The sequence below is a fragment of the Bufo bufo genome, chromosome 5 (genome assembly GCF_905171765.1).
Source record: "Bufo bufo chromosome 5, aBufBuf1.1, whole genome shotgun sequence".
Lineage (NCBI taxonomy): Eukaryota > Metazoa > Chordata > Amphibia > Anura > Bufonidae > Bufo > Bufo bufo.
The window spans coordinates 558,023,772-558,095,860 of record NC_053393.1 but is presented as its reverse complement, the minus strand read 5'-3'; the positions used below and the strand labels follow the sequence as shown (position 1 = coordinate 558,095,860).

The window sequence follows — 72,089 nt, the reverse complement described above, 5'->3', positions numbered from 1 at the left end:
TTCTCCATGGAGGAGTGGGAGTATTTAGAAGGACACAAGGGTCTGTACAAGGAGGACAAGATGGAGGAGGACCAGCCCCTCACATCTCCAGGTAACGGACAGGACTAAATACAAATGTCCTGGAATTCTCTGTCTGTAAAGTCTGAGTCCAGTCTCTGTGTCTCCTGCAGAGAGATCCAGTCAGAGGACAACACCAGAGAGATGTCCCCGTCCTTTCCTTCCACAGGACGGTCAGGTAATGGAGATGTCTCCTCCTCTGTAGGAGGACGTCTTGTTTTATCCAGTACTATTCTAGATTCATACTGGTTTATACTGGTGTAATGAGCTGGAGATGGCGGGATTACAGCCGACCACAGACGCTCCATGTTCTCTGCTTCTTCCTACAAGTCTCTGGCTATGGAGACCACTGGTGGAAATAAGGAACCAATAGGTTTATGTCTCAGAGAGGAACGAGTCCGGACGCGTCTGGTAGAAGCCGATCTCCTCCACGGAAACCACCTGCAGCATGTCCGGCCGTGCTGAGGATGCATGTGTACAAGGTTATTGTCTGTGAGCCGCCATCTAATATCTAGGTCCAGCATCTGGGAGACCTGCAGCCATTAGGCTCAGACGACGACTGTTGTCGGGTCATTTGTGGTTGTCATGATAATTAAAGGGGGGGGGGGCTTAGGAAGAGCTGGCTGCAGTTCACTCCTGGGAGATGCAGGTGCTTGATGGTCACATGGGATGAGCTGTTGCCCACCCACAGAGAATGAAGAGACCAGAGCTGCAGAGGAGGGAGTAAAGAAGCTAAAAAGGATGAATATTATACTGGAGAGCAGCGGTTTTTGCGTTTCTGTACTTCAAGTGTTGTATGCACTACTCCAGATAATTTTTTCCAGGACGTTCTCCATGACAGCACCATATGTAGGTCGTCCTTATGGTCTTCTGTAGGGACTAGAACACAGAGAAGTCAATAGGCCGCTCCAGCCTCCAGTGCTCTTCCTGTCTCTACAGAGGACAGGTGCAGAGAGGATTCCTGAGTGGAATTTTCCTGTTCTATCAAATTGTAGGATCTTTGCTAGGGTTGTATAGGAGTTTCCTCTCCTTCCAGCCCATGTCTAGACTGGCAAGTACCTTCCATGGTAGGGGTCCCCTAGCCCATCCCAGACCCTTTCTAGACCTTCTCAAATCGGCTGTATGGGATGGTCATGTCCTGCTGAAGGGACCCTTCCCATCAGGTTTGATGTCGGGTATGTTGCTTCCCTATTTGAGCTCTGGCTTTGTCATCAGAAGGTCCTGGCAGGCAGCGTGGAGCATCTGAAGGCTTGAGTCCCCGGGTTCAGGACTCGTATCCGTCCAAGAGACTCTCCTGAAGGAAAAGGGGAGGAACTTTATGAGAACATGAGTGGTAAGAGCCCATCTGTATATACACTCATTGACCAAAAATCCTGCACCAAGAAGGAGATGTTGGGATAAAACTTTCCCAGTGTGACTGTAATGATGATAAATGTAAGGGATCCCAATATTACAGAAATGGAGACATTTATTGGTGAAAATTGTCCAATTCCAAGGAGGTTTTAAGACCCTGTTGGGCTGCCTCTAACCTGGATCCAAGATGAGATACGGCCTCTAGCCTGGATCCAAGATGAGATACGGCCTCTAGCCTGGATCCAAGATGAGATACGGCCTCTAGCCTGGATCCAAGATGAGATACGGCCTCTAGCCTGGATCCAAGATGAGATACGGCCTCTAGCCTGGATAATATATTAGATACGGCTTCTAGCCCGGATAGAAGATGAGATAAGGCCTCTAGCCCGGGTACAAGATGAGATAAGGCCTCTAGCCCGGGTACAAGATGAGATAAGGCCTCTAGCCCGGGTACAAGATGAGATAAGGCCTCTAGCCCGGGTACAAGATGAGATACGGCCTCTAGCCCGGGTACAAGATGAGATACGGCCTCTAGCCCGGGTACAAGATGAGATACGGCCTCTAGCCCGGGTACAAGATGAGATACGGCCTCTAGCCCGGGTACAAGATGAGATACGGCCTCTAGCCCGGGTACAAGATGAGATACGGCCTCTAGCCCGGGTACAAGATGAGATACGGCCTCTAGCCCGGGTACAAGATGAGATACGGCCTCTAGCCCGGGTACAAGATGAGATACGGCCTCTAGCCCGGGTACAAGATGAGATACGGCGTCTAGCCCGGGTACAAGATGAGATACGGCCTCTAGCCCGGGTACAAGATGAGATACGGCCTCTAGCCCGGGTACAAGATGAGATACGGCCTCTAGCCCGGGTACAAGATGAGATACGGCCTCTAGCCCGGGTACAAGATGAGATACGGCCTCTAGCCCGGGTACAAGATGAGATACGGCCTCTAGCCCGGGTACAAGATGAGATACGGCCTCTAGCCCGGGTACAAGATGAGATACGGCCTCTAGCCCGGGTACAAGATGAGATACGGCCTCTAGCCCGGGTACAAGATGAGATACGGCCTCTAGCCCGGGTACAAGATGAGATACGGCCTCTAGCCCGGGTACAAGATGAGATACGGCCTCTAGCCCGGGTACAAGATGAGATACGGCCTCTAGCCCGGGTACAAGATGAGATACGGCCTCTAGCCCGGGTACAAGATGAGATACGGCCTCTAGCCCGGGTACAAGATGGATGAGATACGGTTGGGCAAGGAGACATACATGTTTGGTATGGTATCCTAGGGTACATTTGCCCACAGATGTTACAGATGCTCCTGTAGATCCTGCACACTCATAGGTTGCTGAAGCTCGCATTTTAGCTGTTCCCATAAATGCTTTATAGGTAATAAAAAAGGGAGACACATTCCTGGAGAAGCCTCGCTGTGCGCAGGCGAGCATATCCAGCTGAAAAGTGCTGAGAAGAATACTTGTGGCGACAGGATGTCCTGCACATATCGCTGACCTGTTAGTGCCCCTCGGACCACTACTAGGGGTCACCGACTGTCGTATGCGATGGCTCCCACGATCATCATACCAGCAGTTAGGGCAGTATGTCGCTCCATAGCAAAGGATTGAAGCGCTCACTAGGAGACCTCCATACTGGAACCCAAAGAGGGCCTAGAATTGTCACTAAAGACGATACGGTTCCAGTCTGTAGTAGTCCAGGTTTCCCAATCAGGACATTCCTGCAAACGAAGATTACAGTAGTTGACTGTCAAAGGCAGGACCAATAATGGGCACCATGATGTCAGATTTCCTTCTGCTGAATGTCTGGAAAAGGTCTGGGCAGAGACAGGGTTGTAATTAAGGGGCCACCTGTGTCTAGATGGTGGACAACAAAACTATGGGAACTGCTCATTTCCCCTCCCCTCCATGACGGCACCTTACTTGGAGATTATCCTCCTTCTCCAGCCAGGCAGGGACAGGAAGGTTCAAAAGGGCCCGCCTCCTCACTTATTTTCAGTGTCTTCCTGTCCCTGCCAGGCGGAAGATAGGACTACATTCGTGCTCCGGTCGGGAGCTATCGCGGAGTAGCGGGTGCATTGCGCCAGCCACGGTCTTACCTTGGGCAAGTAAGGCCGTTCCATGGATGCCTGCCGCGGTCCTCTCCATATTCAAAACTCGCGCGCGGTTTCTAGGCTGCCTGCTGCCCGAGATTCTCGGCTCCGGCGGGTGACGTCATCTGGGGGCCTAATTGTGGTAGCCGGAGAGTTGACGGGCCGGATGACGTCGGAGGTCCTGGGGAGACTTCCGGCCTACGTAGTTTAAAAACTGGCGCCCTGGTCAAGTCGGATGTCGGCCTCTGACCAGAGAGTTTGCAAGTTTCCTGCAGCCTCAGATATCCGCACTTATGGATCAGGAGGAAGCTATGGACCAACCTGTAGCTGTGAGTGACATCCAGGTTGTGAGTATGGAATGCTGCTTGCACTGTTACTAAGTCTTTCTCATCTTTTCCCTTTTTTCTGTATGGAAGAGTGACAAAGATAGCTCTGTTAAACCTAAAATATCGCCGAAATCTAAAATACCCAGATGTCGCGTATGTTCAGCCAAACTCCCCGATAATTACGCTAAAAAACTGTGTGGAAAATGCATTGATAGCATTGTTAGGGAAGAAGTCCCGTCCCTAAAACAGGAATTGCAGTGCCTGATTAAGCAGGAAATAAAAACCGCTTTTTCAGATTTTTCTGCAGCCGCTAGCGTTCCGTCAACATCAAAACAGGAGCCCAGGAAAAAATCCCCCATAAAAACCTCTTCATCCTCCTCTGATGTTTCTTCAGATAGTGATGAGGATAGTAACAACTCTGACTCCGATGGCGATTTTAAAAATTATCTATTTTCATCTGACGATATAAACGATCTATTGAAAGCGGTCAGGGATACCATGGAAATTAAGGAAGAAAAAGTACATAGGTCCGCCCAGGATAGAATGTTTTCAGTATTAGAAACTAAAAAGAAAAGGGTATTTCCGGTACACAAAAATCTGCAGTCTCTTATCCTGAGGGAGTGGAAAAATCCTGACAGGAAGGTTTTCCTACCCCGAACAATTAGGAAAAGGCTTCCTTTTGACGAAGAAGAATTGTCCCCGTTCTTGAGTTGTCCTAAAATTGATGTTTCACTCTCCAAACTAGCTAAAGGTTCTTCTTTGCCATTCGAAGATACAGGATCATTACGTGATCCTATGGACAAAAAAGTGGATGCTAATCTTAAAAGAACCTGGGATGCGGTCGCGGCTTTGTTTAAACCCAATATCGCGGCCACGTCCGTTGCTAGGTCCCTAAAAAGTTGGTTGGAACAACTAGATGTACTCTTAAAATCCAATACTCCATACGAAAACTTTGCAGACTCCTTCCCTCTTTTATTAAAGGCCGTAGATTTTTTGTCAGACACAACAGCGGATTCTGTCAGGCTGGCCGCAAGAGCTACGGCTTTAGCCAATAACTCTAGAAGGGCACTTTGGCTAAAAGCTTGGTCCGGAGACACAGGTTCCAAAGCAAAACTATGTAACATCCCGTTTTATGGTAATCTTCTCTTTGGTCAGGACTTAGATAAGATTCTAGAGAAAGCTTCTGATTCCAAAAAGAACTTCCCAGAGGATAAAAAGAAGAGGAAAGCTCCCTTTTTTCGTCCCCAAAAAAATGTTAGTTTTCAAAATAAAAGGAGTAAAACGGAAAACTAGAGATCAGGAAGACAGAAAGGGAAGGGTTTTATGTTCTCTCCCCGTTCCGAGGAATCTTCCAAGAAATGACACCAGAGCCCCAGTGGGGGGAAGACTGGGAAAATTTGTGGATTGCTGGGAAAAATACTCATGCAGCCACTGGTTACTAAATACCCTCCACAAGGGATACAGTATTCCCTTTGTCAAAAGTCCCCCCTCTTTATTTGTTCAGACTCCAGTTCAGAGCTCGGAACATCTCCAGCTTTGCATGGAACAAGAAATCGAACTGCTAGTTCAGATGAACGTCTTAGTTCCGGTACCAATGAACCAAGTCGGTCTGGGCTGTTATTCCAGGGTGTTCTTAGTAAAAAAAACTAACGGGAAAATGCGTCTCATCATAAATATGAAAGCCCTGAACAGGTCCATAAAGTACGAAAAATTCAGGATGGAATCTATAAGAACCACGGTCAAAGTTCTACAAGAAGGGGTGTTTCTAGCATCCATAGATTTAAAAGCTGCGTATTTTCACGTACCCATTCATCCAGGGTCACAACCGTTCTTGAGAATAGCGGTATGGGTCCAAGGGCATCTAAAACATTTCCAGTTTCAAGCTCTACCCTTTGGGATAACGACGGCCCCCAGGCTTTTTACAAAAATTATGCTAGAGGCAATAACCCCTCTGAGGAGGGAAAAAATAATGATAGTCCCATACCTGGATGACCTTTTAATAGTGGGGGACTCCCAGAAAGACCTAGAGATCAATCTATCCAAAACGATAGACAGACTGGAGGAACTGGGTTGGATTTTAAATCGGGAAAAGTCCCACTTAGTTCCCACACAAAGAATAGTTTTTTTGGGAATTCTCATAGACTCGGTGAGCCAAAAATGCTTTATACCAGCAGAAAAGATCACAAAGATCCAATCCCAAGTAAAGCAATTCAGGCAACAAAGATCCCACACCATAAGACAAACGATGGCCCTGATAGGATCCTTTACAGCTTGTATCCCGGCAGTGAAGTGGGCGCAAATACATTCCCGTCCTCTTCAGACGTTCATGTTAAAAATATGGAACCGAAGACAAGATTCTCTAGACAGTCTAATAACAATTCCGGATCCCATTCGGTCCTCACTAAAATGGTGGGAATCAAATTTAAATTTACAGAGGGGAGTTCCTTGGATAGTGAGAGATCAGTTGATCCTCACCACGGATGCCAGTCTATGGGGCTGGGGAGCACATCTCCAATCTGTGTCAGCCCAAGGGGAGTGGTCACAATCCCAGAAGAGGTACTCATCAAACCACCGGGAACTTCTGGGGGTGTGGGAGGCTCTGAGTTACTTCTCAGAAGAGTTAAAGAGGTCCAACGTACAAATAAGGTCTGACAACAAGACGGTGGTTGCATATATAAACCACCAGGGAGGAACAAAAAGCAAACAACTTCAAGTCCTAGCCAACAAGATTTTCTTGTGGGCGGAGGAGAATCTCCTCTCCCTATCAGCAATTTTTCTAAAAGGGACGCAAAACATCCAAGCGGATTTCCTCAGCCGCAGGAAATTAGATCCGGGGGAGTGGAGTTTAAAAGAGGAAATTTTCCAGACCTTAACACAAAGGTGGGGTCTTCCCCAAATAGACCTCTTTGCAAACAAAATAAATGCAAAATTACCAACTTATTTTTCCCTAGATCCATGGGATCCGAGAAGTGCAGGAACAGATGCACTAGCTCTCCCTTGGAATTTCCAACTGGCATACTGTTTCCCACCTCTGCCTCTGATTCCAAGGGTTCTCAGGAAAATAAAAGAAAAGAGGGCCGAGGTAATCCTAATTGTTCCCAACTGGCCGAGGAGATCCTGGTTTCCTCTCCTGGCAAAGATGTCCAAGGAGGATCCATGGATTCTACCCTGGTCGGAAGACCTCCTCTGTCAAGGGCCAGTTTTCCACCCAAAGACGCAAAGTCTGCATCTCTCTGCTTGGATCCTGAAAGGGCAGTCTTAAAATCTAAGGGTTTATCGGACAGAGTAATTAATACCATGCTAGCCGGCAAAAAAGATGTCACTAATAAAATTTACCGCAAAATCTGGAATAGATATGTTTCCTGGTGTTCAGAAAATACTTCTAACTCCGTGGGGAGTATTCTGTCTATTCTAGATTTTCTTCAAGAAGGTTTTAATAAAGGGTTAAAACCTAGCACTCTTAGAGTCCAAATTTCAGCTTTAAGTGCCTATTTAGACGAAAAAATAGCTCTTAATCCGTGGATCATTCGCTTCATGAAGGGAACCGTCAGACTCAGACCCCGGAGTAGACCTCTGGTCGCTCCGTGGGATTTAAACTCTGTCCTCTCCGGTCTCACTAAACCCCCCCTTTGAGCCCTTAGAGTCAGCAAATATCCGATATCTGACCCTTAAAACAGTATTTCTAGTGGCCATTACCTCTGCACGTAGGGTTAATGAGATACAGGCTTTCTCGGTTAAAAAACCCTTCATGACAATCAGGGACGACAGAATAATTCTAAGGTTCGACAATTCCTTTCTACCTAAGGTTGTCTCAGAGTTTCATAGGATGGAGGAGGTGATTCTTCCTTCATTCTGTGAAAATCCCAGATCTAAAAAAGAAGAGGCTTTTCACACTTTGGATGTCAGAAGGTGTGTTCTGAAGTATATATCAGAAACTAAAGACTGGAGAAAATCTAATAACCTATTTGTCCAATTCTTAGGGGGTAGGAAAGGATTAAAAGCGTCCAAACCGTCTATTTCATGCTGGTTAAAATCGGCCATCTCAGAAGCCTACATAGCAATAGGGGAACGACCCCCGGTAAATATCAAGGCTCATTCAACAAGGGCAGTTTCGACTTCATGGGCGGAAGAAGCATCCGCTTCCTTGGATCAGATCTGTAGGGCAGCAACCTGGTCGAATCCTCATACCTTTGTAAAACACTATAGGATAGATATTGATTCTAAAAGAGACCTATCCTACGGTAGGAAAGTTTTACAAGCAGTTGTCCCTCCCTAATTGACTAATCTGTTAGTTCTCCAAGTAAGGTGCCGTCATGGAGGGGAGGGGAAAAGTTGAATTAGTCTTACCGGTAATTCCTTTTTCGCAAATCCTCCATGACGGCACCGCTTATATTCCCCCCCAAAAAAAATAAAAAAAAGACTAGTTATAAAATTAAATAATTAGTCTAGAGTTATATGTATGAGATTTAATATGTATAACAGAGAATGGATAAGTAACTGGTGAAGGTCACGAATGAGTGTGTAAGTTTAGGGCCTGTCAAGTCCAGAAGACACTGAAGATAAGTGAGGAGGCGGGCCCTTTTGAACCTTCCTGTCCCTGCCTGGCTGGAGAAGGAGGATAATCTCCAAGTAAGGTGCCGTCATGGAGGATTCGCGAAAAAGGAATTACCGGTAAGACTAATTCAACTTTCTTGTCAGTAGATCACACGATCCTCTCTACTGGTAGTCTGTCTGGGCTGTCCGGAGCTTGTTAACGCTACCTGCACTAACATAACCGCTGCGCCCAACATTTCCTAAAAGTCAGAACAGCCTAGATCAGTGGTGGCAAACCTATGGCACGGGAGCCAGTTTCACATCTGTTCTCTCCAGAAATTGATTCTTACGGCCTCAACCAAACAATTCTTCTTCCCAGAGTGAGAAGACGGGCTTTACTTTCGTGGACTTTCACAGAAAACCTGTAATGAGGGATTCTTTGGAATGTAAGTCCCTATGGATACCAGCAAAACGGGATGAGGTGCTCAGGAATAGAATATGGGCCTAGCATGCTCATTTCCTCCTTTTCCTTTTATTCCGGCCTTCCTCAAGAATATATGGTTAAAAGCAACCAGTGTCATTCAAATTACTTAATTCTGTCCAAAGAACAGCTGGTTCCCGATCCTGAAGTATTTATTTCTGGAAGACCCAGAACCTCTTTATCTCAGATTAAATATTGTTCTTCTCCAGGGCCCTCTTCTGTATCGAAAGGTCTAGATGCAGAAATTCTGAAAGCTGGAATCCTGAGAGGGAAATCCTAAAAAAAATTCGGGGATTGTCAAACAGAGTAATATCTACCTTACAGCAGAGTCCCAAGGAAGTTACCTCACCAGTTTACAGGGAGGTTTGAAAGAAATTTTGCTCCTAGTACGAATCTGAATGTTCGGTCCCTTTTCAGGCTACTTTTACATTAGCGGCAGGCTCTTCAGGTGGGTAAACAGCCTGTCGGATAGTCAGGACTTTGATTAGGGTTGCTCTCGGAGGTGTCCTGCTCTTTCCCTAGTTTCCAGGCTTTATTCCCTCCCCCCTGTCCCTCCTATGCTCGGTGTGGTGTGTCCCCCCCTCCACACACACACCGAAGTGTGACAGGATATGATAATGGCATTAGACCCAGGAGCCTAAAGGTACAGATCTCAGCCCTTGGTTGTTTTCTGGACCTTCCCCTTTCAGACTATAGATGGATCAAAATGTTCATTAAGGCTACATCCTTGATCAGACCAGCCCTAAAACAATCCATTGCTCTTTGGGACCTAACTTCATTGGTCTCTGCGATACTCTTGAGGAGTTTGGTTTGAGATTCTTGTCCCTTAAAACTGTTTTCCCAGATGCCATTACCTTGGCCCGTAGGGTAGGGAAATTACAGCCCCTTTGCATCAGTGAGTCTTACCTCAAACATTTCAATAAGATCATCCTAAAAGTTTATCCGACCTTTCTCCCTAAAATTGCCTCAGCTTTTCACCTTAACCAAGAGATGTTTTTTCCATCTTTTCAATGCATCCCCTCACAATGGTGATTCCACATCTTAAATGTCAAAAGATCAATAGGAAATATTTTGATGCCCTTGAGATCTTGGAGATAAGATCCAAATTTGTTCATACAGTTCTCAGGAAGGAACAAGGGGAACAAGGTCTCAGAGACCACCATGGCGAGGTGGCTGAAGACTGCAATCCAATAATTCTGTAATTCGCAAATAGTTCCTGGTCCAGATGGAATTAAAGCCAATCACACCAGGGCCTTTTTCGTTCCATGGGCAGAGCAGAGGCATCTACTGATCAGATTTGCAGAGCAGCGCCTCGGGCAAGCTTTATTACAGACTGGACATCTAATACAATCAGGAGTTAGCCCTTGAGAGATTTGACCCAGACTCCCTTCTCCCCCAACCACATGCTTATCTGGTATCGCTCCATGTGGTGTCATTGGTAATCAGTAAATACATTTTTAGTTGCATCCATCCTGGTGTAGTATTTCAGAAAACATTGGAGGGAGATGGTGAGAGGAGCCTTGTAACCTCTCTGTGTTCCTGTCCCTGCAGAAGACTAGAAGGGCAATCTCCATGTGGTGCTGTCATGTAGGCCTCCAGAGAAACCAGTCGCTGGTAGAATTCCTACTTCTTAATTTGTGGGATAATCCCTTTAAAGAGGTTATCCAGCCTAATTCATTAACAGTAGTTCAATAAAAGGAAAGAATATTCCTTTTATTGAACTACTGGCTTTCTGAGGGATTCCAGGCATCCCTGAACAGAAGTATCCATCCCGGGCTGCATACCATCCGTTGTGAGAGGCTTTTTTGCCAACTTGATACACGTCTACATTAGAGTTGTGCCTAAACTAGCACAACTCCACCAGGTGAGCCTCCATTTTGGAGATACCAATTTATATCTATTTTAAACGTTATTACCCTATGGTGCGCCATTCTTTTTGTTCTACAGCGGAACGAAGCCTGCTCTTAATACTAATTATTTAACAGACCCCTTCAGAGTGTCTGGATTCATACTTACCTGATCCCTGCTGGTGGGTTCCTGCTCCATCGATACATGGGCACCTCTGCAGATCCCGGGTCTCTGAGAATCAACATCCAGTTGACAGGGCAGGGGAGCACCTGCCCCCCAACTATCTCCACTATACTATCCCCCCCTTCCTCCCCCCTGTCAACAGTGTGTTGATTTCCACAGACACAGCACCTGCAGAGTCAACAGTGGAGCAATGAAGCCAGAACATAGAGGCAGGGACCAAGTAAGTATGAACTCCACCGGGGGTCCGCCTCTCTGAAGGGGTCTATTACACAAGTTCAAAGTTGGATAACTCTTTCAATTATCTTTTGTAGGCATCTAAAACATTCCACTAAACTTGTCCAACTGTCCTGTTATTCACAATATTTGTTTCACACATTTTGAATCAGGATGAAGATCTGAACAATAATAATGCTACAGAGGCAGATATGTGGGGCGATGAGGAATACAAGGAGAAGATCCCTACAGAGACAGATGTGAAGGGCGATGAGGAATACAAGGAGAAGATCCCTACAGAGACAGAAGTGAGGGGCGATGAGGAATATAAGGAGGAGATCCCTACAGAGACAGATGTGAGGGGCGATGAGGAATACAAGGAGGAGATCCCTACAGAGACAGATGTGAGGGGCGATGAGGAATACAAGGAGGAGATCCCTACAGAGACAGATGTGAGGGGCGATGAGGAATACAAGGAGGAGATCCCTACAGATAAGAGCCCAGGTGAGTAGTGACCACTAAATGAAGCAAATACGAGTCTGTAACTATAATGACCCTGAATTGGACTTCCCCCTATAGCAGGTCCCTTCCCCAGGTCCTAACAGTGTCCTCCAGTACTCAGATACCCCCGGGACTTACAGTAGTGCCAAACTGTGTAATACAAAGCACATATCACAGCACTAGCAGGTAAGAAGAAAGTCAGGAGATAGGAACTCATCAGTAGATGACTGGACCAGGATGAGGATGGTAATCAGACAATGGAACAGTCGGATGATGGGGGTTATATGGTGAACGGATGACTGAACAGACAATATGTGGCCCTGACTGGATCTTTCCCTAGATCTGTCCTTACATGCTGACCCAAATACCAGACATCACTGACCCTCACTGTCCCTTAAGACATTCCTATGAAAAATCCTAATCTCTAAGGGTCCATTCACACGTCCGTATGAATGTATCTGCACCCGTTCCGCAATTCTGCGGAACGGGTGCAGACCCATTCATTCTTTATGTGGACAGAATGAATCCTGAGAGCACACTATGTGCTCTCCGCAGCTGCATTTCCGGAGCGGGGCTCTGAACTTCCGGTCCGCAGTTGCAGACAAGAAAAGGACATGTTCTATGGGAGTGTAGGCCGGGTGTATTGCGGATGTGTGAATTGCCCCTAAAACAGACAACAGGAGGACACTAAGACCCAACCCAAACTGAGCAGAGCTGAACTAGAATCAAGGCAGGACAGACTGAAACATGGAACATCCCCTCCCCCCAACCACATACACAGACTACAAGAATCAGAGGTAAAGACTGGACGAACCATAAGAACAAAACTACACGGATGAAGAAAACTAGGAGAGATACTAGAAAATAAAAGGATTACTGGATTCGAAAGCACAGAGCTTACACTATAACCAGCAGCCCCCCGCAGAAACTAGGAATATTTACAGCGAGGCTAACCAGTCAGGAGCTCCTCTCCAAACAAGGTGAGCTACAGAAGAGAGGTCGGCTGAGCAAGAGATCAGCTACTGTATAATTCATAGCAACTGCCCCAAACATACTAGTAGACAGGAGAAGATGAAACCATAGGAGTGTTCCTGCTGATCCTAGCCCATTACACTAAGGTGGTAACGACTCCCTCAGGTCTGCGCTGTGACTCTCCAGGCCTTGCTCAGTAATATCAGGGTAATATCTTCCATGAATCTCCTGGACGTGTCCTGGTGTCCCTCTGTGCAGCATTTCACAGGCCTCATGTCACATACACTCTGGACTGCACTGGATTCTGGTGTCCAAATTACGAATGTGCAAGGTGTCAACGCGTGTCGTCCATACAGGCCCCGGGTACCTTCTGGCTTCATCTGAAAAATTGTGATTATTGGGCTGCCATACCTCTAATAGGGGGTAGGTTTCCTGGCCCTCCTGACACCTCTGTTGCATACAATGACTTATTGTTATAATGCTAGAGTCAGTTATTCAATTTTTCAGTTGGCTTGCTTCGTCTTTCCTAAGGTTATTTCTGCCTTCAACAACTGGTGTATAGTCCGTTCAGGTTCTCACTTGAGTTGATCAAAATAGATTAAAGTTGATGAACCTGTGTCCTCTCTAAGGCTGGGTTCAGACCTGAGCGTTTTACAGCGCGTTCCTACACGCTGTAAAACGCTCAACAGGCAAGAACCAATGATTCCCTATGGGAATGGTTCTCACCTGAGCGTTTTACAGCGCGTACGATCGCTCTGTAAAACGCCCGACGCCCCAAGAAGTACATGAGCTTCTTTGGGGCGTCTTGTCGCGCGTTCCCGTACATAGACTTCAGCGGGAACGCGCGACAATGGGCGTTCGCTTGTCTCTGTATGCGCGATTGCAAACGCCCGTACAATCGCGCATACAGAGCGCTCCATCGCGAACGCTCAGGTCTGAACCCAGCGTTAAGGCAATGTAACGATGAGTTTCTCACACCGGTTTCTTTTGCTATGGTTGATTTCTGAGATATAACCCAAACTGGTCCCACATCACAGCATCAGTATTGGTTATGGACTTGGCCCCTTCTTATTCCTTCTGCTGTAACATTGCCATTAATTGTTGTATGCTGTTCATGGACGGGGGAAGCGTCTCCTCCTCCTCCTGACGCCGGGCAAAGAATCTTTTTCGCAGTATTCTGTTTGATCACGGATGCCCAACTTGCGGCCCTCCAACTGTTGCAAAACTACAACTCCCAGCATGCCTGGACAGCCTACAGCTATTAGGGCATGCTGGGAGTTGTAGCCTTGCAACAGCTGGAAGGCTGCAGATTGAGCATCCCTGTGTTAGATGATTGATTTTCCAGGATGTGAGAAACCTGTGCATATGATTGCCTGACTCTTGCCTGTTGTAACAGTTCTGTTCTTCTTGCCTGACCCTTCTATGTACTTAGGGTCATTCTGCTTTTAGTTGTGGGGTGACATGACACATTTGGACAGCACCCTCTAGCCTCTCTTGTCAGTTATGAATTTTGATAGCTGCCTTCAATAGTTTTCAAAAATAATTTTAAAAATGTTTTGTTCTTGGTAGATGACTGTACTGGGCGCTTGGAGAAGCATCTCATATCTACATATTATAATGCAGATGATCCATGTGTCATATTAGATACATATGAAGAGCGTGCCATTATCCCAGATGTACCCTCAGACCTTCACAGCAAAAATCTATCATCTCATCCTTTAAAACAAGTCCAATCTTCTAATTCATCACATACTCTTACTCAGAATGAAACTCGCAGAAGATGTTCTGGAACCCAAAGAGCTCGGAGAAAGCCGTATTCATGCTCAGAATGTGGCAAATATTTTACTTGGAAATCAGGCCTTCTTCAACATCAAATTCATCACACAGGGGAGAAGCTGTATTCATGTTCAGACTGTGGGAAATGTTTTACTAGTAAAACACAAATTGAAAACCATCAGAGAATGCACACAGGAGAGAAGCCATTTTTATGTTCAGAATGTGGAAAATGTTTTACTAGAAAAACATATCTTGATAAACATTACAGAATTCACACAGGAGAGAAGCCGTTTTCATGTTCAGAATGTGGAAAATGTTTTACTAGAAAATCACATCTTGATAACCATCACAGAATTCACACAGGAGAGAAGCCGTTTTTATGTTCAGAATGTGGAAAATGTTTTACGAATAAAACACATCTTGAAACCCATCAGCGAATTCACACAGGAGAGAAGCCGTTTTCATGTTCAGAATGTGGAAAATGTTTTACTAGAAAAACATATCTTGATAAACATTACAGAATTCACACAGGAGAGAAGCCGTTTTCATGTTCAGAATGTAGGAAATCTTTTACTGATAAATCAAGTCTTGAGAGCCATCATAGAATTCACACAGGAGAAAGGCCGTTTTTGTGTTCAGAATGTGCGAGATCCTTTACTAGAAAGTCAGATCTTCTTCTACATCAAAGAAGTCACACAGCAGAGAAGCCGTATTCATGTTCAGAATGTGGAAAATGTTTTACTAGAAAATCATATCTTGATAACCATTACAGAATTCACACAGGGGATAAGCCGTATTCATGTTCAGAATGTAGGAAATCTTTTACTGAGAAATCAAATCTTGAGAGACATCGGCAAATTCACACATTGGAGAAGCTGTATTCATGTTCAGAATGTGGCAAATGTTTTACTCATAAATCATCTCTAAAGAGCCATCAGAAAATTCACACAGGGGAGAAGCTGTATTCATGTTCAGAATGTGGCAAATGTTTTATTCATAAATCATCTCTAAAGAGCCATCAGAAAATTCACACAGGGGAGAAGCTGTATTCATGTTCAGAATGTGGCAAATGTTTTATTCATAAATCATCTCTAAAGAGCCATCAGAAAATTCACACAGGGGAGAAGCTGTATTCATGTTCAGAATGTAGGAAATGTTTTACTGCGAAATCAAGTCTTGAGATACATCAGAGAATTCACACAGGAGAGAAGCCGTTTTCGTGTTCAGAATGTGGCAAATGTTTTACTCAAAAATCATCTCTTGTTCAACATCAGAGAATTCACACCAGGAACAACGAATTCTGAATCCTTCCTGTAAAATATGCCATAAATTTCCAAATTTTGCCTTGCTATCATTTATAGTGAGAAGACTCAGCTTTGTTACAAAAATATAGCATATATATTGAAGCAGGAATTAAAAGAAAATATCAGTATATTCAGAAGTGTAGTTACTGCAGTTATAATTGTAGATCTTAAAGGGGTTGTGCAAGAATGAGGGGGTTTGGCAAACTCCCCCACTTTACTGGATCTGTAAAGGGAAGATTACTTACCTGCTTCCTGGTGCTGGCTCTCCGCTCCTTCTCTTCCAAGCCTGCAATGCTCGGCTGGGCTCATCTGGTTTGGCATTGCCACAGCCGACACTGGCCGCGGCAGAGACCGGATCCCCTTGTGTTATGTGACTATTTGCCATGACGTAAGGGAAACCTGTAACCGTGATTGTCCATGAATTATATAATATACATATTGGAATATATTGGAAATATTGCAGAGGATAGGTCATCAGTTAACAAAATGTCAGAAAACCCTTTTAACTACTCCAGTCTTGGGTTTACTACCACGACTTAATGGTTTAAAGGAAGTGGAGAGGGACTCGGTGGAGAAGTGTTTGCCTGTTGTTATCCACTCGATCAGTCTGGTCACCACATTATGCCTTTTTTATAATTTTCATTGCAGCCTGTGACGCCTTCCAGCATGATGTCATAGAACATCTGAAACATGTATTGCTGATTGAACATTTGGAGATGGAGAGACCTAAGAAATGGAGGAGTTTTATCAGTGGTGTGCCTAGGGTGTTTGGCAATCGGGTCGGGTCTTTTATCGGCCCCCCTCATCCCCCAATACTTTGAAATAATTGTACCCCCTTACAGTACAGGGTGGGCCATTTATATGGATACACTTTAATAAAATGGGAATGGTTGGGGATATTAACTTCCTGTTTGTGGCACATTAGTATATGTGAGGGGGGAAACTTTTCAAGATGGGTGGTGACCATTGCGGCCATTTTGAATCCACCTTTTGTTTTTTCAATAGGAAGAGGGTCATGTGACACATCAAACTTATTGGGAATTTCACAAGAAAAACAATGGTGTGCTTGGTTTTAACGTAACTTTATTCTTTCATGAGTTATTTACAAGTTTCTGTCCACTTATAAAAGGTGTTCAATGTGCTGCCCATTGTGTTGGATTGTCAATGCAACCCTTTTCTCCCACTCTTCACACACTGATAGCAACACTGCAGGAGAAATGCTAGCACAGGCTTCCAGTATCCGTAGTTTCAGGTGCTGCACATCTCGTATCTTCACAGCATAGAAAATTGCCTTCAGATGACCCCAAATATAAAAGTCTAAGGGGGTCACTGGATATGTGAAATTGCTACATGATGATGTGTTTCCCTCTGTATGCACTGAAGCTGGCACGTTCCCTGAGTTTTTCCAGCAAGATGGTGCACCCACCACCACATTATGGGTGTCAGGTCAGAGCATTCCTAGATGAACAGTTGCCTGGAAAGTGGATTGGTCATCGTGGGCCAGTTTATGGCCCCCAAGGTCTCCCGATCTGACCCCCTTAGACTTTTATCTTTGGGGTCATCTGAAGGCAATTGTCTATGCTGTGAAGATACGAGATGTGCAGCACCTGAAACTACGGATACTGGAAGCCTGTGCTAGCATTTCTCCTGCGGTGTTGCTATCAGTGTGTGAAGAGTTGGAGAAGAGGGTTGCATTGACAATCCAACACAATGGGCAGCACATTGAACACCTGTGTCTGCAGCGATCGTGAAGGCAGGGACACCTGGGAACTGTCCCTGCCTTGTCTTAGGGTTGCCCTGCTGTCACTGACAGCGGGCAACCCGATCAGCAGCTGCACGATTAGCGTGCAGCTGCTATTTCTGACAGGACGTTTTAAAACGTGCTGTCAGAAATAGACGTCCACCCATAGGACGTTTATAGTCTATGGGCGGACGTGAGGCGGTTAAGCTCACATTCCTCTCTTCCCTTCAGTCACAGATCGCTTTGCAGCACAGTGTGGGCGGAGATTATGCAGATTTCTAGGCTGCAGGCCCCACCCACACAGGCCGGCAGTGCAATCTGTTTCTGCAGGCGGAATGGTGGAGCGGAGAGAAGTCTTCCTGCTTCACCATTCTGTGCGCCGCCGGCCTGAAGGAGGGGAGGAGCGCGGGGAGCTGAACGGTGAGTGACAGGACCCAGCTCCCTGCGCTCCAGCAATGAGCTCTTCTGTCTGTATTGATGGAAGTGCTCATTGCTTCTGGCACCCCCCCCAGAGAGTCGGCACACGGGGCGGACCCCCCCCCCCCCCCCCCCTTAGTACGCCACAGAGTTTTATTGTTAATGAGGCTCTGTCAGCATGATCAACCGTATTAAACCAAGCAGAGTGGACGGCTTTTTGACAGAACAACAAACGTAGTCTTCAGTTCTTGCAATCAGTCAGCTGTAAAAAGGTGCAGACCTTCTTCTGCTCAGTATGAAGAGAAGAAAGAAACAAAAATGGTGTCAGGACACGTTAAACTGTGGATCGTTTCAAACAAGGCAAAGGGTGGCTCTGGCTTCTCCACTTGAGATAAATATCTGTGCTCATCAAAAATGGTCCACTGCCCCTTCACCTCTCCCCTTTTTCCGGAAAATGTACCTTATGCAACTCCTGGTGCTCAGAAGCAGTGTGTGCCCGGTTTGGGCAGTCATGTGGGCCCCAAGCAGCAGATGGGAAAGATGACTCAGCGGCAGGACTTGCAGTGGTAGAGCAGATCACACAGCAGCAGGTAGTGGATGTTTTCTGCTGACACAGCTACAATGGCCGCCACCAAGGCTCCTACACCTGACCGCCCTCCGAACAGTGCAGCAACCACGGCTTCATTCAGCTCCCAGGTAAAACAGCTAGTAGCCACACAGAAGAGCGGTGCAGATTGCAGAGAGAAGCGAAGAGGCGGCGTTCCCAGAGTGGAAGAAAGGTGCCATCTCCTCTATAGTCCCCAATCCACCAGCTAAGTCCTTCTACTCATTCAGCTGTTACCAGAGGAAAGGGTTAGCTGAATTAGGAGAGCACTGGACCTATAGGCATCTCAGCGCTGTACGGCCACTGACGGCTCCTGGATCCAGAAAGTAATTTAGACTGAGGTTTTGGGTGGGCGGTAGGCCGTACATTGGCAGATGCTTAATACAACCCAGTTTAAATATGAATTGGGTCCTCTAGGCCCGGGGAAGTTTTCTGGCATGCGAAAGAGTCCCGAAATAGAGCTCTGGCCAATGGATGAGAAAGGAATGACTTGTACAGGCAGGAGATCTCCTCTAACGTCTGGCAGTTAGCTGTGGGCCTTGTGGTTGGAATAACCAGTAAAGATGCAATGGTGCCTCAGTTCTTAAAAAGAAAGACAGAGTTCAGTGGATGGGTAATGTAAGAGGAAGCACCCGTGCCATGTCAGTCACCAGTGAGAATGTGGGTGGCTGTAGTGGAGGTAGCAGCAGCACTGTCAGCACCAGCCGTCCGGCCTGTAGTAACAGGTCACAGCTCTCCCTCACCTCTGGTAGGTGGCCGCATGTTACAGCATAGAAAAAGGATGACTGTGGATGGGACTGCTTACTCATCATCTCAATCACAGGAGGACGATGCTTGTCCATCATGTTCCATACTGTACTGCTGCTGCCGCTACTACTACCCCTACACAGCTGTGCATCTCCAGTCTTGTCCGTCAGGTTCCATACTGTGCTGCTGCCACTTCTACTCCCCCCACATGTCCTCCCTTGTCCATCATGTTCCAAACTGTTGCTGCTTCCACTCTACACAACCAGACATCTACTGCCTTGTCCAGTAAAGAGATATCAGTCGGACTTGGTTCCTCAGTAGGCCTCCATTAGGGCTTCAGAGTGGCTGCTCAGGCTGCTGCTTCAGCAAAGGCATTACCCCCTGCCTCGGGAGTTTGTACCTTGATGATCTCTACCCCAAGAGACTCTACAGTTTTAATGGGTTTATCTGTTGATTCCACAAAGTCTCTGCTCTTCCAGATAGGACTATAGTCTTCTGCCACCCCAAAGACCTACCTGCAGTGTGTGTATGTATTAGCTGTAAGAACTTGAGCCATTGTACATGTTGCAGTGAATGCCTGTAGCTATGCTTTCTATGCTAAGCAGGAGGGTAGGGTAGTGACTGCCTACCCAGTCCATGGTGTGTGACAGTTCGTCTGGCAGGGGTGAAAGGTAGGCGGAATAGTCAGGCTTTTAAGCACAAGGAGGACTCAGGAGGTAGAAGTGCATTTTAACTGGTGTCCTGCCAGTTTTATTTCATCAAGTTGCATAAGGCTACTTTCACACTTGCGTTCGGGGTTCCGCTTGTGAGTTCCGTTTGAAGGCTCTCACAAGCGGCCCCGAACGGATCCGTCCAGCCCCAATGCATTCTGAGTGGATGCGGATCGGCTCAGAATGCATCAGTTTGGCCTCCGTTCCGCTCAGCAGGCGGACACCCGATCGCAGCTTGCAGCGTTTTCGTGTCCGCCTGGCCGTGCGGAGCCAAACGGATCCGTCCAGACTTATAATGCAAGTCAATGGGGACGGATCCGTTTGACGTTGACACAATATGGTGCAATTGCAAACGGATCCGTCCTCCATTGACTTTCAATGTAAAGTCAGGAGTCCCTATTAATATACCATAGGATCGGAGTTTTCTCCAATCCGATGGTATATTTTAACTTGAAGCGTCTCCATCACCATGGGAACGCCTCTATGTTAGAATATACCATCGGATTTGAGTTAGTTCGTGAAACTCAGATCCGACAGTATATTCTAACACAGAGGCGTTCCCATGGTGATGGGGACGCTTGAAGTTAGAATATATTAAAAGAACTGTTTGGTTCTCATTTCCTCGACTACTTATGAAATTTGGATTGTCAGCGGCTGGTCCAGGACTATGTCAGTCGCCTTGTATTCCGGTGTGGCTGCTGCGGTTACATCTCTCACATGTGAAGGAGAAGCCCTAATTATTGTGTCTGGATCTTAGGGGTAGTAACCTAACGGTCGGAGGTTTTTCCATGGAGCTCGGTTATTACCTCTTGTCCATGTATTGTAGTCAGGTAAAGCTGAGGCTGGAGCTGAAAGTCTGTCCTGTCCTGTCCGTGTCAGTAGACCTTGTTGTCCCCGTGAGGTCAGAGCCTTGTACTGAACCTGCAGCTAGAGGCACTGGGGGTCCATTCCCAGCAGGAGCCCACACGGCCCTTAGTGATATACTGTAGTGGGTACTGGTACTCTGCATATGGCCTCCCTTCTGTCTGGGGTCTCGGGGAGATACTGCAGAAGTTGTGTTGTAGGGTAATGTGGTCTTCACACCCCTAGAACCTGGGACATTTCTTCTGAGAAAGCAAATGGTGACATTGCTGCATCCTGAGGTCGGCTGCTCCAGCAATTAGTGACCGGTCTCCTCCAGGGGCAAGAAGGAAAAACCTCTGGCCACGTCAACCACTGGAGAAGAAGAAGAAGTCAGTGGCACTTGGTGAAGTAAGGTGTGGGGGTTCTGTACATCAAAGATCATCTTGTTCACCTCCCTAAGGTCATGGACCATGCTACACTGCTGCGGTTCCCCTGGGGTCAGCTTTTCCTTCACAGAGAATAGTGGGGGGCTCCACGGTGACCTGCACCCCCTCATTACTCTGATTTCCCTGCACCGTGTCCCCTGTTACTGGTTCGGTGCTGGTGGCTCCTGGTTTACCTGTTACTGGTGCTGTCTGGTTTGGGCTTTATTGACAATGAGGCGACCGACAGAAGGACAACATCAGCCTTAGGCCCCTTGGTTCGGACAAATTATGGCTAATGAGCCCTCGTCAGCAATAACCGGCCATTGTAAATGTGCCCTCGACTACCGGATAACGGAGCACAACGCGCGGATTGTTTCTCATGACGCCACAATCCTTCTTAGCGGCAGCAGATCCTGCTGTACAAAGAGCAAGAAATGGTTCTGTATGGAGACGAAGAGCAACATCACCGATCCCTGCTGCCCGTACTGTGGAGGAGATCGCTGCATGTAAAGGGGTCTCCTCCACTGACCAGCAGGCGGTTTCTGTCCGGCCGCCTCTCGGCATGTTTCCCGTGCTGCGGCCGCATCTCCCGCCCGTCCCCCCCGTTATAATGAATGGGGCCGGGCCAGACTTCCGGAAGCAGACGTGTGCGAGCGTTAGTCCGGATCCGGCAGGATGTTCCCCCGCCAGAAACGGGCAAACCTAACACTAGGGTGAAAGAAGCGACCGGCGGGTGAGGACTATACCAATGAGGGGACCGGGGGGGACTGTACCATGTGATCAGCTCCTCCTGTATCACACAACAGAGGATTAGATACACAGCTCAGCAGGGAGTATCACACAGAAGAGGATTAGATACACAGCTCAGCAGACAGTATCACACAGGATAGGATTAGATACACAGCTCAGCAGACAGTATCACACAGGATAGGATTAGATACACAGCTCAGCAGGCAGTATCACACAGGAGAGGATTAGATACACAGCTCAGCAGTCAGTATCACACAGAAGAGGATTAGATACACAGCTCAGCAGACAGTATCACACAGGATAGGATTAGATACACAGCTCAGCAGACTGTATCACACAGGACAGGATTAGATACACAGCTCAGCAGACAGTATCACACAGGATAGGATTAGATACACAGCTCAGCAGACAGTATCACGTGGGATAGGATTAGATACACAGCTCAGCAGACAGTATCACACAGGACAGGATTAGATACACAGCTCAGCAGACAGTATCACGCGGGATATGATTAGATACACAGCTCAGCAGACAGTATCACACAGGAGAGGATTAAGATACACAGCTCAGCAGACAGTATCACACAGGATAGGATTAGATACACCGTTCAGCAGGCAGTATCACACAGGAGAGGATTAGATACACAGCTCAGCAGACAGTATCACACAGGATAGGATTAGATACACAGCTCAGCAGACAGTATCACACAGGATAGGATTAGATACACAGCTCAGCAGGGAGTATCACACAGGATAGGATTAGATACACAGCTCAGCAGACAGTATCACACAGGATAGGATTAGATACACAGCTCAGCAGACAGTATCACACAGGATAGGATTAGATACACAGCTCAGCAGACAGTATCACACAGGACAGGATTAGATACACAGCTCAGCAGACAGTATCACGCGGGATATGATTAGATACACAGCTCAGCAGACAGTATCACGCGGGATAGGATTAGATACACAGCTCAGCAGACAGTATCACGCGGGATAGGATTAGATACACAGATCAGCAGACAGTATCACGCGGGATAGGATTAGATACACAGCTCAGCAGACAGTATCACGCGGGATAGGATTAGATACACAGCTCAGCAGACAGTATCACACAGGACAGGATTAGATACACAGCTCAGCAGACAGTATCACACAGGAGAGGATTAGATACACAGCTCAGCAGACAGTATCACGCGGGATATGATTAGATACACAGCTCAGCAGACAGTATCACGCGGGATAGGATTAGATACACAGCTCAGCAGACAGTATCACACAGGAGAGGATTAAGATACACCGCTCAGCAGGCAGTATCACACAGGAGAGGATTAGATACACAGCTCAGCAGACAGTATCACACAGGATAGGATTAGATACACAGCTCAGCAGACAGTATCACACAGGACAGGATTAGATACACAGCTCAGCAGACAGTATCACGCGGGATATGATTAGATACACAGCTCAGCAGACAGTATCACGCGGGATAGGATTAGATACACAGCTCAGCAGACAGTATCACACAGGAGAGGATTAAGATACACCGCTCAGCAGGCAGTATCACACAGGAGAGGATTAGATATACAGCTCAGCAGACAGTATCACACAGGATAGGATTAGATACACAGCTCAGCAGACAGTATCACACAGGACAGGATTAGATACACAGCTCAGCAGACAGTATCACGCGGGATATGATTAGATACACAGCTCAGCAGACAGTATCACGCGGGATAGGATTAGATACACAGCTCAGCAGACAGTATCACGCGGGATAGGATTAGATACACAGCTCAGCAGACAGTATCACGCGGGATAGGATTAGATACACAGATCAGCAGACAGTATCACGCGGGATAGGATTAGATACACAGCTCAGCAGACAGTATCACGCGGGATAGGATTAGATACACAGCTCAGCAGACAGTATCACGCGGGAGAGGATTAGATACACAGCTCAGCAGACAGTATCACACAGGAGAGGATTAGATACACAGCTCAGCAGACAGTATCACACAGGAGAGGATTAGATACACAGCTCAGCAGACAGTATCACACAGGAGAGGATTAGATACACTTCTCAGCAGACAGTATCACACAGGATAGGATTAGATACACAGCTCAGCAGACAGTATCACACAGGATAGGATTAGATACACAGCACAGCAGACAGTATCACACAGGATAGGATTAGATACACCGCTCAGCAGACAGTATCACACAGGATAGGATTAGATACACAGCTCAGCAGGTTATATATTACATGAGAGGCTTAGATAAACAGCTAAGCAGACAGGATAGGATTAGATACACAGCTCAGCAGACAGTATCACACAGGAGAGGATTAGATACACAGCTCAGCAGACAGTATCACACAGGAGAGGATTAGATACACAGCTCAGCAGACAGTATCACACACAATAGGATTAGATACACAGCTCAGTAGACAGTATCACATAGGATAGGATTAGATACACAGCTCAGCAGACAGTATCACACAGGAGAGGATTAGATACACAGCTCAGCAGACAGTATCACACAGGATAGGATTAGATACACAGCTCAGCAGACAGTATCACATAGGATAGGATTAGATACACAGCTCAGCAGACAGTATCACACAGGAGAGGATTAGATACACAGCTCAGCAGACAGTATCACACAGGATAGGATTAGATACACAGCTCAGCAGGCAGTATCACACAGGAGAGGATTAGATACACAGCTCAGCAGTCAGTATCACACAGGATAGGATTAGATACACAGCTCAGCAGACAGTATCACACAGGATAGGATTAGATACACAGCTCAGCAGTCAGTATCACACAGGATAGGATTAGATACACAGCTCAGCAGACAGTATCACATATTACTGATAGTAGAGGAGGACCTCCTTCTAATATCTCTGCAGTTTATATTACTGATAATAGAGGAGGACCTCCTTCTAACAATTCTATGGCTTATACTACTAATAATAGATGAGGACCTCCTTCTAACATCTCTACAGTTTATATTACTGATAATAGAGGAGGACCTCCTAACAACTCTACGGCTTATATTATTGATAATAGAGGAGGACCTCCTTCTAACATCTCTACAGTTTATATTACTGATAATAGAGGACCTCCTTCTAACAACTCTACAGCTTATATTACTGATAATAGAGGAGGACCTCCTTCTAACAACTCTACAGCTTAAATTACTGATAATAGAGGAGGACCTCCTTCTGACAACTCTACAGCTTATATTACTGATAATAGAGGAGGACCTCCTTCTGACAACTCTACAGTTTATATTACTGATAATAGAGGAGGACCTCCTTCTAACAACTCTACGGCTTATATTACTGATAATAGAGGAGGACCTCCTTCTAACAACTCTACAGCTTATTTTATTGATAATAGAGGAGGACCTCCTTCTAACAACTCTACAGCTTATATTACTGACTCCAGGAGGACCTCCTTCTAACAACTGCAATTTATATTACTGATAATAGAGGAGGACCTCCTTCTAACATCTCTGCAGTTTATATTACTGATAATAGAGGAGGACCTCCTTCTAACATCTCTGCAGTTTATATTAATGATAACAGAGGAGGACCTCCTTCTAACAATTCTTTGGCTTATATTATTGATAATAGAGGAGGACCTCCTTCTAACAACTCTACAGCTTATATTACTGACTATACAGAAGGAGGACCTTCTAACATCTCTACAGCTTATATCACTGATAATAGAGGAGGACCTCCGTCTAACATCTCTACAGCTTATATTACTGATATTAGAGGACCTCCTTCTAACATTTCTGCAGTTTATATTACTGATAATAGAGGAGGACCTCCTTCTAACAACTTTACAGCTTATATTACTGATAATAGAGTAGGACCTCCTTCTAACAACTATACAGTTTATATTACTGATAATAGAGGACCTCCTTCTAACAACTTTACAGTTTATATTACTGATAATAGAGGAGGACCTCCTTCTAACAACTATACAGTTTATATTACTGATAATAGAGGAGGACCTCCTTCTAACAACTCTACAGTTTATATTACTGATAATAGAGGAGGACCTCCTTCTAACAACTCCATTTTAGCTGATTCTGTAGTGTACAGGCTAGATTACTGACTCCAGGAGGAGGACCTCCTTCTAATATCTCTGCAGCTTATATTACTGATAATAGATGAGGACCTCCTTCTAACATCTCTGCAGTTTATATTAATGATAATAGAGGAGGACCTCCTTCTAACAATTCTATGGCTTATACTACTAATAATAGAGGAGGACCTCCTTCTAACATCTCTACAGTTTATATTACTGATAATAGAGGAGGACCTCCTAACAACTCTACGGCTTATATTATTGATAATAGAGGAGGACCTCCTTCTAACATCTCTACAGTTTATATTACTGATAATAGAGGACCTCCTTCTAACAACTCTACAGCTTATATTACTGATAATAGAGGAGGACCTCCTTCTAACAACTCTACAGCTTATATTACTGATAATAGAGGAGGACCTCCTTCTGACAACTCTACAGCTTATATTACTGATAATAGAGGAGGACCTCCTTCTGACAACTCTACAGTTTATATTACTGATAATAGAGGAGGACCTCCTTCTAACAACTCTACGGCTTATATTACTGATAATAGAGGAGGACCTCCTTCTAACAACTCTACAGCTTATTTTATTGATAATAGAGGAGGACCTCCTTCTAACAACTCTACAGCTTATATTACTGACTCCAGGAGGACCTCCTTCTAACAACTGCAATTTATATTACTGATAATAGAGGAGGACCTCCTAACATCTCTGCAGTTTATATTACTGATAATAGAGGAGGACCTCCTTCTAACATCTCTGCAGTTTATATTACTGATAATAGAGGAGGACCTCCTTCTAACATCTCTGCAGTTTATATTAATGATAACAGAGGAGGACTTCCTTCTAACAATTCTTTGGCTTATATTATTGATAATAGAGGAGGACCTCCTTCTAACAACTCTACAGCTTATATTACTGACTATACAGAAGGAGGACCTTCTAACATCTCTACAGCTTATATCACTGATAATAGAGGAGGACCTCCGTCTAACATCTCTACAGCTTATATTACTGATATTAGAGGACCTCCTTCTAACATCTCTGCAGTTTATATTACTGATAATAGAGGAGGACCTCCTTCTAACAACTTTACAGCTTATATTACTGATAATAGAGTAGGACCTCCTTCTAACAACTATACAGTTTATATTACTGATAATAGAGGACCTCCTTTTAACAACTTTACAGTTTATATTACTGATAATAGAGGAGGACCTCCTTCTAACAACTATACAGTTTATATTACTGATAATAGAGGAGGACCTCCTTCTAACAACTCTACAGTTTATATTACTGATAATAGAGGAGGACCTCCTTCTAACAACTCCATTTTAGCTGATTCTGTAGTGTACAGGCTAGATTACTGACTCCAGGAGGAGGACCTCCTTCTAACACCTCTACAGCCCATATTACTGACTCCAGGAGGAGGACCTCTTTCTAACACCTCTACAGCCCATATTACTGACTCCAGGAGGAGGATCTCCTCTTAACATTCCCATTCTACTATATTACTGACTCCAGAAGTAGGATCTCCTTTCACCCACTATTCTAATAAGGGTCTATGCACATGAACATATGCCTTCCTAGACATTCAGTCGTTGAGCAGGGCATATATCCCAGAGCGCACAGCTTCATAGTTTACTATAATGCTGTGCTCATCAGGCCACCCACCGGACTATTGTCCCAAACTTGTATGATCATGGGACAAGATTGATGCCACTCTGGGACATATAGCCTGCTCATGGATGCTATGTCTCGGAAGGCATACATGCAGTTGTTAGGAGGAGGTCCATAATCTAGCCTGTTCACTATAGAATCAGCTAGGATGAAGTTGTGAGAAGGAGGTTCTCCTTCTGCATAGTCAGTAATATAAGCTGTAGAGTTGTTAGAAGTAGGTCCTCCTCCTGCAGTCAGTAATCTAGTCTGTTCACTATAGAATCAGCTAGAATGGAGTTGTTACAAGGAGGTCCTCCTCTATTATCAATAAGCTGCAGAGCTGTTAGAAGGAGGTCCTCTTCCTGTATAGTCAGTAATATAAACTTTAATGCTGTTAGAAGGAGGTCCTCCTCAATTATCAATAATATAAGCTGCAGAGGTGTTAGAAGGAGGTCCTCCTCTATTATCAATAATATAAGCTGCAGAGGTGTTAGAAGGACGTCCTCCTTCTGGAGTCCGTAATATACCCTTTGCAGTTGGTAGAATGAGGTCCTCCTTCTGGAGTCCATAATATACCCTTTGCAGTTGGTAGAATGAGATCCTCCTTCTGGAGTCCATAATATTGTCACTACCAGAGCTTTGGGACGTTCTCACAGCTCTGTTTCTCCACCCCTGTGATGATGTCACTACTAGAGCTGGGAGGAGTTCTCACTGCTCTGTTTACTTTTGGTTTCCTTCCTCCCAGCTGTTCCTCATGCGCTTGATTTCCCTCTCTTTATATCACCCCTCCTCCTATTGTAGGGCGTGGATTATAGTTCTCATTTCAGTTGTAGCTCTTGCTTTAGTATCTTCACTTGTAGCTATCAGTTCACTGGACCTGTGTTCTGCTGCAGCAAGCACTCCGGATATTGCCAGCTGTCCTTGGATCCGTCTTCTCTGCGGCTGCAACACCTTCAGCTAAGTGTACAGACATTGTTGTGTACCTGATTATTTTCTGACTGGATCTGAGGTGGCCACGGTTCCCTCCATATACTGAGTAGGGCACCGGTGGCCGTGCCCCTTCCACTATTGTAGGGGTTACAGTGGTCATCAGTCTTAGGCACGTGGGCATGCCTCGTTCCGCCATTTGGATCCGGGCATGTGCTTCAGCAGCATAGGGAGAGCTTTGAGGGTCGGACAGGGGTCACCCTTTATACTCCCTAGTTTGGGTCCGGTCAGTAGCTCTTTACTGTGTATACTATTGTTGCTCACATACAGCCGTGACAAATATAACCTGAGCTGACTAGAATGGAATGTGTCCTATTTTTGAGGTGAAATCTTACAATTATGATATTCTTTGGTAGACTATTACATATATTTTTTTAATATAACTTGAATGGCAGTATTGAAGGCTTAAACCTGGCCAAGTTAAGCTACTTTCACACTAGCGTTCGGAGCGGGTCCGTCTGATGTTTCATCAGACGGATCCGCTCCTATAATGCAAACGCTTGCATCCGTTCAGAACGGATCCGTTTGCATAACAGTTTATTTCAGATCTGATTTTTCACTTCGGAAAACTCAGATCCGACAGTATATTCTAAACACAGAAGCGTTCCCATGGTGATGGGGACGCTTCAAGTTAGAATATACTGAGAACTGTGTACATGACTGCCCCCTGCTGCCTGGAGATGCTGCCAAGCAGCAGGGGGCAGACCCCCCCCCTCCTGTATTTAACTTATTGGTGGCCAGTGCGGCCCCCCTCCCTCCCTCCCCAGTATTAATTGTAACCAGTGCGGCCCCCCTCCCTCTATATTCATCGGTGGCCAGTGCGGATATTAAATATGACCAGTGCGGTCTCCCCCTCCCTCCCTCCCCAGTATTAAATATGAGCAGTGCGGTTTCCCCCTCCCTCCCCAATATTAAATATGAGCAGTGCGGTCTCCCCCTCCCTCCCTCCCCAGTATTAAATATGAGCAGTGCGGTCTCCCCCTCCCTCCCCAATATTAAATATGAGCAGTGCGGTCTCCCCCTCCCTCCCTCCCCAGTATTAAATATGAGCAGTGCGGCCTCCCCCTCCCTCTATTCATTGGTGGCCAGTGCGGATTCAAAGTATTGTGATCAGTGCGGCCTCTCCTCTCTCCCCCCCCCCCATCATTAGTGGCAGCGGAGAGTACCGATCGGAGTCCCAGTTTAAATCGCTGGGGCTCCGATCGGTTACCATGGCAGCCAAGACGCTATTGCAGTCTTGGCTGCCATGGTTACTTAGCAACAAATAGAATCATTATACTTACCTGAAGAGCTGCGATGTCTGTGACCGGCCGGGAGCTCCTCCTACTGGTAAGTGAAAGCTCTGTGCGGCGCATTGCCTATAGACCTGTCACTTACAAGTAGGAGGAGCTCCCGGCCGGTCACATAGATCGCAGCTCTTCAGGTAAGTATAATGCTGCTATTTGTTGCTAAGTAACCATGGCAGCCAAGACTGCAATAGCGTCTTGGCTGCCATGGTAACCGATCGGAGCCCCAGCGATTTAAACTGGGACTCCGATCGGTACTCTCCGCTGCCACCAATGATGGGGGGGGGGGGAGAGAGGAGAGGCCGCACTGATCACAATACTTTGAATCCGCACTGGCCACCAATGAATAGAGGGAGGGGGAGACCGCACTGCTCATATTTAATATCCGCACTGGCCACCGATTAATATAGAGGGAGGGGGGCCGCACTGGTTACAATTAATACTGGGGAGGGAGGGGCCGCACTGGCTACCAATAAGTTAAATACAGGAGGGGGGGGGGGGGGTCTGTATATTCTCAGTATATTCTAACTTGAAGCGTCCTCATCACCATGGTAACGCCTCTGTGTTAGAATATACTGTCGGATTTGAGTTTCACGATGTAACTCAAATCCGATGGTATATTCTAACATAGAGCCGTTCCCATGGTGATGGGGACGCTTCAAGTTAAAATATACTAAAAAATATACTATCGGATTGGAGAAAACTCCGATCTGATGGTATAATCCTGACTTTACATTGAAAGTCAATGGAGGACGGATCCGTTTGAAATTGCACCATATTGTGTCAATGTCAAATGGATCCGTCCCCATTGACTTGCATTGTAAGTCTGGACGGATCCGTTTGGCTCCGCACGGCCAGGCGGACACGAAAACGCTGCAAGCTGCGTTCGGGTGTCCGCCTGCTGAGCGGAGCGGAGGCCAAACGGTGCCAAACTGATGCATTCAGAATGCATTGGGGGCTGGACGGATCCGTTCGGGGCCGCTTGTGAGAGCCTTCAAACGGAACTCACAAGCGGAGCCCCGAACGCTAGTGTGAAAGTAGCCTTAAATAGATTTTACAGTGAGACGGGTACAACGCTGCGACTCGTTATATGTTTTGTAAATGGCAAATGAGTATTACACTCACCGGTAATCCGGTTTCCTGGAAGTCTCCATGACAGCACAAACTGTGATTGCCTTCCTCTGATAGGACAAGAAAAAGCACACAGAGAGGTTAAAAACCCCACCCCCACCCCTCATCGCCAGTGTATTATAACAGGACTAGGACAAGAGGTAGAACATAACTAGTCAATTTAGTCTATTGACAAAGAAAACAAAGGCGGGACAAAAGTGTGCTGTCATGGAGACTTCCAGGAAACCGGATTACCGGTGAGTGTAATACTCATTTCCCCAGTCGTCTCCATGACAGCACAAACTGAGAACTAACAAAGTAACTTAGGGGGGGGACTACAGCACCTAGGACCTTACGTCCAAAGGCCAAGTCCTCGTCGGCAAATACGTCCACCCTATAATGCTTGGTGAAGGTGTGGGCCCTCTTCCAGGTGGCCGCCAGGCAGATTTGTTCGAAGCAAAGGCTCTCTTAGCCCAGGAAGTGGTGACGGATCTAACCGAGTGGGCTCTAAGGGATGGAGGCGCCTCCTTACCGTAAGCTTTATAGGCCTCGGAGATGGTGCATCTAATCCAGCGGGATATAGAGCTCTTGGCTGCCTTCTTACTTCTATTTGGACCTGCAAACTGGATAAATACATTTTTGTCGATACGCCACTCATCTGTGGCGTGCAAATAATGAAGCACTGAACGCCTAATGTCTAAATTGTGGAATCTAGATTCCTGCTCATCTTTAGGGTTAGGAAAAAAAGATGGGATAACTATATCTTGTGACCTGTGGAAGGAGGAGACCACTTAGGGAAGAAAACAGGGGTCTAACTTGAAAACAAGCTTGTCCTCCAGCACCTGTATGGACAGGGCCTGGAGCTCGCAAACCCTCCTTGCGGAGGATATGGGCACTAGGAAGATGGTTTTCAGAGTGAGCCACTTGATGGATAGGGAGAGAAGAGGCTCAAACATCAAACGGTACATCCGACAGCCCTGACAGGACGGTGTTAAGGTTCCACTGTGCGACCATATTCCTGACTCTGGGATTTAGTCGATCCGCCGCTTTCAGGAATCTTGCTACCCAGGGGACCTCATAAAGGCTGGTATTATAGAGGGCCCCCAAGGCCGACACCTGGACTCGCAGTGTGTTGGGAGCAAGGCCCAAATCCAACCCATCCTGGAGGAATTCCAGGATAAGAGGGATATTAGGTGTGGACTGGTTGAACCTGACTCCGCCCCAGGAGGCAAACTTCCTCCAGATACGCTTTGGAGGTGTTGGACTTTCTACTGAGTAAGAGGGTCTTAACTACTCTTTCAGAGAGCCCTAACCCTAACAAGAGGGATTGCTCAGAATCCAGGCCGACAGCTTGAGGAGGTTGGTATTGGGTTGCGGGATGGGACCCTGGGTTAGAAGGCCCTCCTCCGGCAGGAACCGGATGGGATCTTCCGGGCTAAGGGACCTGAGGAGCCCGAACCAGCTTCTCCTGGGCCAGAATGGGACCACCAGAATCAGTCTGCACCTTTCGGACTGAAACTTTTGGAGCACTCTTGGAGAGGATACCCAGGAAGATCTTCCGATGGTCTGGGAGCAGGTCAGACTTCTCCCGGTTGACTAACCAGCCCAAGTTCTGGAGGTGCAAGAGAACCACTTGGATGTGCCTGTGAAGGAGATCTGAGGTTTCTGCCACTATTAGCAGGTTGTCCAGGTAAGGGACAATTATTATCCCCTCCTTGCTTAGGGAGGCTACGACCGCCGCCATAACCTTGGTGAATATGCGGGGTGCCGATGATATTGGGATATGGAAGTATGCGTCGGAGAGGTCTATTGTAGCCATCATAGCCCCTCTTTTGATGAGCTTCACCGCTGACTTGACGGTCTCCATCCTGAACTTGTGGTAAGTGATGTGTTTGTTCAGGGGTCTTAAATTTATGATGGTCCGAAAATTGCCATTCGATTTCCAAAACCACCCAATTCTCCAGCAGGGACCCTTTCTACTGCCCCCAGGCGTAATAAGTTTCTTACGCCCTCGGATAAAGGAGACTTGAGGCCCCTGGGGAGCTTGGTCAGGACGAACCTCTGTGGAGGAAGGGAATCCAGCTCTATAGTGTAGCCATGTTCTACGATGCCTAATATACAGTATATGGATACATGATGGTTTGTTCCCAAACCCCTAGAAAGGAGCTGAGCCTTGCTCCGACCGGGATGATGTCATTGTTTTGACGAAGAGGGAGAGGGATCTCCCCTGTTGGGATTGAGGAAAAAACGTTTTCCTCTCCCGCCTCTCGTAAATCCGCGACCTTCGCGGCTCCTCCTATCGGCCCTGGGATCCTGCTGGGGCCTCCGAAAAAACTGTCTCCTAGACTTGGATTTGTCCTCTGGAAAGCCTCTCTTACGGTCCGTGGCGTTCTCAAGGATATTGTCCAGGTCGGACCCGAACACATACTGACCGTGAAAAGGTAGAGATATCAGCCTGTTCTTTGAGACGGTATCGCCCGACCAGGCCTTAAGCCACAGTACCCGTCTGGTAGTATTGGAAAGGACCGCCGTGCGGGCAGATAGTCTAACCGATTCTGCGGCGGCATCGGCAAGGAAGAAAGTGGCCTTCATTAAAAGAGGAAGACTGTCCAGGATCTCCTCCCAAGGGGTCTTATTTGCTATATGGCACTCTAGTTGTTCAAGCCACACTGCAAGTGTACGAGCAACGCACGTTGCTGCTACCCCCGGTTTTAGGAGAGCTGCTGTAGCCTTCCATGTTTTCTTGAGTAGGCTCTTGGCTTTCCTATCTAGAGGGTCCTTGAGCTGTGCCGCTTCCTCAAATGGTAGGACCGTCCGTTTTGCTACCTTGGCAATGGGAGCGTCAACCCTGGGAATGACTTCCCAATCGGCACAGTCTGCTTCGTCGAAGGGGTATCGCCTCTTAAGACCCCATGGGATAAAGGAACCCTTCTCCGGCTTCTCCCATTCAGCCCGTATCATCTTCTGGACATTGTCCGGGACCGGAAACACCGACTTGTGCCTCTCCCCTAACCCCCCGAAAATCTCCTCCTGGACTGACTTGGACCTCTTAGGGATCTCCATGCTACTAGTGGCCCTGATAGTTCGGATCAATTTGTCGATATCTTCTGGGTTAAAGAGGAATCTCCTGTACTTGCTACTTTTCTCCGATTCCAGAGATCTAGCAGTAGTTTCCACATCTGATAATTCAGAGTCGGTCGAGTCCAGGTCACTCCCAGAGTAGTCAGGGCCTCTGGAGGAGGGTGGTCTGTGGCCCTGGCGAGGCTGGGGTTTAGGGGAGACAGGGGGTCCCTAGCGGCCAACGCTGATTGGACCTCCGTTCTGACCAGAGTATTAATCTCTTCCATAAAACTAGAGGACTCCGCCTTCACCACGGTAGAGGTGCAGTCCTTACACAGCAGTTTGGACCCTGAGGAGGGAAGGCGCTTAGAACAGACGCCGCACTTCCTGGGTCTGGATTTAACAGAGGAGGTAGACTCCTTTTCTCCCTGTAAAACATAAGGGAGGAAAGGGTCAACCACAGCAGGGAAAATACATAATATGACCAGGTGCCAGCAGGCTACTCACACCGCCCAGAGTGGTAGGGGGCTCAGGACCCGAGCCAGTGGTGGTAGGGGCGCTCATCCTCTTAGCTCCCGTCCACTTGTGTTGCTGCCAGCAGGCAGGGTGAAATGTGCAGGCCTCAGAGCAGTCAGAATCGGCGTCCTTTTGAATTTGGCGCCGGCCGTGGCCTCCGTGACGTCACGACGTCCGACGTCACCACCTGACGACTGGAGGGAAGCGCGTCATAGCGTCGCTCCAGCCGCCAGTACCACGCTGCATCAAGCCCACCTGGGCCGCTGCAGAGGGAACTTCGCCGGGGTCACCATGAATAAGGGAGACCCGGGCATAGACCGCGCCTGGAGGAGGGAAGAGCCGGACCCCGGAACCGACCTCCGGTCTATCAGGTGACGCCCTGCCGCAGCAGGGCGAATAAAAAAGCTGAAAAAAGGACTAGGGAACCCAGAAGAGCTCCCAGCACCTCTCTGGCATTCCTTCCTTAACAGGACAGGAAAAAACACTGGCGATGAGGGGTGGGGGTGGGGTTTTAACCTCTTTGTGTGCTTTATCCTGTCCTATCAGAGGAAGGCAATCTCAGTTTGTGCTGTCATGGAGACGACTGGGAAAATGTATTGATAGAACTGTAATTACCACTGCAGAGCTCCAAGGAGGGGGATGTGGAATAGCGTAGGACATGCTTTAGGTTTATACATTTGTATGTAGTCAAGTGCAGACTCACCATAGGCCCTTTTGGAAAGATTCCTGGTGGGATGATTTCTTGGCCACCCAAGCTCTCATCATGGAAGATGGACAGATAAACCTATTCAGACCCCCATGTTAATCAGACCTCAGGTCTGAGAAAAAATAAATAAAAAATCAACTTACCTCTCCTGCCGCCCGCTACTCCTGACATCCAATGCTCTTCCTACTGCGCGGTGCTGTGACCCGACATCACACAGCATGAGGACACAGAGGGCGATGATGTTCTCACACTGTGCGCAGGTCAGGGAGCGCTGAGCACAGAGCTCACACAGGGAGCGCTATATTCACCGCTCTCCGGTCCTTCTGTACTCATGAGCGCTTCTACAATGGAAGCACTCATTAGTATTCACCCTACAAGAAACACTGACATTCCTACCCCCCCTTTGCTTTGTCTTATAGAGAGAAAAGTATGGTATTTGGGGGCACTGGTGAGTACAGCGGGAACCTGATAGCACGCTGAAAGCAGGACTGGCTCGGGGTCGTGGCTTGTATCTCAGGGGCAGCTTCTCGGGGGGATTTTGTGCTGCCATATTATTTGTGCTTCAGCAGAACCAAAAATCCAGTGGTATCTGTTAATGCGTTGAGGTATTTTGTGCTTAATTATGGTATTGCTGACCCCAACGTGGGCCACTTAGTTTTTTTCCAAGGCCACTAACATCCTAGTCCACCCCTGTATGTTAATTTTGTGTATATTCCTAGATTTTATTACATGGCGGCCTTACGGGGACAAATGCCCAAATTTCTCAAAATGCAATCTGTTACAGTCCTTATACTGACAATTCTCCCCCTCAGGTGCATTCTTTTATGTGTGGAGTTATCAAACTAGTGTAAAGTAGAACTGGCTTAGTTGCCCATAGCAACCAATCAGACTCCACATTTCATTTTTTTACAGCTGCTTTGGAAAATTTAAGGTGAAATCTGATTGGCTGCAATGGGCAACTAAACCACTTCTACTTTACACCAGTTTGATAAATCTCTCCCACTATTCCTAAAGTGCATTGCATTTTAATGTCAGTGTTACACAGAGAGGAGAGGCCTACTATGGAACACTCAAGGTTGGCTTGGGGGCCATGCTAGGTTCTGGCCTGCATATACTGTATACACATCAGCACTCATTTGCAGGGTCCAATGGCAAGCGCTACATGTAAGTGTTCTAACTCATCACACCGGGCAAGTAACAGAATACATACAAGAACCAATTCCTTCGTAGCAATATATACATACTGTATATACATATACTTAGAAAGAGAAAAAAGGAGGGGGGCAAAAAAAAAGGGTGCTGTCATGTCGGACTCCTGGAAAAGTATTTACGATAAGACTAAATTATGTTTTCAAGGATGTCCTCCATGACAGCACACATGGAGCAATACCAGATAACTATATTACGGAGGGACTACTGCCTGTAAGACTTTACATCCAAAGGTAAGGTCTGTATTAGATGAGAGGTCTAATCTATAATGGCTACAAAAGGTTTGAAAGCTAGACCAGGTAGCTGCCCTGCAAATTTGTTCTACTGAAGCGTTAGCTCTCTCTGCCCAAGAAGCTGATACTGATCGGTTAGAATGTGCCGTAACTCTTAATGGGCAGGATTTGTTCTGGGAAGAATATGTTTGTTGAATTGTTGACTTAATCCGTCTTGCAATAGTGGACTTAGAAGCCTGCTTCCCTTTGCTCTTCCCTGTAAACTGTACAAAAAGAGCTGCATCTTTCCTAAAGGGGCGAGTTGCCTCTAGGTATTGTATTACTGCCCGACGAACATCCAGAGTGTGAAAAAGCTGTTCTTTCCCATTCTTTGGGTCAGCACAAAAAGAGAGCAGAACAATATACTGGTCACGATGAATGGCAGAAACGACCTTCGGCATAAAGGCCGGGTCTAGCTTTAAGATAATTCTGTCCTCCAGAATTCTCATCTATGGCTCCCTTGAAGAAAAGGCATGGATTTCACCCACCCTTCTTGCTGTTGTTATGGCCACAAGAAAAACTGTTTTAAAGGAGAGCATTTTAATGTGACAATCTTCTAATAACTCAAATGGAGATTTGCATAGTTCCTCTAAGACAAGTGACAAGTTCCAGGGAGGGACTGACTGAATTGCCGATATTGACAACACATTCTTCTCCGCCCAGCTGAAAATTTGCGCTGATAGATATTGAAGGGGGTGGAAATTTTGATCCCCCCAGATGCCTCAGAAAGGATACTGTTACAATATTGTCTGACAGAACTCGAACATGTTGGCATTTTAGTAGCTCTTCTGCTTTTAGAAAGGTCTCCAACACTGCTCTCAACTCCCTGAAGTTTGATGACTTCTGGGAGAGCGTGTGATCCCACTGACCTTGGAAGTAAGAGTCCTGTATCTGGGCACCCCAGCCTGATTTGCTGGCATCTGTTGTCACTATAATCTATGGTTCTGAAGTCCAAGGAATCCCTACTAAGAGATTTTTCGGATCTTTCCACCATGAAAGGCCTTGGATTACTGAGTCCAGTATGCAAAACTTTTGGTCTAAAGTTTTTTTATCCCGATTCCAGAACGTTAGGATTGCTTTCTGCAGGGGTCTTGAGTGAAACAGACTCCAAGGAACCATGGGAATGCAGGATGTCATTAACCCTAGTATTTTCATGGCCGATCTTATGGTCCAGACCTTCTTCTTCTGAAATAAGGAGATTTCTTGGTGCATTTTTTCTCATTTTTCTATAGGAAGAAAGGAACTACAGTATGTTTCTCTGAATCCAGAGGAGTCCCTAAGAAAATCTTCCTTGTTTCTGTGACTAGATCTGATTTTTCTAGATTGATGATCCAACCTAAACGAGAGAGGCTGTTTAAAGGTGTATTCTAGATGTTGTCTTAGGATTGTGACTGACGGAGCAGTCAATAGGAAATCGTCCAGATATGGTATTATTCTTATACTCTCTTTCCTTCTCAACCAAGACATAACCTCTGTCACTATTTTTGAGAATATCCTTGGTGCCGATTGTGGCGAAACCAACCTCGCCACTGGGTTTTGGAGAGGCCTGGATACCAGCCTCTTGCCTCAGGATTATGGCCCATACTAACTTTAAAGGAGAAGACAGACACAGCTTAAATCTGTCTTTGGAATGTATTTTGTTATGTGAGGGTACCCAGATAGCCCATGTTATTGTATTCGTGTATTCTGAGTGCCATTCACCTAATGATATGCACTCAGACTTGAGCTATCTGGGGCTATGTTAAATGTCTGTGTTTGCTGTGGGGGTGTGACATTGGGTGTTTGGGTGGTGATTTCTGTCCTGTTGTCTTCACATGTGTATTGGCAATTTCCCTTTGTCCTGAGAGATAATTGAATTGCTCCTCGGGTGTCTCCAGGGCAGAGAGGAGGAAACCATGATGCATTGTGGGGATGTGTTGTGTCTGTGTATCCTGAGTGCTATGTATCTGTCCTGTGTCACAGTCTTCCTTCTGGTCCCCTAGGGGCGTGTCCACCAGATGGGGACCTGCATAAATACGGGCGGGTAGCCCTCAATAAAGTGTTCCTGTTTTATACCTTCATGAAGTCTTGGCTCATGTTTGGGGGATGGAATAATTACACTCTTGGGGATTGCTATATCACAATACTCCCCTGAGTAGAAGCTCTTGTAAGAGCTTGTTCCTGGTTCCTGTCTCTGGATGTAGGAGAGGTTCACCCACTGGAGCCTGGAGCCTTGTTGTAGGTCCAGGGTGGGTAGGAGACGGCGAGACCCCAACCAAGCTTCGGCGGTTCGTGGGGTCTGCAGTGCTGACAGTGTCAAGTGGAGTGCTTGGAGTCCTCTGGAAGCACTAGGAGCATCTATCAACGGAGGTACCCGGTCGGGGTGCTAGGCGTTCCGTTACACCGATGATAGGCCGAAGGGGAAGCACTGGAACTGAAAATGTAGAATGGTTGAGTTTTTCTGAACTGCAAATCTGAGATATTTCTGATGGTCTGGAAAAATTGGTACATGATAATAGGCCTCTTTTAATCTATGATGCACATTGATGCACCTGGATCAATCAAATGAGTTGCAGTTTTCATCGATTCCATTTTGAACCTCCGATATTTTGCCCACTGGTTCAGAGACTTGAGGTTCAGAATGGTCCAATAAGCTCAGTAGTGACCCAGACCTATTTCCTCTGGGGGGACCTGCCTGATAGCCTGAAGATTTAACAGTTTTTCCAGATCTGAAAGAATTGCCACGTTCTGTTCTGGTTAATCGAAATTAGTTACCACTAATTCTTTTGGAGAAGGACATAAGAATTCTATCCTGTAACCGAACTGTATAACTTTTAAAAATCTATGTGTTGGAAGTATGTCTCTTCCCATTGTGGAAGGAAGTATTTTAATCTCCCTCCCACAGGAAGAATGTCATTGTTTCTGCTGGGTAGGGTTGGGATTAAGGAGAAATCCTCTACCTTTGCCCCCTTTAGGATAACTCCATCTTCCCGAGTTGCCTTTGTAGGCCTGGGGCGTATAACGGGGACCAGGCTTCCAAAAGGACTGAGTTTTCTTACTTTTGTCTTCGGGAAGGCCTTTTTTTTTTTTTATCCGTAGCCTTCTATAGACTGGAATCTAAAATAGGGCCAAAAACATAGGTACCAGAAAAGGGAATGGTGCATAACTTGTTTTTTGCTGGAATATCTCCCGACCAGGTCTTAAGCCATAGTGCTCGTCTAGCCGTGTTTGACAGAGCGCTGCCTTTGGCCGTGAATCTTATAGATTCTGCTGAAGCATCATAGAGAAAGGCTGTAGCAATTTTTAATAGTGGAATAGATTCTAGAATTTTTTCCTTTGAAGTTTTCATTTTTAAATGGTTTTCAAGCTGGGAGAGCTGAGGAGATACTGAGGTAGCCGCAATATTTGTGTTTTATAATGCCGAAGATTCTTCCCAGGATTTTTTAAGAAGACCGTAAATTTTTCTATCCATAGCATCTTTTAATTGAGAAGAATCCTCAAAGGGCAAGGTGTTTTTTTTTTTTATCACCTTTGCAATGGGTATGTCAATCTTTGGTGTCTCAACCCATAGTTTTGTATCCTCCGTATTGATGGCTAATCAGATTTTAAATTCACGGGAAATATAGTCTTTTTTCCGCTTCATCCCATTCTTCCAAAATGAGGGATCTTAAAGGGAAGAGAGATTTACACCTTGCTTTAAGACCCACGAACATTTCGTCCTGAATAGAACGTGGTTGAGAAACCTCTTCAATATTCATTGTTTGACGGACTGCGGAAATAAGAGTGTCTATATCAGGGGTGCACAACCTGTTTTGGTCTGAGGGCCGCATTGTCGCATTGTTCTGTCTCCTGGGGCCACAAAAAAAAAATTGAGCTGCTTAAACGGTAAAAGTTTACTGCATGAAAACTATAACTTGTTTTGCATCATTAATATTTAGTATACATTGATGCATTCATATAGCAATACCACACAGGAGCAGATGGAGCAGTTGATTATGAACGGTTCCTTCCCAATAACTGCCTGCTCATCAGTTGAGGTGAAGAGCTTCATTTACATTGCTACGACCATCTCTCATCCTCATACAGATTCATTGTTTCTGGACAGCAGAGCTTTGTTCACAGATTTAATGTGCTGCATGACAGATCAATTCACCCAATCGGCAGCGCACTTACATAGGCCGATTATCAGAAACAAGCATTCATAGTAACATTCGTACCTGATAACCTACAATCAGGCTGTGTAAACCCACCATTGGATTGCCAATAAATTCATACTACAATTTTCAGAGGCCTACTAAAAAGCCATGAAAAATATGAGAAAATTCCTCATGACAGGATTGGGAGTACAAATATATGCTGCGTTATGCAGTTTATTCATGTATCCTGCTCACAGTAAACAGAACAAGGTTTACATACCAGTAACCGTTAAATAACATATACTGCACAGTACAGTACTACATAAATGTTAATTAGAGATTAGTAAAATAAACTTTAGGACTGCAAATATAAAAGCAACTGGGTGTTGATTTCAGCAAATTTTTAGTTTGTGAAAGAGGAGTTAGTGTGATTTCTGGGGTTGCATATTTTTCGCAAGTTTTTGGATGTTAGGTCTCAGCTCAGTTGTGGCTAGTTGCAGAATTGACTGAAGATTCTCATTAGTAAGTCTGCCCCTAAATTTTGATTTGCTAATGTTCATAATAGAAAATGCCTGCTCGCAAGAGTATGTTGACCCAAACAGGCAGGCATAGGTAGCTGCTCTTTCACACAATTTTGGACATTCATCTCCTGGCACACATTTATAGAAGTTAAGTAAATCCTCTTCCTTAAACTTGTTTCGTAGACTGTCACATGACTGAAGATCAGTGAGTTCCAGTTGGAATTCTGGGGGTGCTTCATCAGGAATAACTGAAAATGGGTCTGCAAACATTTCAAAACCCTTTTTCTCATTTTTAAAATCAGTGAAGCGGTGCTCAAATATGGACTGGAGATGTGCAAGTTTTGCGACATACTCAGACATGTTTGCGCCACTGACAAATTTTTGTCTGCATGCTGGGAAATGCACAAGATTGCCATTTTCAAGGTGAGATTGGAGCAATTTTAGCTTGGATTGAAATGCAAAGATATAGTTACAAAGATTACTAACAAACAGATTTTTCCCTTGTACTTTTGCTTTCAGTGCATTCAGATGTTGTGTGATATCTACCAAGAAAGCGAGGTCACCCAGCCACTTGTCATCTTGTAGTTCTTCAACTATTTTATCCTTCCGAACAAGAAATAATTTTATTTCTTCCAACAATTCAAAAAAACGTTGCAACGTTCCACCTTACTTCTGTATAAAAAAACGAGGTCCTGATATTCAGCATCAATCTCTTCTAGAAAAGATTTAAACTGCCGATGGTTAAGTCCTCGCGATTTTATGAAGTTGACAACACTGACAACAACTTTTATTACATTTTCAAATCCAAGCTCTTTTCCCGCAGGGATTGTTGGTGGATGAAGCAATGAAACGGAATCAGTTGGTGCTTGTGCTCTCCGAGGTGTTACCACTTTTGGAGCCTATCATGGCTGGAGCTCCATCAGTAACAATTCCAACTAGCTTACTTAAATCTAGATCCATCTTGGCACATAATTCCAATATACCGCTTAACAAATCACTTCCCTTTGTTTGCCCTTGAAATGAGATCATTCCAAGTAATCCCTCAAAAATATGAAAATCTGTGGTGATCCCCCGAATAAAAACCAGTAGTTGAGCAGTGGGACAGATATCTGTTGACTCATCTGCCGCCGTAGAAAATAAAATACATTTTTGTTGCCTTTTCTTCTTTCTGTCCTGAAACATCTGCAGCCGTATCAGCGATCCTGCGTTGAACAGTCATACGACTGAGGCAAATAGATTCACATTTTTTAACAGACTCTGGGCATAGTTTCTGTGAAGAAACAACGAGGCACTTTTTTTTACAAAGTCCCCATCTGTGAATGGTCTGGAAGACTTTGCAATCAATTCTGATATTTCATTACTAACTTCCATAGCCATTTCACCTTCTTTAGATATCTTGGTGAACATAGTCTGCTGTACAGTTAGGCTGCGCTGTAAAGATAAGATCTTCTGTTTGCGCAATTCTCTCTTACATTGCTCAAAATTGGAATGTTTGGTTTCGTAGTGCCGCTTAACATTGAATTCCTTCGGCACTGCAACTACACTTTTGCAAATTAAGCAAACTAGCTTTCCTCTGTCTTCAATAAAGAAGAACTTTTCTGTCCAGGTCTCATTACATTTCCTGTTCTCATCTGTAATTTTTCTCTTCTTTGCACTGCCTGCAGCAGTTATTTTAGGTATGTGCAGCAAAGACCCTTAGCTGTCTCAGATCTGTGAAAAACATATCACATATAGGTTGAGGAACAGGAAAATTTATAATGTAACTGTCATTTTTAATTTTTTTTGTAATGTATCAGGTCAGCGATATTGACCATTTTTATAATATACTTTAATTACTGAAATTGTCTATTAGAAAAATAGCTCTAAAGTGGCCCATTTTGAGCCTTAGCAGCGCTCCTCTGTCTTCTGTTTATATAACTGTGGAGACGCGCGCAACACTGACTGCGTTATGTAAGCAGAAGACAGAGGAGCGCTGCTAAGGCTGAGAAAGGGCCACTTTAGAGCTAATTTTCTAATATAAATGTACAATTTAAAGTATATTACAAAAATGGTCAGTATCACTGCCCCGATACATTACAAAAATAAAATGACAGTTACATTTTAAACTTTCAGATAAGGTTTAAAGAGGACCTTTCACTAGTTTAAAAACTAAAAACTAACTATATCAGTGGGCAGAGCGGCGCCCAGGGGTCCCCCTGCACTTACTAGTATGTCTGGGCACCGCTCCATTCGCCCGGTATAGGCTCCGGTGTGTGCAGCTCCCTCTGTTGTACGGGGTGGAGTTTTTGTATTAGGGTTGTCCCTTGCTGCAGCGCTGGCCAATCATAGCGCACAGCTCATAGCCTGGGACTCCCAGGCTGGAGAGTAGCAACAGAGAGATCGCTGGACCTGGAGAGTAGCAGCGAAGAGATCGCTGGACCTGGAGAGTAGCAGCGGAGAGATCGCTGGACCTGGAGAGTAGCAGCGGAGAGATCGCTGGACCTGGAGAGTAGCAGCGGAGAGATCGCTGGACCTGGAGAGTAGCAGCGGAGAGATCGCTGGACCTGGAGAGTAGCAGCGGAGAGATCGCTGGACCTGGAGAGTAGCAGCGGAGAGATCGCTGGACCTGGAGAGTAGCAGCGGAGAGATCGCTGGACCTGGAGAGTAGCAGCGGAGAGATCGCTGGACCTGGAGAGTAGCAGCGGAGAGATCGCTGGACCTGGAGAGTAGCAGCGGAGAAATCGCTGGACCTGGAGAGTAGCAGCGGAGAGATCGCTGGACCTGGAGAATAGCAGCGGAGAGATCGCTGGACCTGGAGAGTAGCAGCGGAGAGATCGCTGGACCTGGAGAGTAGCAGCGGAGAGATCGCTGGACCTGGAGAGTAGCAGCGGAGAGATCGCTGGACCTGGAGAGTAGCAGCGGAGAGATCGCTGGACCTGGAGAGTAGCAGCGGAGAGATCGCTGGACCTGGAGAGTAGCAGCGGAGAGATCGCTGGACCTGGAGAGTAGCAGCGGAGAGATCGCTGGACCTGGAGAGTAGCAGCGGAGAGATCGCTGGACCTGGAGAGTAGCAGCGGAGAGATCGCTGGACCTGGAGAGTAGCAGCGGAGAGATCGCTGGACCTGGAGAGTAGCAGCGGAGAGATCGCTGGACCTGGAGAGTAGCAGCGGAGAGATCGCTGGACCTGGAGAGTAGCAGCGGAGGAGGAGAGGTAAGTGAATTTATTTATTTTATTTCTGATGGGCCTCTGATATGGGGGTCTGAGCTGAGGTCTGACATGGGGGGTCTTTGATATACGGGTCTGATCTGCAGTCTAATTAAAAATATATTTTATTTTATTTTTTTCCCCTCTTCTAAAACCTGTAAAATCTTATAGTGGCAGTACTTGGTATTGCAGCTCAGCCTTTATTGATTTGAATGGGGCTGAGACGCTACTAATCCATGCGACTGATGTACAGTGATGTCACATTACCTAGGAAGAGGCTGCGGCGCTTAAAAGGGGTATTCCCATTACATACAATGCCATTGTCTGATAGGTGTGGGTCCATCCACCACCAAGTGCTGCTCTCCGCTGCTCCCATAGAAGTGAATGGGAGCGTACCGCGCACGCGCGGCCCCTGTTCCCATTCATTTCTATGGGGCAGACGGAAATAGCCGAGCCAGTGCTCAGCTATTTTTGGTGGCCCCATAGAAATGAATGGAGGGCGGCTGCACAAGCGCAGTGCTCCCTCCGTTCATTTACCCGCTCCAGTCTCACTGTAGATGCAGGTTTTAGAGGTGGGACCCTCACCTATCAGACAATGGGGCATATCCTAGCAATATCCCCCCATTGTCTGAGATGGCAAAACCCCTTTAAATGCCTTTTCTAACAGCTGATAGGCGGGGGTCTGTGGTGTCGCACCCCTACAGATCTGTTACTGATGACCCATCCTGAGGATAATTCATTAATATCTATTCCTGGATAACCCCTTTAAGTACCAGCCCATTTTCATTTTTGAATTTTTTCTCGCCACTTTACAATAGCCATAACTTAAATTTCCATTCATATGTACAGTGTACATATATTTCCATGACTTGTCTATTGGACAATAATTGGAATTTGGACTGTATTATGGAAGAAGTCAAGTGTCTCTGCTGGTCAGAGGTGCCAGACAGCTGGGGGGTCCATTCAAAAAAATTTAATTACGCAACTTATTAGTACAGAATTTTTTTTTCATTAATGATCCAGTCATCTATCAAAAAACCTTACGTTGTTAAAAAACCCTACCCCACGTGACTTCCGGGGGTGTGCGCCTCCGCAGTACCAGGGCATGGATAATCTGAAATTACAGTGAGCGTTGACTCATGGACACTGCGCGTGCGCTCTCAGGGGTAAGGAGATCTGACGGTCTTTTGTCTTGTTAATTCTCCTTACCCTGACACTGCGCACGCGCGGATTCTAAAATCTCCTTACCCTCACTGCACAGAGAGACTGACCTGATCCTGATCGAAGCCAGCCAGCAATGAATCTGAAGCGCGCTGTCTGATAGGTGCGGTGGGACCCGCACCTATCAGACAATGGGGGCATATGCTGCTAGCGATATGCCCCCATTGTCCATGATGGAAATACCCCTTTAAGTTTTTTTTTATAGAATCCCTGGTTGTATGTAAAGATTGTGGCTGGGGCGGTGTCTTACTGTGTGGACGGGCTGGCAGTGGCACAGGTCCGGACTGGCTGTGGTATTAATGTTTTGGGTGGCACTGGTGAGGCGTGCGGGCAGCACAACTCAATAACTTCTTCCAGCCTGGATGCGCGCCTGCTACCTGCCAGCAATACACTGGGCCAATCAGCAGCAGGATATTTGCACACTGCTAATGCTGATTGGCCCAGTATGTGATGCGGTGCAGGCGCACGAGGGAGCGCCCAGTCAGTGAGACGTCGGGGGGAGGCGGGGGACCTGTGTGTTGGCTCTGGGAGGCGGTGAGTAGTGAGCGCAGCTGCAGGGGGCGGGGCATTCCGAGCGCTCCGGGCTGGAGCCGAATCTAGTGAGGGCAGCTGCAGGGGGCGGGGCATTCTGAGCGCTCCGGGATGGAGCCGAATCTAGTGAGGGCAGCTGCAGGGGGCGGGGCATTCTGAGCGCTCCGGGATGGAGCCGAATCTAGTGAGGGCAGCTGCAGGGGGCAGTTGCAGAGCTGTGTCTCTGTGCAGGAGTACGGGGGCCGCAAAAACTGTCTGTGCACCCCTGGTCTAAATCTTCCTCCCTTCCGCCGAACCAAAAGCAATATCATCATCATCATCATCATCAATCTCTCCTTCAGATCTATTATACATAGACTCGGAGTCAGAGGATGACTCTATCTCCACTCTAGGTTTTTTCGGCTGGGACTGTGGAACAGACTTTGGTATTAATTTAGCCACCGAGGAATGAACTTCTTCTTTAATGATTTTTGTAATGTCAGATAATAAAGATGGCTGTTCCTCTTTAATGAGTTTATCGATACAAGAACTGCAAAGTTGCTTAGCGTAGGATTCCACCAGCTTCTTATTACAAGTAGCACATCTTTTAACTCTCTTTTTCGGTTCAGATGAAGTTTTATTTAACTCTTTATCATACTGTAATTAAATAAGAGCAGTGCTTTATATGTGGATCAAAGAAGTTCAGAGGTAGGGACATAAATAATCCCTTACATGTCCCTGGGCAGAGGGGTCTGAACTCGGTATACTGTACATCGTGGGGCACAGTGTAGAGGTATACTGTATATTGTGTGGCACAGTGTAGCGGTATACTGTATATTGTGTGGCACAGTGTAGAGGTATACTGTATATTGTGTGGCACAGTGTAGAGGTATACTGTATATTGTGGGGCACAGTGTAGAGGTATACTGTATATTGTGTGGCACAGTGTAGCGGTATACTGTATATTGTGTGGCACAGTGTAGAGGTATACTGTATATTGTGTGGCACAGTGTAGAGGTATACTGTATATTGTGTGGCACAGTGTAGAGGTATACTGTATATTGTGTAGCACAGTGTAGAGGTATACTGTATATTGTGTGGCACAGTGTAGAGGTATACTATATATTGTGTGGCACAGTGTAGCGGTATACTGTATATTGTGTGGCACGGTGTAGCAGTATACTGTATATTGTGTGGCACAGTGTAGAGGTATACTGTATATTGTGTGGCACGGTGTAGCAGTATACTGTATATTGTGTGGCACAGTGTAGAGGTATACTGTATATTGTGTGGCACAGTGTAGCGGTATACTGTATATTGTGTAGCACAGTGTAGAGGTATACTGTATATTGTGTGGCACAGTGTAGAGGTATACTATATATTGTGTGGCACAGTGTAGCGGTATACTGTATATTGTGTGGCACGGTGTAGCAGTATACTGTATATTGTGTGGCACAGTGTAGCGGTATACTGTATATTGTGTGGCACGGTGTAGCGGTATACTGTATATTGTGTGGCACAGTGTAGAGGTATACTGTATATTGTGGGGCACAGTGTAGAGGTATACTGTATATTGTGGGGCACAGTGTAGAGGTATACTGTATATTGTGTGGCACAGTGTAGAGGTATACTGTATATTGTGGGGCACAGTGTAGAGGTATACTGTATATTGTGTGGCACAGTGTAGAGGTATACTGTATATTGTGTGGCACAGTGTAGAGGTATACTGTATATTGTGTGGCACAGTGTAGAGGTATACTGTATATTGGGGGGCACAGTGTAGCGGTATACTGTATATTGTGTGGCACAGTGTAGAGGTATACTGTACATCGTGGGGCACAGTGTAGAGGTGTACTGTATATTGTGTGGCACAGTGTAGAGGTATACTGTATATTGTGTGGCACAGTGTAGAGGTATACTGTATATTGTGTGGCACAGTGTAGCGGTATACTGTATATTGTGTGGCACAGTGTAGAGGTATACTGTATATTGTGTGGCACAGTGTAGAGTTATACTGTATATTGTGTGGCACAGTGTAGAGTTATACTGTATATTGTGTGGCACAGTGTAGAGGTATACTGTATATTGTGGGGCACAGTGTAGAGGTATACTGTATATTGTGTGGCACAGTGTAGAGGTATACTGTATATTGTGTGGCACAGTATAGAGGCATACTGTATATTGTGTGGCACAGTGTAGAGGTATACTGTATATTGTGTGGCACAGTGTAGAGGTATACTGTATATTGTGTGGCACAGTGTAGAGGTATACTGTATATTGTGTGGCACAGTGTAGAGGTATACTGTATATTGTGTGGCACAGTGTAGAGGTATACTGTATATTGTGTGGCACAGTGTAGAGGTATACTGTATATTGTGTGGCACAGTGTAGAGGTATACTGTATATTGTGGGGCACAGTGTAGAGGTATACTGTATATTGTGGGGCACAGTGTAGAGGTATACTGTATATTGTGTGGCACAGTGTAGCGGTATACTGTATATTGTGTGGCACAGTGTAGAGGTATACTGTATATTGTGTGGCACAGTGTAGAGGTATACTGTATATTGTGTGGCACAGTGTAGAGGTATTCTGTATATTGTGTGCACAGTGTAGAGGTATACTGTATATGGTGTGGCACAGTGTAGAGGTATACTGTATATTGTGTGGTACAGTGTAGAGGTATACTGTATATTGTGGGGCACAGTGTAGCGGTATACTGTATATTGTGGGGCACAGTGTAGAGGTATACTGTATATTGTGGGGCACAGTGTAGCGGTATACTGTATATTGTGGGGCACAGTGTAGAGGTATACTGTATATTGTGTGGCATAGTGTAGAGGTATATTGTGGGGCACAGTGTAGTGGTATACTGTATATTGTGTGGCACAGTGTAGAGGTATACTGTATATTGTGTGGCACAGTGTAGAGGTATACTGTATATTGTGGGGCACAGTGTAGAGGTATACTGTATATTGTGGGGCACAGTGTAGAGGTATACTGTATATTGTGGGGCACAGTGTAGAGGTATACTGTACATTGTGTGGCACAGTGTAGAGGTATACTGTATATTGTGTGGCACAGTGTAGAGGTATACTGTATATTGTGTGGCACAGTGTAGCGGTATACTGTATATTGTGTGGCACAGTGTAGAGGTATACTGTATATTGTGTGGCACAGTGTAGAGGTATACTGTATATTGTATGGCACAGTGTAGAGGTATACTGTATATGGTGTGGCACAGTGTAGAGGTATACTGTATATTGTGTGGTACAGTGTAGAGGTATACTGTATATTGTGGGGCACAGTGTAGAGGTATACTGTATATTGTGGGGCACAGTGTAGCGGTATACTGTATATTGTGGGGCACAGTGTAGAGGTATACTATATATTGTGTGGCATAGTGTAGAGGTATATTGTGGGGCACAGTGTAGTGGTATACTGTATATTGTGTGGCACAGTGTAGAGGTATACTGTATATTGTGTGGCACAGTGTAGAGGTATATTGTGTGGCACAGTGTAGAGGTATACTGTATATTGTGTGGCACAGTGTAGAGGTATACTGTATATTGTGTGGCACAGTGTAGAGGTATACTGTATATTGTGTGGCACAGTGTAGAGGTATACTGTATATTGTGTAGCACAGTGTAGCGGTATACTGTATATTGCGTGGTACAGTGTAGAGGTATACTGTAGATTGTGGGGCACAGTGTAGAGGTATACTGTATATTGTGTGGCACAGTGTAGAGGTATACTGTATATTGTGTGGCACAGTGTAGATTTATACTGTATATTGTGTGGCACAGTGTAGAGGTATACTGTATATTGTGTGGCACAGTGTAGAGGTATACTGTATATTGTGGGGCACAGTGTAGAGGTATACTGTATATTGTGGGGCACAGTGTAGAGGTATACTGTATATTGTGTGGCACAGTGTAGCGGTATACTGTATATTGTGGGGCACAGTGTAGCGGTATACTGTATATTGTGTGGCACAGTGCAGAGGTATACTGTATATTGTGTGGCACAGTGTAGAGGTATACTGTATATTGTGGGGCACAGTGTAGCGGTATACTGTATATTGTGTGGCACAGTGTAGAGGTATACTGTATATTGTGTGGCACAGTGTAGGCTATATGTGTATAACATAAACATATTTCACATGAAAACTTACAATTTCTTGGCTTGGCCCTTGGGGATCTCGGACTCCACTTCCACACTTTGGCCGGGGGCTCAGTGGAGCTGATGTTGTTTTTTATCCTAATGAGAAAGATTTCATAATAAGGATTTGGAGAAGGGGCAGAGGGATAGCTGTCACGGATGGTGTTACAGAAAACTAGAAGACACAAATGAAGATCCGACTGACTTGATCCAAAACTAAGGAACAATAGGGTAAGCCCTGTAAGAGCCCTAGCTCTCTCCCTTACTGCTCAGCCTATGCAAAAATCTCAATGGTAGTAAATTGCATACCCTCGTTCCTCGACTGTATGACACCTGAACACCCTATAATAGTGAGGGGAGACGACCACCGGCTCCCTACACTTAATACGGAGGGAGTCAGGGTCACCTAGGATCAAGCCCACAGGCAAACAGAAATAAAGAAAACAGACTTATCTTGTGGATGCAGTAGTAACAGCTTCTAGCATCAGCAAACTCCAGGAAGTTGTATAAACCGCAAAGTGATGCAGTATGGGAGGGGATTTAAAGGGATGCAATCAGTGCAACTAGATGACAGCTGAGAGAGGGAAACGAGATGACAAAACAAAAGCAAAACAAAAGAACCTCAGGCAGGAGGTTCTGAAGAACGTCTAGTAACATAGTACATAAGGCCGAAAAAAGACATTTGTCCATCCAGTTCGGCCTGTTATCCTGCAAGTTGATCCAGAGGAAGGCAAAAAAACCCTGTGAGGTAGAAGCCAATTTTCCTCACTTTAGGGGAATAAAAAATTCCTTCCCGGCTCCAATCAGGCAATCATAATAACTCCCTGGATCCACGACCCCTCTCTAGTAGCTATAGCCTGTAATATTATTACACTCCAGAAATACATCCAGGCCCCTCTTGAATTCCTTTATTGTACTCACCATCACCACCTCCTCAGGCAGAGAGTTCCATAGTCTCACTGCTCTTACCGTAAAGAATCCTCTTCTATGTTTGTGTACAAACCTTCTTTCCTCCAAACGCAGAGGATGTCCCCTCGTCACAGTCACAGTCCTGGGGATAAATAGCTGATGGGAGAGATCTCTGTACTGACCCCTGATATATTTATACATAGTAATTAGATCTCCCCTCAGTCGTCTTTTTTCTAACGTGAATAGCCCTAATTTTGATAATCTTTCGGGGTACTGTAGTTGCCCCATTCCAGCTATTACTTTAGTTGCCCTCCTCTGGACCCTCTCTAGCTCTGCTATGTCTGCCTTGTTCACTGGAGCCCAGAACTGTACACAGTACTCCATGTGTGGTCTGACTAGCGATTTGTAAAGTAGTAGGAATATGTTCTCATCACGGGCATCTATGACCCTTCTGATGCAACCCATTATCTTATTGGCCTTTGCAGCAGCTGCCTGACACTGGTTTTTGCTGCTTAGTTTGCTGTTTATTAAAATTCCTAGATCCTTTTCCATGTCAGTGTTACCGAGTGTTTTACCATTTAGTATGTACAGGTGACTTGCATTATTCCTTCCCATGTGCATAACTTTACATTTGTCAGTGTTAAACCTCATCTGCCACTTATCTGCCCAAGCCTCCAATCTATCCAGATCCATCTGTAGCAGTATACTGTCCTCTGTAGTATATATATACAGTATACTGCCCTCTGTAGTGTATATATACAGTATACTGTCCTCTGTAGTGTATATACAGTATACTGTCCTCTGTAGTATATATACAGTATACTGTCCTCTGTAGTATATATATACAGTATACTGTGCTCTGTAGTATATATACAGTATACTGTCCTCTGTAGTATATATACAGTATACTGTCCTCTGTAGTGTATATAAAGTATACTGTCCTCTGTAGTATATATAAAGTATACTGTCCTCTGTAGTATATATACAGTATACTGTCCTCTGTAGTATATATATACAGTATACTGTCCTCTGTAGTATATATACAGTATACTGTCCTCTGTAGTGTATATATATACAGTATACTGTCCTCTGTAGTATATATACAGTATACTGTCCTCTATAGTATATATATACAGTATACTGTCCTCTATAGTATATATATACAGTATGCTGTCCTCTGTAGTATATACACAGTATACTGTCCTCTGTAGTATATCTATATACAGTATACTGTCCTCTGTAGTGTATCTATATACAGTATACTGTCCTCTGTAGTATATATACAGTATACTGTCCTCTGTAGTGTATATATACAGTGTACTGTCCTCTGTAGTATATATACAGTATACTGTCCTCTGTAGTATATATACAGTACACTGTCCTCTGTAATATATATACAGTATACTGTCCTCTGTAGTATATATACAGTATACTATCCTCTGTAGTGTATATACAGTATACTGTCCTCTGTAGTATATATACAGTATACTGTCCTCTGTAGTATATATACAGTATACTATCCTCTGTAGTGTATATATACAGTATACTGTCCTCTGTAGTATATATACAGTATACTATCCTCTGTAGTGTATATACAGTATACTGTCCTCTGTAGTATATATACAGTATACTGTCCTCTGTAGTGTATATACAGTATACTGTCCTCTGTAGTGTATATATATACAGTCCTCTGTAGTATATATACAGTATACTGTCCTCTGTAGTATATATATATATAGTATACTGTCCTCTGTAGTGTATATATATACAGTATACTGTCCTCTGTAGTATATATACAGTATACTGTCCTCTATAGTATATATACAGTATACTGTTCTCTGTAGTATATATACAGTATACTGTCCTCTGTAGTGTATATATACAGTATACTGTCCTCTGTAGTATATATATACAGTATACTGTCCTCTGTAGTATATATACAGTATACTGTCCCCTGTAGTATATATACAGTATACTGTCCTCTGTAGTATATATACAGTATACTGTCCTCTGTAGTATATATACAGTATACAGTCCTCTGTAGAATATATATACAGTATACTGTCCCCTGTAGTATATATACAGTATACTGTCCCCTGTAGTATATATACAGTATACTGTCCTCTGTAGTATATATACAGTATACTGTCCTCTGTAGTGTATATACAGTATACTGTCCTCTGTAGTGTATATACAGTATACTGTCCTCTGTAGTATATATATACAGTATACTGTCCTCTGTAATATATATACAGTATACTGTCCTCTGTAGTGTATATATATACAGTATACTGTCCTCTGCAGTATATATACAGTATACTGTCCTCTGCAGTATATATACAGTATACTGTCCTCTGTAGTATATATACAGTATACTGTCCTCTGTAGTATATACAGTACACTGTCCTCTGTAGTATATATACAGTATACTGTCCTCTGTAGTGTATATACAGTATACTGTCCTCTGTAGTATATATACAGTATACTGTCCTCTGTAGTATATATACAGTATACTGTCCTCTGTAGTATATATACAGTATTATGTCCTCTGTAGTATATATATACAGTATACTGTCCTCTGTAGTATATATATACAGTATACTGTCCTCTGTAGTGTATATATACCGTATACTGTCCTCTGTAGTATATATACAGTATACTGTCCTCTGTAGTATATATATACAGTATACTGGCCTCTGTAGTGTATATATACAGTATACTGTCCTCTGTAGTGTATATACAGTATACTGTCCTCTGTAGTATATATACAGTATACTGTCCTCTGTAGTATATATATACAGTATACTGTCCTCTGTAGTGTATATACAGTATACTGTCCTCTGTAGTATATATACAGTATACTGTCCTCTGTAGTATATATACAGTATTATGTCCTCTGTAGTATATACAGTATACTGGCCTCTGTAGTATATATACAGTATACTGTCCTCTGTAGTATATATACAGTATTATGTCCTCTGTAGTATATACAGTATACTGGCCTCTGTAGTGTATATACAGTATACTGTCCTCTGTAGTGTATATATACAGTATACTGTCCTCTGTAGTATATATACAGTATACTGTCCTCTGTAGTATATATATACAGTATACTGGCCTCTGTAGTATATATACAGTATACTGTCCTCTGTAGTATATATACAGTATACTGTCCTCTGTAGTATATATACAGTATTATGTCCTCTGTAGTATATATACAGTATACTGTCCTCTGTAGTATATACAGTATACTGGCCTCTGTAGTATATATATACAGTATACTGTCCTCTGTAGTATATATACAGTATACTGTCCTCTGTAGTATATATACAGTATTATGTCCTCTGTAGTATATACAGTATACTGTCCTCTGTAGTGTATATATGCAGTATACTGTCCTCTGTAGTATATATACAGCACACTGTCCTCTGTAGTATATATACAGTATACTGTCCTCTGTAGTGTATATATACAGTATACTGTCCTCTGTAGTGTATATATACCGTATACTGTCCTCTGTAGTATATATACAGTATACTGTCCTCTGTAGTATATATATACAGTATACTGTCCTCTGTAGTATATATATACAGTATACTGTCCTCTGTAGTGTATATACAGTATACTGTCCTCTGTAGTGTATATATGCAGTATACTGTCCTCTGTAGTGTATATATACAGTATACTGTCCTCTGTAGTGTATATATACAGTATACTGGCCTCTGTAGTATATATATACAGTATACTGGCCTCTGTAGTATATATACAGTATACTGTCCTCTGTAGTATATATACAGTATACTGTCCTCTGTAGTATATATACAGTATTATGTCCTCTGTAGTATATACAGTATACTGGCCTCTGTAGTATATATACAGTATACTGTCCTCTGTAGTATATATACAGTATACTGCCCTCTGTAGTATATATATACAGTACACTGTCCTCTGTAGTATATACACAGTATACTGTCCTCTGTAGTATATATACAGTATACTGTCCTCTGTAGTATATATACAGTATACTGTCCTCTGTAGTATATATACAGTATACTGTCCTCTGTAGTATATATATACAGTATACTGCCCTTTGTAGTATATATATATACAGTATACTGTCCTCTGTAGTATATATACAGTATACTGTCCTCTGTAGTATATATACAGTATAATGTCCTCTGTAGTGTATATATATACAGTATACTGTCCTCTGCAGTGTATATACAGTATACTGTCTTCTGTAGTATATATACAGTATACTGTCCTCTGTAATATATATACAGTATACTGTCCTCTGTAGTATATATATACAGTATACTGTCCTCTGTAGTATATATACAGTATACTGTCCTCTGTAGTATATATACAGTATACTGTCCTCTGTAGTATATATACAGTATACTGTCTTCTTCAGTGTTAATTACTTTACACAGTTTAGTGTCATCTGCGAAAATTGATACTTTACTGTGCAAGCCTTCTACAAGATCATTAATAAATATATTGAAGAGAATAGGGCCCAATACTGACCCCTGAGGTACCCCACTAGTGACAGTGACCCCTCCAGTACTGACCCCTGAGGTACTCCACTAGTGACAGTGACCCAATCTGAATGTGTACCGTTAATAACCACCCTCTGTTTTCTATCACTCAGCCAGTTACTTACCCACTTACAGACGTTTTCTCCCAGTCCGAGCATTCTCATTTTATATACTAACCTTTTATGTGGTTCAGTGTCAGATGCTTTGGAGAAGTCCAGATATACGACATCCATTGATTCGCCGCTGTCAAGTCTAGAACTTACCTCCTCATAGAAACTGATTAAATTAGTTTGACATGACCGATCCCTCATGAAGCCATGCTGATATGGCGTTATTTGCTTATTTCCGTTGAGATGCTCTAACATAGCATCTCTCAGAAAACCTTCAAACAGTTTACCCACAACAGATGTTAAACTTACCGGCCTATAGTTTCCAGGCTCTGTTTTTGGACCCTTTTTGAATATTGGCACCACATTTGCCATGCGCCAATCCTGTGGGACATTCCCTGTCAGTATAGAGTCCGCAAATATCAGAAAAAAGGGTCTGGCTATGACATTACTGTTGTGGAAATTTTATTATGCGGACACTTTACTTTAGGATGTGTGTGTGTTTTTATAGATTGTCATCTGTCTCCCTGTGTCTGATTTAGCCAAGGAGCGCTCTAGCAGAGGGTACTTTGGCTGAATCGGGACCAGTGGCAAAACCGTCAGTATGAAAACCTTCTCATTGGCTTGGAGACATATCTGCCTTTAAGACATGCATATCTGCCTTGTTGGTATACTAGTACCGTATACTGACAATAGCCGTAGCAATGCCTCGCAGATAATTTCAAGCCTATGGGAACCAGTAGAATGATCTTTATTAGATACTGATCACCTTTGAGCAGTATTGAATGAGGTCCATGCTGACAGTGGTGGGGGATGGGCGGCCACCTGGCTGATCAGACAATGGACATGACTCATCCTTCCTTATACAGGGATGGGGCGTGTGCATTGTCTGCCCGGCCACATTGATTGCCCCGCCCTGTCCTTTGACATCACTTCCTGCATGTTATCACTTCCTGTGTCCTTGTCTTGGGCCAGCCCCTTTTACACCTTTTGTTAGTAAATAAAGGTGAGCAGACTGAGCAGGGAGGAGGAGTCTCTCAGGATTTTCTACCAAGATGGTAACATTGGTGTCTGTCTCTGACTGGGGCTGAGAGAAGAGATTCACCTTTTTCCTTACACAAACTTTGATGCGAGCTGATTACAACTATTAATATTTACCACAACAGTTGGCGACCACGAATTAGAAAGCTAATTTTTTTCCCCGTTATCAGCAGAACTTAAAGGAGACACAGCTTATTTTTCAAAAAGCAAAAAAGGCCGGTGTGACGGTAGTAGAAAATATCCTCGTCAAGCATTCCCTTCTTCTCATAAAAGAAAATCACCCAATATTCCACGAGTAGGAATATCCCTGGAATCGCCGAATAATCCACACATGAGTCAACTTAATGCTGGAACAAGACTGATTTACTGGTACACAGAACTCACAATTTATGCAGCAAAAACTCCTCCTCTGGGCCAGACTAGATAATTGAGTTTTAAGAATACACACAGCTCAATTATCCTAAAACTCCTCCTCTGGGCCAGGCTAGACAATTGAGTTTTACCAATACACACAGCTCAATTATCTGCTGGCCAGAACATTTACAATTCTTAACAATTTCACACAAGTACTTTCTATCCCACATACAAACATAATCTCAACATCATTGTCCGGTACACGAATACATTCATTCTTGACATTTGGAACCGAACAATATAGTCCTCAAAATAGCAGGGAGAGAATCAAACTGAAGCATATAGGCAATTGCATAAAAGTCCTTCACAATGGCCCCCCTTTTTCTCCCTGCTCCGGCAACTCGGTTGGACCTTTCCTGGTCCAGTAGGGTTGACGGGTTCAGAGCTTTTAGTCCGAGGTTAAATCCGTTTGGCGTGACAATCCATCGGCATTCCCGTTTTGCTTGCCTGGGCGATAATGAATCGTAAAGTCATAGGGCTGTAAGGCCAAGCTCCAGCGTAGCAAACGGGCGTTGTCCCCTGAAACCCGGTTAAGCCACACCAAGGGGTTGTGATCGGTGATGAGAGTGAACGCCCGGCCATAAAGGTAAGGTGTGAGCTTTTTGAGTGCCCATACCAAGGCCAAACACTCTTTTTCAATGGTGGCATAACTGACCTCCCTTGGCAACAGCTTCCGACTCAGGTATGCCACCGGGTGCTCTCCTCCATCCTCCCCGATCTGGCTTAGTACTGCCCCCAGTCCAAACATTGAAGCGTCTGTATGGACAATAAATCTTTTGTTAGGATCTGGCGTAACCAACACCGGAGCATTAACCAGAGCAGTCTTTAGTGCTTGGAAAGCCACCTCGCATTCCGGGGACCACAGGACTTGTCGGGGTAGCTTCTTTTTGGTCAAGTCGGTCAGGGGTTTGGCCAGGGCACTATAGTCGGGTACAAAGCGTCTGTAATAGCCGGCTGTGCCTAAGAAAGCCATGACTTGTGTCTTGGTGTGGGGAGTGGGCCAATTGGCAACGGCCTCGATCTTAGCCGGCTCCGGCCGTTGCTTACCACATCCTACTCGGTGGCCCAAATATTGTACCTCGCCCATACCCAAGTGACATTTGTCGGGTTTCAGGGTCAGCCCGGCCCCCCTGATCCTATCTAATACTACCCCTACGTGCTCTAGGTGCGCTTCCCAGGTATCGCTGTGGATGGCGATGTCATCCAGGTAAGCGCCTGCAAAGCTCTGGAGACCCCTAAGTAACTGATCCACCATCCGTTGGAAGGTGGCCGGGGCGTTCTTCATCCCGAACGGCATAACCCGGAATTGGTATAGGCCGAACGGGTGATGAAGGCCGACTTGGGTATGGCATCTTCTGCTAGGGGAATCTGCCAATATCCCTTGCATAGGTCTATTGTGGTCAGATACTTCCCTGCAGAGATACGGTCAAGCAGCTCGTCCATCCGTGGCATCGGATAGGCGTCCGTAACTGTCTTGTCATTGAGGCGCCGGTAATCTACACAGAAGCGGGTTGTCCCATCCTTCTTTGGCACTAAGACTACCGGCGAGGCCCAAGGACTTTCTGAGGGTTCGATTACGCCTAGCCGAAGCATCTCATCTATCTCCTTCCGCATCCCTTCCCGGACTGCTTCGGGGATACGGTAGGGAGGCTGTCTCAGGGGTGCCTGTCCTGGAGTCTCTACCTTGTGTATGGCTAGGAGTGTGTATCCAGGCTCCTGAGAGAATGTGGCCTGTTTTGTTTCTAGTAAGCGGACAGCTTGATCCCGCTCTTGCGGCTCCAGCTCTTCACCTAGCTGGACTTTCTTTATCTGGGTCATCCCTTCGTTACTGCCCAATAGGTCAGGAAGGGGTAGGGTCTCTGTGTCTTCTCCTGCTGGTGCACAGATAGCGGCTACCTCCTCTGCCCGTTCCTGATAGGCCTTGAGCATGTTGATGTGAAAGGTTCGTTTCACATCTTCATCCTCGCAGCTGGCTATCGTGTAGGTAGTGTCGCATATCTGTCCTATAACTTTATAGGGGCCCTGCCAGGCGGCCTGGAGCTTGTCTGTTCGGACCGGCCTTAATACCATGACCTTTTGGCCTATCTGAAAGCTCCGGTGCCTAGCCCGTCGGTCATACCATACCCTCTGGCGCTGTTGGGCCGCCCGGAGGTTCTCTCGCACTGTCTGGGCTAATTCCTCCATGCGGTCCCTCAGCTCCAGGACATAAGGTACAACCGGGGTCCCCTCAATCTCTGTCTGCCCCTCCCAGTGATCCTTGATGAGATCTAAGGGCCCCCTCACCCGCCTCCCATAGAGAAGTTCGAAGGGTGAGAATCCGGTCGATTCCTGCGGCACCTCTCGGTAGGCAAAGAGAAGGTGTGGCAGGAATCGCTCCCAATCCTTGTATGCCCCCGTGAACGACTTCAACATTTGCTTTAGCGTTCCGTTGAAGCGCTCGCACAGGCCGTTAGTCTGGGGATGGTATGGGGAGCTAGTCAGGGATTTAACTCCACAGGTTTTCCATATCTGCTGGGTTACCTCGGCCGTGAATTGGGTACCTTGGTCGGACAGAACCTCCTTGGGAAAGCCTACTCGGGAAAATACTTTAACTAGGGCCTCTGCTACGGTCTCAGCCTGTATGTTAGAGAGAGCTACCGCTTCGGGGTAACGGGTGGCGTAGTCTACTATGGTGAGTATATACCGCTTGCCGGAACGGCTAGGTTGGGCCAGGGGCCCTATAATGTCCACGGCTACCCTTGTGAACGGTTCTTCAATAATGGGCATGGAAACTAGTTTAGCCTTTGGGTGGTCTCCCTTTTTACCTATACGTTGGCATACCTCGCACGTTTGACAATACGCCCTGACGTCGTCGGACACCCCAGGCCAGAAGAAGTTCTGGGTTATCCGATACCCTGTCTTGCGTATTCCCAAATGGCCTGCCAAGGGTACGTCGTGCCCAATCCTCAATAACTCCTGGCGGTATTTCCGGGGAACTACCAGCTGGCGTTTTTGCTTAGGCCCTGGTGTATTACCCCGGGTCTCGGTGAGCCTGTACAAGCGGCCTTCCTCCCAGATAAATTGCTCCTTCTCTAACCCCCCTTGGCCCCTCCTGGCTTTCTCTCGATACTTTCTGAGGGAAGGGTCTCCGGTCACCTCCCGCCCAAAATCCTCTGGGGTGTCCCAGGGTAGGGGTTCTACAGTCAAGGGTAGGTTGGGTTGGCTTACCTGGGTCTCAGTAGGAAGCGGATGGCTCTCGGCAGCGCGACTTTGTGCTCTGGTGGTTACTGCGTGGGCCTCCTGAGTGGGGGTAGAGGCGAACGCCGAAGTCAGGGGGCCAATGTCGTTGCCCAGGATGACTTCAGAAGGTAAGTCTTTCATGACGCCCACATGAACATTGCCAGCTCCCGCACCCCAGTCTAGGTGTACCTGTGCAGTAGGAATACGGTATACTGCTCCCCCTGCCACTCTCACAGCAATTGATTTCCCCGGTTTCTCTGATGCCTTAATAAGGTGTCTTTGTACCAACGTGATGGTTGCCCCACTGTCTCTTAATCCCCGGGCGGTTTTTCCGTTAACCATGACCAGCTGACAATGGTGTTTCCTGTTGTCCGTAATAACAGATTGTACCATGAGGGCTTCGTAAAGGGTGCCCAATGGTTCTTCCTGACCCAGTTCCTGGGGATCCCAAGCCGAGTCTACACAATGGGCTGCTGCTGGTGGGCGGTACCCAGGTCGAGACCAATTTGACCTGGTGTTGTTGTCCATGGGGCAATTCTGCTTGTAGTGACCCAGCTGTTTGCACCGGAAGCAGCGTTGTTCATTGTCCTCCTGGCGTGGATAGCGAGGGCTAGATGTCACCGGTCTGTTAGGAGGTTGGTATCTAGCGGCTGGTGGGTGTGAGGGCACCGTTGGTCGTGGAGGTTGTACCCGTGGTGTGACCAGGTTCGTCTTGCGAGTATCCGCATATTCATCCGCCAACTTAGCGGCCTCTGGTAGAGTCATGGGCCTGCGATCTCTCACCCAGTCTTTGACATCCGTCTGGATGTGATTGTAAAATTGTTCCAGGAGCATTAGTTGTAAAATGTCCTCTGCGGAGGTGGCCTGGCTGCTGTTGACCCAGTTAGAGGCCGACAGGGATAACTGGCATGCCCATTCCACGTAAGAGTCTTTCGTGGTTTTGCGTGAGTCCCTGAACTTTTGTCGGTAGGACTCTGGGGTTACTGCATAACGAGCCAGGAGCACTTCTTTAACCCTGGCGTAGCTATGGATCTCCTGCTCTGGCACGGTCCGGAAAGCATCAGAAGCTTTGCCTGACAGTTTGCCTGACAATATTGCGACCCACTCTCCTCTATCTATACGGTGCAGGTTACATTGTCGCTCAAAATCTGCCAGGTAATTATCAATGTCACAGTCTTTTTCATCAAAAGCTTTAAAAGCGCTAAACGGAATCTTCCTTGTGTCTGCTGTGCTGTACTCACTGTTTGGAGAATGTGCGGCTGCTTGTTGGACTGCTGCCAATTTTAACTGTAGCTCTGCGTCTCTTATTTGTTTAGCCTCCGCTAACAGGTTCATCACTTTCAGCACCACATCCGCCGTTGGGTTCGGACCGAACCATGCTAGCTTCTCTCTCATTGCCTTGTTGGCTGGTGATTCCTCCTCCTGAATCACTGGTGTCCCCATCTCTTGTACTGCTGGCGTTGCTGCAACCAAGTTCTCCTGGTCTAGCTCCATTAATTCTGCTATAATGACCCGCTTGGTTTTGTTGCTAGCAATCCTTCCACGGACTTCCAGTAGTTCTTTCAGTGTTTTTCTTTTAAGCGGGGTGTACCAGCCTTCCATTCACTGTTCCCAGTGTCTGCTTGGAATCCTGGTGTAAAGGAAAGTAGAAGGGAAAATCCCGCTGCTGCCAACCAATTGTGACGGTAGTAGAAAATATCCTCGTCAAGCATTCCCTTCTTCTCATAAAAGAAAATCACCCAATATTCCACGAGTAGGAATATCCCTGGAATCGCCGAATAATCCACACATGAGTCAACTTAATGCTGGAACAAGACTGATTTACTGGTACACAGAACTCACAATTTATGCAGCAAAAACTCCTCCTCTGGGCCAGACTAGATAATTGAGTTTTAAGAATACACACAGCTCAATTATCCTAAAACTCCTCCTCTGGGCCAGGCTAGACAATTGAGTTTTACCAATACACACAGCTCAATTATCTGCTGGCCAGAACATTTACAATTCTTAACAATTTCACACAAGTACTTTCTATCCCACATACAAACATAATCTCAACATCATTGTCCGGTACACGAATACATTCATTCTTGACATTTGGAACCGAACAATATAGTCCTCAAAATAGCAGGGAGAGAATCAAACTGAAGCATATAGGCAATTGCATAAAAGTCCTTCACAGCCGGCATAAGGTAATATCCTTTTCCTTTTATATTGTTAACCTGTAAATCACCCACAGAGTGGAGGTTTTGCTCTGGTTTCAAGGAGTAGGGAACAGGAAATATAGAAACAGTTTTTATTGTTGGATATTGTAGACACCATCTTGATTTCCTTTGTGTGATGACCATGTGCTTGTCGGCCATCTTTCGGCCATCTTTACCATGTGCTTGTCGGCCCATCTTAGTCAGTTTACTATGGAAAGCGATCTGATTGTTTTTGCCTGAAATGTTAGTTTTGTCGAATAGTTATCTTGTCTTTTTATAACCTTTCTATGTACAGTTTGATTTTGTTTTGATAAGTTTTGTGCTGGATATCAGTTGAGTATTCAATTATGGTATAGCGCAGTGACCAGTCTGATACAGGAATCATTGTGTGATCATTAGTGGCAGTTTAGTGGTGAAATCGTCCTATAGTTGATGATTCTGCTTAATGTTTGTATATCTGTGGCTGTTACACTGAATTGTAGACTTGTTTGGCATAATTAATACGGGTACTACAGTGTAGAAAGGTTCTGTGCCAAAAGTATTGGGACAACTCCTAGAAATTGGTACTAGTGTTTTGTTTTTTGCAGCAACCATTGTGGTGTTTGTTTTTGTGCAATGGAAAGTATTTTTAAAGAAGTAGCAAAGTTGAAGGACACGGCGGCCATTCTTCAGGCTATGCAGGGATCTACTGATCCATGGCTGCAGGCTCAGAATTGTGTAGCAAACCTGATCGGTACCAAAAAATGGCGCAAAAGGAAAGGCAAGTATGCTCTGATTTTTGCTGCTGGGTGGATAGCGGATAAATATCAGGAGTCTTGTAGGCTGAAGCTGAGTTTGATTCTGAAAGAATAATCCTAAAACATAACATTTAATATTATATGCTAAATAAAATCCTAAATAAAGTGTGCAAAAATTGGGATACAGGGGATGAATAAAGGTGTAGACCACTAGGTAGAGTGGTCCATGGTCATCCCAGTATCAAATATGATTAAAGTGCACGGCGGCACTGAGTAGGTAACCAGTGTGTCCTACCGGTACCCAGGGAAGGTCGTCTGAAGCTTCGCCACACGATGTTCTAGTAGTAGTTCATCCTGTATGGATGGTCGGATGAATCACAGGGAAAAGAAAGATAGGTGCAGTCAGACAAATGCATGTAGGGTCCCTGTAGTGAACCCTAAAGCTGTCTAACCGTAGACCCTGATACTAAAAGTGTGGTAGCAACCTGACCACAGGGCACTCGTCCTTAAAAGGGCGACCCCGTCCGGAACCTGTCCCTGGTTCTACAGTACTATATGTCCCTATATATGCATAGGCAAATCCCTACATGCACGTTTCGCTGCCGGGACAAAGGGCAGCTCATCAGGGGAGATGGTGAAAAGACAGGCAAGTCAATCCTAGGTAAAGCAGACAAGCCTACAGACCAAAATTGACACGGTCAGTCAAATGGTCATAAGGTGCTCAAAGATATTTGGCCCCTACGTGGGCTACCTCATTGGTAGGAGGTTAAAGAGAAATGCAGTATTCAGATGACAGTGACTGCATATGGGACGCCCCATATGCCGCGTCCGTAACGACCTGATCTATAAAACGGTCATGTTACTTTACCCGAACGGTGAACGCCATAAAAATAAAAAATAAAAAACTATGATGAAATTGAAATTTTGCCCACCTTACTTCCCAAAAAAAGGTAATAAAAGTGATCAAAAAAGTCGCATGTACGCCAAAATTGTAACAATCAAACCATCATCTCATCCCGCAAAAAATGAGGCCCTACTTAAGATAATCGCCCAAAAACTGAAAAAACTATGGCTCTTAGACTATGGAAACACTAAAACATCATTTTTTTTGTTTCAAAAATGAAATCATTGTGTAAAACTTACATAAATAAAAAAAAAGTATACATATTAGGTATCGCCGCGTCCGTATCGACCGGCTCTATAAAAATATCACATGACCTAACCCCTCAGGTGACCACCGTAAAAAAATAAAAATAAAAACGGTGTAAAAAAAGCCTTTTTTTGTCATCTTACGTCACAAAAAGTGTAATAGCAAGCAATCAAAAAGTCATATGCACCCCAAAATAGTGCAAATCAAACCGTCATCTCATCCCGCAAAAAATGAGACCCTACTTAAGATAATCGCCCAAAAACTGAAAAAACTATGGCTCTTAGACTATGGAAACACTAAAACATCATTTTTTTTGTTTTAAAAATGAAATCATTGGGTAAAACTTACATAAATTAAAAAAAATGTATGCATATTAGGTATCGCCGCGTCCGTGACAACCTGCTCTATGAAATTACCACATGATCTAACCTGTCAGATGAATGTTGTAAATAACAAAAAAAAAAAAAGAACTGTGCCAAAAAAGCTATTTCTTGTTACCTTGCCGCACAAAAAGTGTAATATAGAGCAACCAAAAATCATATTTACCCTAAACTAGTACCAACAAAACTGCCACCCTATCCCGTAGTTTCTAAAATGGGGTCACTTTTCTGGAGTTTCTACTCTAGGGGTGCATCAGGGGGGCTTCAAATGGGACATGGTGTCAAAAAAACAGTCCAGCAAAATCTGCCTTCCAAAAACCAAACGGCGCACCTTTCACTCTACGCCCCGCTGTGTGCCCGTACAGTAGTTTACGGCCACATATTGGGTGTTTCTGTAAACGGCAGAGTCAGGGCAATAAAGATACAGTCTTGTTTGGCTGTTAACCCTTGCTTTGTTAGTGGAACAAATGGGTTAAAATGGAAAATTAGGCAAAAAAATTAAATTCTCAAATTTTATCCCCATTTGCCAATAACTCTTGTGCAACACCTAAAGGGTTAACGAAGTTTGTCAAATCAGTTTTGAATACCTTGAGGGGTGTAGTTTATAGAATGGGGTCATTTTTGGGCGGTTTCTATTATGTAAGCCTCGCAAAGTGACTTCAGAGCTGTAGTGGTCCCTAAAAATTGGGTTTTTGTAAATTTCTGAAAAATTTCAAGATTTGCTTCTAAACTTCTAAGCCTTGTAACATCCCCAAAAAATAAAATATCATTCCCAAAATAATTCAAACATGAAGTAGAGATATGGGGAATGGTAAGTCATCACAATTTTTTGGGGTATTACTATGTATTACAGAAGTAGAGAAACTGAAACTTTGATATTTGCTAATTTTTCCAAATTTTTGGTAAATTAGGTATTTTTTTATGCAAAAAAAAAAATTTTTTTGGACTTCATTTTACCAGTGTCATGAAGTACAATATGTGACGAAAAAACAATCTCAGAACGGCCTGGATAAGTCAAAGAGTTTTAAAGTTATCACCACTTAAAGTGACACTGGTCAGATTTGCAAAAAATGGCCAAGTCCTTAAGGTGAAATAAGGCTGAGTCCTTAAGGGGTTAAGGACGAGTGCCCTGTGGTCAGGTTGCTACCACACTTTTAGTATCAGGGTCTACGGTTAGACAGCTTTAGGGTTCACTACAGGGACCCTACATGCATTTGTCTGACTGCACCTATCTTTCTTTTCCCTGTGATTCATCCGACCATCCATACAGGATGAACTACTACTAGAACATCGTGTGGTGAAGCTTCAGACGACCTTCCCTGGGTACCGGTAGGACACACTGGTTACCTACTCAGTGCCGCCGTGCACTTTAATCATATTTGATACTGGGATGACCATGGACCACTCTACCTAGTGGTCTACACCTTTATTCATCCCCTGTATCCCAATTTTTGCACACTTTATTTAGGATTTTATTTAGCATATAATATTAAATGTTATGTTTTAGGACTATTCTTTCAGAATTTTGCTTATACTCCAGATAATCCAGAGTGCAGACACACTCAGATCTGACCTCTTCACTCACTGATTTTTGATGATTGAAGCTAAGTTTGGAAGGAGAAGTGGAAGATTTAAAAGTGGAAATTGTTAAATTGAGAACTCTTGTCCAGCAGGCAGCTGAAGCTAGCGCTGAGTATGAATGTACTGTGAGGTGTAATACTGAGCTGCGCAAGGAAAATGCTGAAAGCCTGACGCATGCACAGGGAGCTGTAAGGGAATTGTCAGAGTTATTGAAACAACCGTTGGAGAGTAATGTGTCTGGGATTGGAGGCAATGTATGGGCTGTAAGCATGGAGAAGTCTGAGGACTGTGGTTCAGATAGTGGAACCGACTCAGGGATGGAGATGGACAATGTGTCTGACCCTGGAGTTGGAAGCATTAACACAAGGCCAGAAGATTCCTCAGATGAGTCCGTGGTAAGTGGACTCAATATGGTTAATGTTGTGCGCCAAATCAAATCTCCATGTGCCCAGACAAGGTATTATGCAGGGAGGCGAGCTATCCTTTGTTTTGCATGCAGAGAATACGGGCACATTGCACGATATTGTAACGTTGCTAACAGTGGCGTACACACATTCCATGGGGCCCCGGTGCGAAATTGATCAATGGGCAATCAAGGCCGAACATCAAGGCCGAACACAAGGCAGAACTGAGGGCCGAACATCAAGGCCGAACAGAAAACTTACGAATCTCTTTAAAATGGACGCTGCCGTGCTTTCATTTCAGCAAAGTTGTCCACAATGGCTTCAATGTTAAGTCTTCTAGCTCTCTGATTTTCAATACCTAACAGAGCTAGGCCAGAAAGTCTCTGTTGGGACATGGTGCTTCTCAAGTAATTTTTTATAAACTTTAATTTTGAAAAGGACCTTTCTGCACTTGCAACTGTAACTGGAATGGTGAGGAACAGCAGCAACGCTATGCACACATCTTGTAGATTGGATGACAAGGCACAATTTTCAACAATTAGAAGGTGAGAAAGGTCCTTTACAGTGGAGCATCTACGAATCTCTTCCTGAAATGTTGATCGGAAGCTCAGAAGCTGTTCTGGGAAAGCTGGTGACATGTCCTCTGGGTAGCATTCCTGTAGCTGTGAAGCAGCTTTGAACAAACCATCATCGGTTTCAGAGGCAAGTACTGTAGGCTGTAGTATATTAAATCGCTGCATGACATTGCTCATTCCAGCAAATCGGTTAGACAGCTGGTTGGTCACAATGTCTAAACACCTATAAAACACACTGGTTTTAAAGTATTGTTCTGGATCCTGCAACCTTTCATCTATTGAAAGTTCATCATAGTGACGCTTCACTTTTCTTGCTCTCTTGTTTTCAAACTGCGGCTGGATGTTCCACTTTTCTGCCAGTTCTACCGCTGTTTGTTTTGCTCCATCAAAATTATCCCTATATTTTGAAAGGACTTGAGCTGCCTTTTGTATTAGATGTGCTGCACTGGATAAATCTATATTTTTTGACTGCAACAATTTAGAAACCACATTTATGGTGTCAAAAATCTTGCTTTGCAGGACAACGAGACAAACAAATTGAAAAGATCCTAATTTTTTTTTTAAGGCGAGCAGCATCATCCCTTTCTTTTGGCTTCAATGACATCAAGTTTATTTTTGTTAAAGCTTGCATAATGTCCACAAAACGAAAGCGTAGAGCAAGCAGTGAATCATGGCGAGATGACCATCGAGTGGGGCAAAGTTTTTTCAATGTAATTGAGGACTCTGTAGAGAATGATGAAAGAATGTTCCATCTGCGTATGCTTTCCCCCAAAAAAACATACAATTCCTGGACCACTTCAAAAAAACTAGAAATTTCTGGTATGTTCCCAACAGCATCCTGAAGTACCAGGTTGAGATTGTGAGCGGCACAATGTACATACAAGGCATTTTTTTCTCTCTGTGCAATTCGAGCCTGAACACCAGAATACACCCCACTCATTGTCGCTGCCCCATCATACCCCTGGCCACGACATTTTGTTATATTGAGGCCGTTACTCTCTATGCACGAGACAATGTCATGTTCAACGCCTGCAGCACTCTGGTCCTCAACGGCATGAAACCCTAGGAAAACCTCTTTGATCTCCACACTAGTTGCTCTCTGGCTTTCATCTCTTTCCACAGAAACATATCTTATTATTTGACTCATTTGGTCCACTTTTGATATATCCTGTGTAGTATCCATTATAATAGAAAAAAAAGGTGCCTGTTTTATTTCAGACACAATGATGTTCCGGACCTTATTTGAAAGTATGTCTATAATTTCATTTTGGATTCTAGGACTCAAATATCTTACTGATTTTTGGGGTAACTGGAGGAGTTGCTTTAGAACAGGGTCATATTCTCTCTATAATGGAGAGAAAATTCCCATTGTTTACCTTGCCAAGTTTTTCTCTATGACCATGGAAGGAAAGATTAGCCATTGACATTCTCAATGTTACATTGACAATCCTATGTAATACTTGTCTCCAATAGTTTTTTTCCTGTCTAATTTGCTTTTCATTTTCCTCATCTATGGTTTTGTTCTTCCTCCACTGTTCATACACTACACAGGCTTCTATAGGAGTTTTGGAAGACTCATGAGCCTGAATTCTTGCAGAAAGCCTTTGCCATTTCTGTATTCCTTTGGCCCATGCAGGTTCAAATCCTGTCTTTTTACGGTCCCCAAACAGCCAGCATGGTTCACAGTAGGCTACGTTAAGTTTAGGTGAGTAGCATAGCCACATCACAGGGATCTTAAGGCCTGTTTTTGTAACTCGTACATAATAGCTTTCAGAAAAGCACCTTTTCTCATCATCTCGTGGAAAAGGTCCTGGAGGTCGGCACGGGCCATGAGCTATTATAAATCTTTTGATATTTGAATCCATTATTGTAATAGGGTAATGTCCCCTATCAGTAACATGTTACTCTCCCACAATACTTTCTATAGAAACCTCTGCAGATTTCAACAATTCAAAATCATCACATGATTTGGTGCTTTCTGTTGACTACACTATTTCTTCAGTTGGTAGACTTGTGCTACTACCTTCATCGGGATTCTCGTCACCTGCTACATCTAAAGAACTGGAGTAAATGCACTCGCTGATTTCCACCTCTCTGACATCAACAGCACTTTCCACAGACATTTCCCTTTCAGTGTTACTCTGTACAGGAGGAACACTAGCAGGTGTAGGAGTGGAAAAGTAGCTGCTTATTTTTGGAAGTTTGGAAGTTCTCAAACTGTCTTCCCTTTTCTGTTTACGCTTCTGAGCACCACTTTTATGTTGATAGGATGCCATACTTTGAAGAATTAGTTTTCTGTAAATAAAGTTGTAAAAAAAAACTTAACCTAATTATTCTTATAATTCCACCATAAACTGCAGCCCTGAATATGCGTCCCCAACTCCTCCATGTGTCTCTCCAATATGGAGCATGCTGGTATAACCTGGGCATCTCCTGTATATAATTATATATGTACAGTTGGTATAACCTGGGCATCTCCTGTTATGTATATAATTATATATGTACAGCTGGTATAACTTCTATATCTTCCTGTATATACTGATATAGACCATGCTGGTATAACCTGTGCATCTCCTGTATATAATTATATATGTACAGCTGGTATAACCTGTGCATCTCCTGTATATAATTATATATGTACAGCTGGTATAACCTGGGTATCTCCTGTATATAATTATATATGTACAGTTGGTATAACTTATACATCTTCCTGTATATAGTGATATGGACCATGCTGCTATAACCTGGTATCTCCTTATATGAGTATATATGTACAGCTGGTATCAGTTATACATGTTAAATTAATATACCAGAAGATGTATACCTTATACCAGGTCAGCTCACATATAATAATATACAGAACATACCAAGGCCAGATAGTAACTCTTACCTGAGCTGGCTCCGGCTGAAAGCTGCTGAATCGACCTGCTGAAAGTCAGTGGCAACTGGCAAGGCTGAGTGCTGGAGGCTGGCTGGGCTCAGTGTGGGCTCTGGCGGGCTGAGTGCTGGAGGCTGGCTGGGCTCAGTGTGGGCTCTGGCGGGCTGAGTGCTGGAGGCTGGCTGGGCTCAGTGTGGGCTCTGGCTGGCTGAATGCTGGAGGCTGGCTGGGCTCAGTGTGGGCTCTGGCGGGCTGAGTGCTGGAGGCTGGCTGGGCTCAGTGTGGGCTCTGGCTGGCTGAGTGCTGGAGGCTGGCTGGGCTCAGTGTGGGCTCTGGCTGGCTGAGTGCTGGAGGCTGGCTGGGCTCAGTGTGGGCTCTGGCTGGCTGAATGCTGGAGGCTGGCTGGGCTCAGTGTGGGCTCTGGCTGGCTGAGTGCTGGAGGCTGGCTGGGCTCAGTGTGGGCTCTGGCTGGCTGAGTGCTGGAGGCTGGCTGGGCTCAGTGTGGGCTCTGGCTGGCTGAGTGCTGGAGGCTGGCTGGGCTCAGTGTGGGCTCTGGCTGGCTGAGTGCTGGAGGCTGGCTGGGCTCAGTGTGGGCTCTGGCAAGGCTGGAGGCTGGCTGGGCTCAGTGTGGGCTCTGGCGGGCTGAGTGCTGGAGGCTGGCTGGGCTCAGTGTGGGCTCTGGCGGGCTGAGTGCTGGAGGTTGGCTGGGCTCAGTGTGGGCTCTGGCTGGCTGAGTGCTGGAGGCTGGCTGGGCTCAGTGTGGGCTCTGGCTGGCTGAGTGCTGGAGGCTGGCTGGGCTCAGTGTGGGCTCTGGCTGGCTGAGTGCTGGAGGCTGGCTGGGCTCAGTGTGGGCTCTGGCTGGCTGAATGCTGGAGGCTGGCTGGGCTCAGTGTGGGCTCTGGCTGGCTGAGTGCTGGAGGCTGGCTGGGCTCAGTGTGGGCTCTGGCTGGCTGAGTGCTGGAGGCTGGCTGGGCTCAGTGTGGGCTCTGGCTGGCTGAGTGCTGGAGGCTGGCTGGGCTCAGTGTGGGCTCTGGCTGGCTGAGTGCTGGAGGCTGGCTGGGCTCAGTGTGGGCTCTGGCAAGGCTGAATGCTGGAGGCTGGCTGGGCTCAGTGTGGGCTCTGGCGGGCTGAGTGCTGGAGGCTGGCTGGGCTCAGTGTGGGCTCTGGCGGGCTGAGTGCTGGAGGCTGGCTGGGCTCAGTGTGGGCTCTGGCAGGCTGAGTGCTGGAGGCTGGCTGGGCTCAGTGTGGGCTCTGGCTGGCTGAGTGCTGGAGGCTGGCTGGGCTCAGTGTGGGCTCTGGCTGGCTGAGTGCTGGAGGCTGGCTGGGCTCAGTGTGGGCTCTGGCTGGCTGAATGCTGGAGGCTGGCTGGGCTCAGTGTGGGCTCTGGCTGGCTGAATGAGTGCTGCTCCTGGGCCAGGTTTCAGGCTGGCAGAA

At 45.3% G+C, this 72,089-nt stretch overlaps 2 protein-coding genes across 2 annotated transcripts; one reads left to right on the top strand and one right to left on the bottom strand.

Annotated features, from left to right (window-relative positions):
• Positions 1 to 11,561: 11,561 nt before the first annotated feature.
• LOC121002656 (gastrula zinc finger protein XlCGF26.1-like) lies at positions 11,562 to 15,653 on the top strand (the record flags this gene model as incomplete). The annotated part of the gene is made up of 2 exons (XM_040434090.1): positions 11,562 to 11,604; positions 14,143 to 15,653. Coding segments are annotated over 2 exons (1,554 nt in total), but the record flags the coding sequence as incomplete, so codon positions are not given.
• A 16,827-nt stretch (positions 15,654 to 32,480) lies between these two features.
• On the bottom strand, positions 32,481 to 60,506 carry LOC121002655 (the record flags this gene model as incomplete). Its single annotated transcript, XM_040434089.1, is given in 7 exon segments — positions 32,481 to 33,106; positions 33,424 to 34,309; positions 34,372 to 34,533; positions 35,325 to 35,405; positions 58,003 to 58,853; positions 58,856 to 59,276; positions 59,787 to 60,506. Coding segments are annotated over 7 exon segments (3,747 nt in total), but the record flags the coding sequence as incomplete, so codon positions are not given.
• Between the last annotated feature and the right edge of the window lie 11,583 nt (positions 60,507 to 72,089).